This window comes from Aegilops tauschii, chromosome 1 (genome assembly GCF_002575655.3).
Source record: "Aegilops tauschii subsp. strangulata cultivar AL8/78 chromosome 1, Aet v6.0, whole genome shotgun sequence".
Lineage (NCBI taxonomy): Eukaryota > Viridiplantae > Streptophyta > Magnoliopsida > Poales > Poaceae > Aegilops > Aegilops tauschii.
The window spans coordinates 315,662,011-315,734,099 of record NC_053035.3 but is presented as its reverse complement, the minus strand read 5'-3'; the positions used below and the strand labels follow the sequence as shown (position 1 = coordinate 315,734,099).

The 72,089-nt window shown below is 46.3% G+C and overlaps 1 long non-coding RNA gene across 2 annotated transcripts; it reads right to left on the bottom strand.

Annotated features, from left to right (window-relative positions):
• Positions 1-33,568: 33,568 nt before the first annotated feature.
• On the bottom strand, positions 33,569-36,886 carry LOC120976862 (uncharacterized). Of its 2 annotated transcripts, XR_006672359.2 has the most exons (3): positions 35,345-36,853; positions 34,113-35,240; positions 33,569-33,868 (listed from the first exon to the last, which is right to left on the bottom strand). It is a non-coding gene; the product is annotated as an uncharacterized lncRNA (long non-coding RNA). The 2 variants fall into 2 exon arrangements; XR_005773446.2 differs by having other exon boundaries at positions 34,113-36,886.
• Between the last annotated feature and the right edge of the window lie 35,203 nt (positions 36,887-72,089).

Sequence of the window (72,089 nt, the reverse complement as noted above, 5' to 3'; positions counted from 1 at the left end):
GAAAGAAGACCCCGAGGGAGTCTTTTTGGGACTTTTTCCAACAGTTGCCCCTGCCACGCATCGCACCTTATCTCTATTAGTTCATTACTAGGGGTAACATGGTCTTTTAGCATGTCATTTAATAACCTCTAGTCCATGTTTAGTCCCTGGAACCAAGCAGGTAGGGACTAGGGAGTTTTTAACCAAACAGGGCCTTAGATTAACAACAGCTAAAGAGTTGCACGGGACAGTGGACGCACCAGCACCATGTGCATCTACCGATGTACTGGGGTGATGCACAGTCTGTTGCAACAAAGAACAAACAACCAAGGAGCATATTTGTGTTGGTCCCAGTTTTGTTATCTTTAGACACCTTTCCCTATGTGAGCGCAGCAAATCTAGTCCTGCTCAAACTCTACAGCCTTGTCCCCAAAAACAAAAGATCAGTTCGTTACAGATGTGCGTACTGCGTTTGTCATTGTTTTCCCTTTTCGACCAACGTAGGTGCTGGATAGCCAGTCTATACTAGTACTTTCCCCACTTCCTTTCCTTTGTGAACCACGTCCTAGATTTATGCTATACAACTTTCCCCACTACTTTCCCCCATTCCTGTCCTCTTTGAACCACGTCTTAGATTCATGCGATACAACTTTCCCCACTACTTTCCCCCTTCCTTTCCTTTTTGAACCACGTCCTAGATTCATGCTATACAACTTTTCCCACTACTTTCCCCCATTCCTTTCCTCTTTGAACCACGTCCTAGATTCATGGTATACAACTTTCCCCACTACTTTCCTGTTTGATCCAACACCATGATTCGAGTGCAGAAGCGGAAAAATCCCACATGCTGCTAGAGCAATGCATGTGGAATAAGTAAATTATACCTTAAGGTTCTTGGGGTGTCGTCCGGTGGGCGACCGGAGGCCGTTCGACCCACACTATGTACGGCGGCAAAGAAGAAGGGGTCAGAGGCCCTCCCGCGCCGCCGCTGGGTGAAAGTGAATAGCTGTGCCGGTAGTCGATTCCCTCCCTCGCCGACGGGGACAATGTTAAGCCTCCTTCCATTCCCGGCGGACGGATCCTGCCGGCTCTTTGACCAGCAGTGAGGGGAGAGAGAGAGGCCAACGAAGTCTTGTTTAGATCTGGAGAGGGTGAGAGAGTGTGAAGAGAGAAACTACAAGCAGACCAGCAATGAGAGGAGAGAGAGAGGCCAACGAAGTCTTGTTTAGATCTGGAGAGGGTGAGAGAGTGTGAAGAGAGCAACTACAAGCGCTGAGGCTCCAGCGTGTATATATATACTGGAGAGAGTGTGAAGAGTGCAAATCCTAGAAAACAAGCGCTGAGGCTGCAGCTTATACGTGATGAGGTGATTATACGGTCACTACAAGATCGTATAGCTCTGTATCCATCCATTTTGACCAGTCAAAGAATCCTCCTGGCACGAATTATGCTCAAGTGTAGTTATCGAACCCAAGACCTCAAGTTTGATGAGCGAACAGGCTAACCAGCTACACAACCCTCCCATTATGTTCAACGAGAGGAAAATAACCTTTTATACATTCCTGCATTCGTGTGACAAGCATGTCGTGTTTTTTTGTGTGTGGGAGTCATTGGGATTTAAATCATAATCGTGTCATGTGGCTTTGGTGGTAAGACTATCCACAATGGTGCAGAAATAATGCAGCCTTAGTCACCTTACCTCTCTCCACGTAGTACGTTGGGTCCCACCAGTCAGAGGGTGAAACAAACAAATTAGTAAGAAAAATTAAAAGCGCAGCGGTGTATCTTACCTCACACATCTCGCTAGTACTCGGGAACACTGTCCAATTGATCCCTCTGTTCGCTCACGTACTATTTTAAGTGAATCCTTATTATAACATGCACACAATTTTGGGCACTTGTATTCGACCTAAGTCAGTGTGCCACCGTATCTTGTACGACTCCCTCCGTCTAGGTGTAATAAGTCACGTTAGAAGGTGCAGCGGGACCAAGGTGCAAGCAGATTGGAGGAGAAGGAGAAACTTGACCAGTCATTCCTCCAATCAAAGCCCTAATTTCTGTCTCTAAACGCAACAATCAATCCAAACAACAAAGAGATGCCGTTTTAGCTACCATGCAGGGCCACGTATTAACTCGCATGCAAGCCGACTTTGATTTCTTGACTGATCAACGCGTAGTTGCGCTCCATGCATTGGGTTTCCGGGGGAGATAACAAGGCAGAGTAAGCAGCGTTTGGTTACATTGCTTAGGCTGGTCATAGTGGTGAGTAACTTGGACTAGTACAACATGCATATGTTACTAGTCTATGTTTCTACTACGCGAACTTTGCCGTCGGAAGTGAGCCGATCTGGCTCTCCTGAGCTAGCAAGGTTTTTCTAGCCCACCCAAGCTAGCTGGCCCACAAAAGCTAACATATTTTAACAGTTCCAAATGCCTAACCTTGCCCAGCTATGCTATAAGTTGTTCTTGCTAAGGATCCAAACGGCTCCCTAAGTAACAACGCTCGCTAGCAACGAGGCCAGGAGGGGATTGATATGCGAAGTTAATGGACAACGCCTAAACATTTTGGGAATATCTGATTTCCGTAGGATGACTTAACACCTAGACGGAGGGAGTACTACTCCTCAGTCCAGGTTTGATGGAATATTCGTCACCTCTTCTCTTCTCGTACGTACTCCATCTGTATCTCACTTCCTGTGGCTTCGCACTCGCATGATTTTCCTATTCTATGAACCTGTGTGTGCGTGTGCGTGTGTGTGTTTAACAGCATGTGTGTGTTAGAGAGAGCGACAGATCGACCTACTCCTACAGAGAGATGGTGTGTAGTGTATGATTTTAGCCGTGAGAGTCGGTGCATCCTCTCATTTCCGGGCATCCTGTAGGGACAGGCGGATAGCTGCCACACCCGCTCCTGACCAGCCTGGCCCACCCAAAGCCCCTCCATCGCCCGCGCGCGCTTCCCGCCTGAAACGGTCAGAGCCGCTCCAAAGAATCGGTGTCGCATTCATGCCCGGGCAAAGCGGACGCGACCTCTCACTGGCGCCTGCGTTGAAGGGAGAAGCGGATTCAAGAGTGATGGTTGCTTCGTCCGTCCAACTTACTACTGGGTCTATGTGATTTGATAGCTCATTGGTCATTATTACTGAGGTGGTAGGACTGCTGGATGTCCCACGCTTTCGGCGAAAGGAGGTACTACTAGATTACAATTTTCTCCATTCTTACGGCGGAGGAGTGCAAGAGCAGTGAAAACACGCAGGCTCAGTGATTACATGGCCTACCTCACACTATCACCATATTTTCTAGACACCGTGCGACACCTAACTCTTTACATAGTACTCCCTCCGTTCCTAAATATAAGTCTTTGTAGAGATTCCACTAGGTGGACTACCTACGGAACAAAATGAATGAATCTACACTTAAAATGCATCTATATACATCCGTATGTGGTTCATGGTGAAATCTCTACAAAGACTTATATTTAGGAATGGAGGAAGTACTTGTATAGTACGTACTGTAATTTATCAGCGAGATAGTACAATGCTATGAAGCTTCCAGCTTTTGTTACGTGTATCTTGCGTCCAAGGTTGCCCGTTGCAACATTCCATCAAATACAAAAGGAGACTAACATGCATGCTATTGCATCTCAATGATTGACAGATCATAGCAAATATGTACTCCCTCCGTTCCAAAATAAGTGTCTCAACTTTATGCTACATACGGAGCAAAATGAGTGAATCTACACTCTAAAATATGTCTATATGCATCAGTGTTTGGAGTATGTACTAGTAGTTCATATTGAAATCTAATAAAGGACATATATATTCCAAACAATATGATAATCTCTCTAACCAAGGTAGTAGGGACGAGGCATAAATGGAGGGAGTAGTAAAATTTTCTCCTCGTCCTACGAGCCACCGCTCGCGTGGGCGAGGGAGCGGGCGTAAGGCGTACAATACTACTACTACTAATGCAGTCCCTAGCCATTGAAACAGAGACAGCTAAAGAAAAAATGATCCATGCAGTCCCTAGCCCTTGAACCGTAAACCCTAACCAGGCTTTAATTTGCTGGCAACGTCGGCGCTTCCTAAGAAATGAAGTTTGCAACCCTTTGACCGTCGGATCATTTTGTGCAGTTTTACCAAAATCGAGATGAGCATCCCTATGGCAAAGAAATTGAAGAAGCGTGATTAGAATAAGATTACTGGGACTAGTTGATGAGACATAAACTCATCACAAATACAGTACGTAGAAGCCAGTAGAGGTATGTGCGGGGCAAAGAAGTAGAGAAATATCCACATGGAGTGATGTGGGCAGCTGGAGCAGTGGTGCAAGCCGGCTGTAAAGGGAGTTGTACCTGAGGGATGTCGGGACGTAGCTCAACCTAGAGGAGGGTGGCGGGAGGAGGCAACTACCCACGTCGTGGCAATGAGCAATGGACGAAGGCAACCTCACCGGCTTTGTGAGAGAGAATGGCGGGGACCCCTGATCGGGACGTGCCGATAGTGGGTTTTCGCTGTCGGCGACGGCGACTGCATATACACTAAGCATCCACCCCTTCCCCCGGCGGACGTGATTCGCCGGGATGTTAGAGATGTGGCCGCAGTGGTTTTGTGCGAGAGAGTGTGAAAACTGAAGAGAGCAACCCCAGCAAGCAACCGTGTAGGCTCGTCCTGCCTATGTACATAGTGGAGCGGTTTCCTTTTCTCTCCATATGAACCTATTTATATTGCGTACGTGCCACTGAAGAAAAAAACTTTATTTATAAATGACACGGCACCTACTACTCGTTCTCCTATAAACCTTGCGCTTGGCATCTCCAAACTATTAACCTTGCGATTGGCTCTTCGCCTCTTCGGGAAGTCGAGCAATAATGGTACTGCAGTATATATCGTTGTGGCTATATGAGACCGAATGAATTGCTACACGTCCACCACGTGGCGAGGGTCGAGGGGCGAGGGAGAGTGCGCCGTTTCAATATGGACTACATACGGAGCAAAATGAGTGAATCTACACTCTAAAATACGTCTATATACATCAGTGTTTGGAGTATGTACTGGTAGTTCATATTCAATCTACTAAAGGACATATATTCCAAACAATATGATAATCTCTCTAACCAAGGTAGGGACGAGGAGTAAACGGAGGGAGTACTAGTAAACTTCTCTCCTCGTCCTGCGAGCCACCGCGCGCGTGGGCGAGGGAGCGGACGTAAGGCGTAGTAAGCAAGCTTCACCTCATCCTGCGAGCCACCGCGCCCGTGGGCGGGGGAGACGGCATACTAAGCAAGCTTCTCCTTGTTCTGCGAGTTGACGGGACACATCAAAAGTACTCCAGTGTATAGAGCCTTGCCTCTAAGGTAGGCCCCACATGGTTTGCCTCTTTTTTAACATAACGCGTCAAGGCGCAATTTTTTTGTTCACCTGTGGTAGACGATCCTCCCTCCATCTAGTGGACAACCAGTACACGTGTCAAATTACCATGTGGGCTGCCTTTTCGTTCATAAATGAGCTCCACTCTGTACCCGAGCGGGTGTGGTTGGGAAAGAGACGGGAGTACTTGCACCGTGCGTGCACCTTTTCTCTTCGTGCACGCCCCCACCTATGTGGGTGTGTGGGAGAGATACAAACCTATACAAATGGCTTGTGCGTTCGTGAGTGTTTTTTGTTTGGGGGGGGTTGATTTCGTGAATGTATTTGTGGGAATATGTGTCGATGACATCTCAAACAAAATTTTGCATGCAATGTGTGTGAAATGGAGGCCTATCCATATCATATATAGAGGGTCGGGCGATCCACGAGAAGAGAGGGAGGGGTCATAGATATCGATAGAGTCGAAGAGAGGATCAAGTGGGTGGGTGCGAGATCGATGAAGAGAGCCATCGAAATTGTGTGTGTGCAAGTCAAAGATATTGGGCGACTGACCTAGCTACCGGAACGTCAGAGGGCACAGGTCAAGTTTGTGTGTGGCAGGGAGACATGACTAGAGCGCTTGATGTATCGGTGTTTGTGTGTGGGAGGGGGTGGGGGAGGGGTAGGCAGAGGCCTAACTATAGAGGTAGAACGACTCGTATATGTGTTGAGAAGGAGAGACCTAGCTATGTCTTGAGGGAGATCAGTCGACATCCATACATAATTGAAGGACGGGAAATAGGATGGGACAGAGAGAGAGGAGAGAGAGAGGGAGGGAGAGGGGTAGAGTGCTGGATGGGTGATGGAGTTGCTTCTCGAAGATGGTGGGAGAGGCCTACTAGACAAACTGAGGGTGGAACTGCAATATTATTAATAAGAGTGGGGATGTGTTTCTGTGTGTGCATGTGCGTGATAGATTGGTCGGGACACATCCATGGATGATGAAGGGGAACCATGTGTTTGGTAGGCAAACCTAACTAGATTGGTAGATCAGTTGTTGTTTGTCGAAGGAAGGGAGAGACATAACTAATGAGGTAGATCGGTCGACGCATGGGGGAAAACGAGTTATAAGGACCTAGCTAGCTATACGTATAGCGGGAGATCGGTCGGTGTACGTTTTTTTGACTATGAACGACAGTGGGAGAGGCTCCCACTGACTTTGTATTACTCACAAACCAGTTACATCAGGTGTTACAAAGTGGGTGTTTAGTGGCCCCCCGGCCAAAGCCTTAGACTAAACAAACGGCTCACAAGCCTTGTATATAAGTAGTTAACAAGGGGCGCAGCCCCTCTTTACAATTGTGCACTAGAAGACCCAACAGGTCTTTGAATCTAGCCAGCCAAGAACGGAAGGAGTGCGGGACCCCTCTGAAGTACTCATTGTTCCTCTCTATCCACAAACTCCATGCAGCCATCAAGAAAATGTCCATAAAAAGTGGACGGCTCCAATTCTCTTTGCCATCATGCAGCAATGCAAGTCTGTTCCTCGACATCGGCCATCTCATGCCAAAAGAGGTGTTCGGTGGTTTCCTCCGGAGGGTTTTGGCAAAGCAAGCAAGCGTAGTTATTGCCTGCAACGACATAGTGCCTACGTCTCAGCATGCCTCTCGTGTTTAAGCGGTCCACCAGCAGCAACCATCCAAACATTTTGAATTTGATTGGACTTCTAGCCTTCCAAAGCCAGGAGAAAGTAGCGTCAGCAGTCATCTCTCTGAAGCAGTGGTCATAGAATTTCTTGGAGGAGAAGCCACCCCCAAGATTGCATACCCAGGTGTCTTTGCAGTCCCTTTCCAAGGCCACATGCATCGATCCTTGCTGGATCGCTCTGACTTCACCTCTTGCCTGAGCAGATAGGGGCAGATGGAAGAGGGCGCCTGGGTCCGTAGCAGTGAGGACATTAGCCACAGATTCATCCTCATTCAGGCAGAAGGAGAAAGCCCTGGGGTAAAGCTCCGCGAGGGGGGTATTTTTCTCCTCAACAAACCATGTGTCTTTCCAGAAGAGCGAGGAGGATCCGTCCCCAAGGGTGACGCTGGTGATCCCACGAAAAACATCGTTGAGTTGCATGACATCCCGCCACCAGAAAGAGCCAATGGGGGCAACTGCGTGCGGGACTTTGCCAGAGTAATATGTATCCCAGATCAAGGTCACCCATGGTACATCCTCGTGGTTGTAGAACTTAAACAGGTGCTTAAGCAAGAGGGCCATGTTTTGTGTTTTTATGTCAATGACCCCCAGGACTCCTTTGCGTTTTGGCCTACAAACCAACTCCCAAGCTGCAAAAGAGTTGTTTTTGACCCCATGATCAGAATTCTTGGCCCAGAGACAGTATCTTCGCAGTTTATCAAGGTGCTCAATCACCTTAGGGTGTAACTTGATTGTGCACATGGTGTAGATGATCATCGATGTGACAGCAGAGTTGACCAGAGTAAGTTTGGCATCTGACGACATGAGGGACAGTGTTGTGGACATCTTCCTCTCCACCCCATGCACTAGCGGCATGAGTTCAAGCAAAGTCGGCCTCGTTGTACCCATCGGGAGACCTAGGTAGGTGAATGGGAGCGAGCCAACAGTGCAACTAAATACCCGTGCTAGATCCACCGCACGCTGGTTGTCTATGTTGATGGAAATCAATGTAGATTTATGGAAGTTGATTTTCAGCCCAACCGAGGCCGCATAATCCTCCAGGATGACCTTCATACTAGCAGCTTGTTCGGGGCAGGCAGGCATCACTAGAATTGTGTCGTCGGCGTATTGAACCACTGGAAAGTCACCATTGCGGTTGCAGGGAATTGGTAGGTCAATCAGGCGTCGACGAAAGGCATCATTAATGGCAGCTTGCAGGAGGTCAGCAGCGAGGACAGAAATTAGTGGCGAAAGAGGATCACCTTGACGCACCCCACACTTGCACTGAAATTTCCTGCCGGGAACTCCATTAAGGAGGACCGAAAAGACACTAGAACCAAATATAGTTTTCATCCATCCCAGCCATTTGTCATCAAAACCTATATGTCGCATGATCTCTAGCATGGGGGTGTGTTCAATTGTGCCAAAAGCTTTCACGAAATCAAGTTTAAGAAGAATGATCTCACGCGAGGAAGCCTGACATTGATGGATATATTCGAATGTCCAAGCCAGACAGTCTTGGATGGTCCTCCCCTTAATGAAGCCATACTGATTCCTGTGAATAATTTTCAGAATAACTTTCTACAGGCGATTAGCCAAAATTTTCGTGACTATTTTCAGGCAGCAGTTAAGCCAAGTTATAGGTCTATAGTCATTGGCAGTCTCAGGAGAAGAAATTTTCGGGATCAAGGTAATGTATCCTTCACTGATACCCTTCACTGATACTGGTGATATCAAGATTGCCATCATGAAAGTCTCGGCACATCTTGTAGAAATCTTCTTTGATGATTTACCAGCAACTCTTAAGAAAGCAACCGTTGAATCCATCCGGACCAGGAGCCCTGTCGGCCGGCATTTCTTTAACCACTGCATCAATTTCCTCATTCGAGAAGGGGGCTGATAATTCAGCTAAGCCATCAATCCTCTTAATGATTCGCGCGAGGTCAAATCGCATATTAGAGGGCTTAGAAGAACCCAAGCGTTCTTTATAGGCTTTGTACAAAAACCCCTTCTTTGCCAACATGATCACTGACCACAGTATCACCATTGCGTAGTCTTGCAATAGAATTGTGTTTGTACCTCTCGGTTGCAAGCGATTGAAATAGTTTAGTGTTTTCGTCAGCAAATCTGAAGTAATGGATGGTGCATCTCTTCCTCCAGTAATCATTCTGATATTTAAGCAGTGCATTCAGGTGCAGCTTCAAGATACGCCTGAAATTTGTTTCTTGGACGACAAGCGGTCGCTTGTCTTCAAGATCATCAAGATGGGTAAGAGCCTCATTACTATTATGGATCATGGTTTTCATGGCCGAGAGCCCTCGACTCCAGTGCTTGAGATCATAGCGCAGCAACTTGAGTTTTTTGCAGATAAGCGCAGCAGAGTTAGGAGCATGACATGGTTTGGACCAAGAACCAACAACTACATCATGAAAGCCCGTGTGATTAACCCAAAAGTTTTCAAAACGAAACAATTTAGACTTTGGGATTTTGGACTCTATGGTCACCACACACAGGATATGATCAGAGACAGGTTTGCCAAGCGGTAGGACCAGCGTGTTCGGGAAAGCAATCGTCCAATTGGAAGAGGAGAAAAACCAGTCAAGTTGCTCCAGCAAAGGATCATCCTGCATATTGCTCCAAGTGAACGACCTGCCCTTGACAGGGATTTCCATCCAAGATTGTGCTCTGATTAATTCATTAAAAAGGAGCATATCATCGACATCTCCACCTGGTTTGTTTCTATTCGACGTGGAACGAATGAAATTAAAATCTCCCAGAATCAACCAATTTTCGTCATCAGGAATATTAAGACCAAACAACCAGGAGGTAAAATCCACCCTTCTCTGACCAGAGCAGGGTCCATAAACATTGACCAGGTTCCAAGTTTCACCAGACTGCGTGGCAACAAAGGATACTCCCACAGCAAAAGATTCAACATGCCAAGGTGTGCCCACAAACACAGAACTATCCCAGATAGTAATAATCCCACCAGAAGCGCCTAAAGAGGGCGCAAACACAAATTTATCAAATCGTTTAGGGCAGAAGGTTTTAATAAAAGCTAAATCAAAAGCTTCACGCTTGGTCTCCTGGATACAAAGCACAGAGCACCTAGTAGAATCAATAGCGTTTCTAAGAGCCAAAAGCTTGCTATCAGAGTTTATGCCCCTGATATTCCATGATAACACATTCCACAATTTATTCATTGCCGAAGAAAAGATCAGTTTCCTCCGTCAGGAGCCGAGTGTTGGCCATCCAGCAGCTTCTCAGTAGACAACTCTTCAGGAAGGATCCCGCATCGGCCACCTAGCTGTTGGAGTTCCTCAATTGAAGTAGGGGGCGGACAAGATGCAGTAGCAGCTTGCGCAGGAGCAGCCGCCGTAGAGATGGCTCTGACAGAAGGCACCACACGGACACGCACCCTGGATCTGGCTTGCTTGGCGTCAGAAACTTGGTTGATCTTGAAACCATCATATTTGTTTGATCTAGTGCTCCTTCTAACCACGGTGGTATCCAGCGGTATCTTGGCATTGCGTGAGGCACCTGGCAGAAACTGAGACGAGGAAGCAATCAACTGAAGCACAGTCCCTTGGTCAGGCAAAGTATCTGAAACAGAAGTAGGCTGGGAACCGGCAGGGTCATTAGCAAGATGCATAGCAATGGCTTTAAGACCAGACGATTGGCTCTCAAGTTCCCAATCAACAGCAGCAACATCAGAGATGGCGAAATTGTCCCTAAACAGCAGGTTACGAGGGATTAACTAAGCTCCCAGCTGAAAGTTAGAGGAGAAGGTCACTGACATAAACTCAGGTTCAGGTACAGCACTCAGCAACCATGCAGCACAGATCAAATTCAGTTGACGCTGAATTTCCCTAAATGGATTAAGAGGGAACATGACCTGTTCAGATTGAACATTGGTAAGGGCCGGTGTGTATATGCGTTTGAGCATGCCTCCAATCCAGAGCAGAAATTCAGAGTCAAGTGCTACAGTGAGACTGATCGAATTGCCCCCAGCTCTGACAAACGCCAAAGGAGCAACTGGATCCCCAAGAACAAAGCTGTTAGCAAGGGCTTCAACGGCTTCAATTTCACCCTCCGAAGACCACACGTCAGACAAATTGTCCTGAACATTATGCTCCGGGTCCACACCATCCATCAGAGAAGGCCCATCATATTGGAAAAAGGATCTGAAGCTGAAACCAGAATAGGGTGGAGAAACCACTGGCCACATGCGCCAGCCATTCTCCTGAATCTGTTCGTCAGCAGGTGCAGGCGAATTCCATGCAGCCTCATTCAGAGCCTCATGTGCAGCCAACTCGTCAATCCTGGCCTGTTACATGATGGTGTAGTAGGGGAGCTCATACGGGTGTGGTGATGCATTAAGAAGTGGAGGAGCTTCCTCCGTGCCCATCAGACCTGGGGTCATATTTCTGCCATTAAGAACATAAACCGGAACTGACCAAGAGTGGCCAAGACCAGGTAGCATTCCGACTCTAGTGAACAAGAGGCTGTGTGGCACTTCAGCAACATCTTTGATATGACACTTTACCAAAACATGAGCCTTGTTCTGACCTGGGCATGGCCAGACTAGGAGTTTACCAAAGTTAGAAACAGCCTTGTTAACATAGTGGTCAGTCTGATAATCCATGGGGAACGCAAGGAGCATAATCCAAACTTCATACTCAAAAGCAGGCATGCGCATATTGATGCTCTCATCATGCGGGACTAACGAGAAGGTAGAATCATCAGAGAGGCAAATACGGCCCGGCAAGACGGATAGACAGAGAGAATGGAGCGAGGAGGTGGTGCGAGAGGCCCAGCTACTAGCTAGATAGGGGGAGGAGTGTGCGGTTGTGAGATCGATGAAAAGAGGGGCGAGAGTTTACACGTGTGTGGGACCGTATGAGAGACACGAGGCAAGGACACATAAAGGAGGAGATTGAAGGTGCGTGTGTATGTTGTAGGCAGACATCGCTGGAGAGGTTTATCGATCGATGTGTGTCGGAAAGGAGTTGTGGAGACTGTGGGAGAATGACCTAAAGAAAAAAATGAATGTGCGCGATGGATAGAATGCTGAGGGAGGGGGAGGGCGAGGAGGGTGTGTGCATGCATGACAGAAATTTAGTGGTAGCTACAAAGGTTAGAGGACTGTGTGGGTGTAAGAGACTAACAAAGATCATAATTTGATATGAAAGTGGATTCATATATTTGAATAGGAGATCATAGTGTTTTAAACATATGCATGCATGAATATAGCGGTGATATGCGTGTTGTGGTTTTGCACATGTTATACCATAATGTGATAATGCATGGCGTTTGCAACTCACAGCTAAATGTCGAACAATCTAAACCATACTATACATCGAACAATCTCACATTTTATTTGAATTTCTGATAATGTGTGGCGTTTGCAGCTTACAACTAAATATGAAACAATCTAAACAATACTATATATCGAACATTCTCACATTTTATTTGAATTTGTGGTAATGTGTGGTGTTTGTAACTCACATCTAAATACTTGTAGGCGTAGGGTGCGGGGCACCATACATAATGTGATAAACACATTATACATATGAGACATGGTTTAGTTTGTGAAGATCTAGCTAAAGCTTGAAATGTACTATGATTTGAAATCAACATAAAGTGGATTCAAAAAATCGAGTTCGAGTTCATATAGTACACGTAGTTCATATGTAACTCGAGACTAATCATGTGGTGTGCTGTGAAGATAATACACAAACGATGGTTTAACTTGAAAATAATGACGATTCTAGATCTTATTAAAACAGAGAAACGAATTCAAATGATTTGACTTCACAACAATCATTATTGTAGATCTTATTCAAATAGAGAAATGAATTCAAATTTAGTTCAGATTGCTGCGGCGGTATATACGTTTGGAATGCACTAAAACGTTCATTTGAGTACTAGGTTGCATGCATTATACACGTAGCGAAATATTTTAATTGAACATAACATGAATTCGAAGTTTTGAATGACATTTGTAGTGCGAATTGATTTGGTACAGTACACGTTAGGCTTGTCAGGAAATTTCAACCCGCGCCTTGTTAGCCCGAAATATTTAAGATATATCTTTGTCTCGTTGTGCTCCGACAACTCCCTCCATCTCAACCCGCGCCTTGCTATTCCAAAATAACAACGCGCGCGAAAACTCCCACCTCCTGTGAACACGCGAAATGCCCGTGATACCCCTGAACCAAAAGAACCGCCTCAAATCGGTGGGGGTATTTTCGTAACTTACCCCACATTTCGGACAAGCGCGTCCCTAAGCCATGGTTCCCCACTCCCATCCCATCCGCCCACCCATTCTTACACCGAGGCCGGAAAAACCTGCGAAGGCCCACACCCTCCTCCGTCCGCCACCCAGCCGGAGCCTCTTCCCCAACGACGTCGTACACAGCAACACCTCGACGTCCCTCATCCACCGTACCAGATGAGGATCCGTCGTCGATCTGGTCGTCCTGCCGGTTCAGCCACCCCGTCCTCCACCTCCAAGGAGCTGCCCCGAAGTTCCCCTCGTATTTCACGCCACCTCCATTCCCACACCGCCGTCTTCACCTGCACCACCGAAAGAGCATCATCATCACCGTTTCCTCAGATGAAGCTGCGGCCTAATCGGCGCCACCAAAGAGGTTGTACACTAATCGCCGCATTTTCTTCTTGATTCGATCTCACGGTGCTGTCGGCGCTCGGTCCCGAGCCGACACGGCGCGGCTCCATCCACGGCGGCGTCGCCGGCCACTTCCTCCACGGCATCGCTCCCTCGGCGGCGATGTCCACATCAGTAGGAGATGCTGCTGCTTTAGCTCTCGCTCGCGCTGCTGCTCTGCTCTTGCTGTCGGTCCCCTGCCTGGTCTACTCTTGCTCTTGCTCTTGCTCGCGCCGCTGCTCTCGCTCTTGCTCTTGCTTGTGATGCTGCTCCGATTTAGCTACACTTCAGTCAACTGAATCGACTTTTGGGTCAGTCAATTTTCAGGGGATGGGGGGGCTCGCCGGAGTTAAGGAAGAACCAGCCGCAGCGGGGAGGGGGGCTCGCCGGAGAGGTACCCCACTATCTATATTAGAGTTCAGGGTGGGGGCGGTGGTCACCGGCGGTGGTGGGGCGGTGGCGTAGGGATCGCCGGAGAAAAATCTCGGCACGGGGGGGCTACATGGATGGCCGGGGCGGCGGCGGACTGGCGGTGGGGAGTGTTTTAGGGGCGGGCAGGGCGGCGCACTACCGGCCGCGGGCGGCGGGGGGCGGTTGTTTGGCCGGTGGTGGCTGGCGGCTCAGGGGGGTGGAGGTTGAAGATGAACTGCAGGCCCTTGATTTCGTATCCAACGGCTGCAAAATCGACTGACCAGAGGTGAAAAAGTCAGTCGACTGACTTGTAGCCTCACCTCTAGTGCGTTCAGTTTCGACAGTAAAATTCAGTTTCGACAGCAAAAATCAGTTTCGACAGTTAAGTTCAGTTTCGACAGTTAAATTCAGTTTTGACAGTTAAGTTCAGAGATGAGCGGCTGATGTATACATCTAGCACTTTGTGGTTATGTATTTTACATCATCTATTGGAGATGCTATTAGAATTCCACTCAGGTTAACATTGTCTCTCTTGTCCTGCTTCAGCCTCGGCGTCGTACAACTCACCGGAGCTGCTCCAACGACGAAACCCTCCATCACAACGGAGCAGTACCTCGGGCTCCATCTCCAGACGCCTAAGATCTTCTTCCCCTCCTCCGACAGCCAAGTCAGCCGGAGCATCCTCACCGGCCAACCCAATCACGCTGAGATCGACATGGCTTCGCGAAAGAGGTTGTACACTTCTTGTGGTTTGACTTAATCTCACCATGCTTCTTTGCATCATGTGATCTTCCAATTCTTGTGAACCAAACACCCAGATTGGCAGAAATCCTGTGTTTTTAAATTCTCTATTTTGCACGTGCATTCCTATCCTATTCCTGTCTATTTCCTATCCCTGCATTGTTAGAATCCTCAAATTCAAACAAGCCCTTACACAATTACTTCTGTTACAGATATGTGTCAAAGAAAACCTTGTGTGGTTCGTCCTGCTCCTGTGGTGCTGTGTTCCACCCCAGCTCAGCTGCTCCAACAACGAAAGGGTTCACCACACCAGGGATCCGCTCTCCAGACTGTCTTTTGCCGCCTCAGATCTTCTTCCCCGCCGCCGGCAGCCATGACAACTGCATTACCATCATCAACTGAGCAGGTGACCTTGAGGACTACACGGGTCCGCAAGTGAGGTCACACTCTTCCGTGTCTGCTTACGTTATGCATCGCTTAATATGATGACATGCTACTTTATCGTCGTGTTCACCTATTAGACTCCGACTCAGGTCCAAACTTATGCTGAAACTTGAGTTTTTAAATGGTTGTGGGGTACATATTGGGGCAGCAATCAGTACTATTTGTCTATTATCTGGTTAATCTCGGGTGTCTACTATGAGTTTCATGTTGGGTGCAAACAAACATTAAAGAAGCCATTATCTCTATTTTTTAACTAAAGCTATTATCTGCCTGCTATCATTGGTTTTGGGTCTATCCACATTTTGCTACCTTCACTCTGGATTTGTGCATGCACTCCTTACATAATCTCACTGTGTTTTATTCCTATGCATGTCAGTTATTGTACACAATGGAACTAAACATGTAGAGCAAAAGAGACGAGCCTTGCGTGGCAATAAAATTTCATGCAGACGTCGCTCCATGGTGGGCGCAAAGGCAGCCCCCCTCCACCCATTTCGGATCGTAATCAAGAGGAAGATAACTATTCTAAGGGGGATTCAGAAGCAGAAGACCACTCCTATTTACCCCATGAGGTCTTCGCTCTAACTTGGCATGCTGATGATGGTAATATCATGCATATGTTCCTTGCATTGCTTACTGTATACATCAAAGATGTCATCTGCTTAGTTTAGACATGCTTTGTGTCAATGCCATCTGTTTAGTTTCTTTGTCGTATATGTGAATCATGCAATGCCATCTTGTTTAGCCAGGCATCATATATGTGAATTTTGCAATGCCACCCTGGTTAGCCAGTCATCTTATATGTGAATTATATCATGACATCATTTTTTTATTACGTGTTAAATTTGTCAACAATTTTAGTACATTCAATTACTCTTCCTGTGCATCAGCCATTCGGCACAGTCATGCAAAAATCTAGAGTGGAAACAAGGTCTTCAGAGCAGACAATGCTATCTGACGAAGCGCATGTCTTGCTGGTTACAGATAGCTCCTCGGAGGAGGATTCAGAGACAGATGACCAGTCCTATTCACTACAAAAAAGACACATTCGTGACATTTTGGGCCGAACGAAATCTTTTATGTCATACTTATGACACTTCTATGACGATAATTGTGACAAAACCAAATATCATCATAGATGTGGTGGGGTCCAACTTCTATGACAAAAAATCATGACAGAAAATGGGCTTTTCGTCCTGGGCGGGCCGGAGACGCACCTGCATGACATTCTTTGGGCCATCCATGATGGAAAAAACCGTGGTAGAAGCAAGGGCGCGGAAAATATCGGGGAGTCCCCGGTTATGGTGGGTGGTCGGGGGCCGAGCGATGCGTGTTTCTCTCATACGTACGCACGTGTGTGCGAGGCGTTGGGCTCTAACTGAACCCGAGCGATTGCACTGCAGGCTACGCGTTACTAAACCCGAGCAATCGATCGATGGTTGTTAACTGAACCCGATCAAGCGATTCCTTCGCTACTGCTGCTAACTGAAGTCGATCGACGCTGCCTCTGGATGAACAGTGAGCGTTGCGGGGGGGTTGGATGAAAAGTTCCCGGTGGGGGTGGATGAACAGGACCCCATGGCGTTGCCTCTGGATGAACAGTGAGTGTTGCTGGGGGGTTTGGATGAACAGTTCCCGGTGGGGGTGGATGAACAGGACCCCGATAATTCGAGCCGGTTGGGGCTGGATGAACAGGACCCCGTGGAGGGCAGGATGAACAGTAGACGGTGGAGGGCAGGATGAACAGTAGCCCGTGGAGGGGTGGTTGAACAGGAGCCCGTGGAGAGGGCTGGTTGAACAGTAGCCGGTGGAGTAGCGCGCGGTGGAGGCTGGATGAACAGGAGCCCGTGGATGAACAGTCACAGGTGGAGGCTGGAGGAGGTCGACGGTGGATGAACAGTAGCCCGTGGAGGCTGGAGGGGGTCGGCAGTGGAGATGAACAGTATCTCGTGGAGTCCCGTTTTGCGGTACACCACACCCCTCCCGATGAACAGGACCCCCGTTTCGACCGTAGCGCTCCAACACAAGTCCGTTTCCTCTGTTTTGCGGTACGCCACACCCCTCCCGATCAACAGGACCCCCGTTTCGACCGTAGGAGGTCTGTTTCCTCTGTTTTGCGGTACGCCAGACCCCTCTCGATGAACAGGATCCCGTTTCGAACGTGGCCGGTCGAACACAAGGCCGTTTCCTCCGTTCTGCGGTACGCCAGGCCTCGTTTCCATCGGTTGTTCCGTCCAAGCCCCCCCGATGAACACGACGACGCATTCCGTTCTGACCCAGCCGGTTGGCTCCCCATGAACACGACGACGACGCTGTTTCTCCGTTCCGACCCAGCCATGTACACGAGCCCTGGCCGTACGTATGCGCGAGTAGGCGTTCGAGGCCCTGCTCGTATGTACGTACGTGGCCGTATTTTCTTTCTTGCACACTGGCCGTTGTACGTACGTGTACATGCTACGTGCGCGCCTCTACTACGACACGTGCGCGCCTCTACATCGACCAGTATGTACGTACACGTTCGTGACCAGAATGACAACACTACGTACACTTCGACCAGGTGGGTCCCGACTGTCAGGCACTTCCTTGCCTGCGAAGATGTAGTTGGTGGGTCCCAGCAGTCAGGGGGCGAATCGTTTTTTTCAGACGCACTTCCTTATGTGCGAAGATGTAGCTAGTGGGTCCCAGCAGTCAGGGGGAAACGTTTTTTTCGAGAAATACGGTGGCCCGTCCGGTGGGTCCCAGCTGTCAGGTGGAGGAATAATTATTTTGCTTGTAATAAGGAGGCACTTCCTTGCTGCGGCCGTGGACCCAGCTGTCAGCCTCTCCACGTACAGTCCACGTCTGATGGAAGCCGTTCCTTGACCATGTTGACCACACCGCGCCGAGAGCACCAGGGCGGTGGACGACGGCGAGGCCTAGGAAGGGGACGACGTGGAGCCGGGGAAGACGCGGCAGTGGATGCCCAAGCGTAGAGGAGTACGAGGGTTCACTGGTTCGCTGCGGTGTGAGGCTGCCGTCGCCGCAGAATAACAGGGGTGTGGGTGAGTAGAGGGATGGCCTGGCCAGCGGTGGGAATAGTAGGGGGCGGTGAGGCCTCCGTGGCAGCACAGCCGGCCACGAGAGGTAGGAGCATGCGGCACGACCGACGCTGCTTTGGGCGGCTAGAGCAACAAGACCAGAGGTTGAAGAAGCACTACGGCCGTTGGATGGACATCGTACGGTCACTGGAGCTAGAATCATTCGTATTGACTAAGTTGACAAATCACTCCGTCCCCGGTCAACTTAGTAGTCCCACAAGTCAGCCTCCCACCAAGGTGGGTCCCAACTAGCAGGGGAAGTATTCATTTTTTTGTGCGTAATAAGGAGGCACCTCCGGTGGGTCCGAGCTGACAGCAGGGAGAACGTTTTTTTGCGAAATACATTGGCCCGTCCGATGGGTCCCATCTGTCAGGGGGAAACGTTTTTTCACCAAATACGGTGGCCCATCCGATGGGTCCCTGCTGTCAGGTGGAGGAATAATTATTTTTCGCGTAATAAGGAGGCACTTCCTTGCGGCTGCCGTGGACCCAGCTGTCAGCCTCTCCATGTACAGTACTCTTCCGATGGAAGTCGTTCCTTGACCATGTTGACCACGCCGCGCCGAGAGCACCAGGGCGGTGGACGATGGCGAGGCCTAGGAAGGGGACAACGCGGAGCCGGGGAAGACGCGGCAGTGGATGCCCACGCGGAGTGGAGTACGAGGGTTCACTGGTTCGGCTGCGGTGTGAGGCTGCCGTCGCCGCAGAATAACAGGGGTGTGGGTGAGTAGAGGGATGCCCTGGCCAGCGGTGGGAGTAGTAGGGGGCGGTGAGGCATGCACGGGAGGCGGGAGCAGGCGCTCCCGCCGGTGCTGGATTTGGCGGCTGTAGCAAGAAGGTCAGAGATTGAACAAACACGACGGCCGTTGGATTGACATCCAACGGTTACGTCTGCTAGAATCGTTTGTTGATGTATATAATAACTAAAAAAATCTTGCATGCGCGTCAACTTAATAGGCCCATAAGTCAGACCATTCCCTCTTTTTTTAATAATTTATATATGGCTCATTGCGACTTCTTATGCAATTTATTGCAGTCCGTTTTTTTGGTTGGCCAGGGCCAATTTCGCATATTTCTGTGGGTTCCAAACTATTTTTAATACCGAAATGTCGAGCCAGATTTAAAGTACTATGAAGATATATTTAAATTAGGTTAATGCCCAATGAAATAGGAATCTGAAAATGTGAAAAAATTCAGAAATTATAAATTAATTGCCAATTTGTCATCTGTTTTTATATTTACAACCCATTTCATATTACTTTCAAGATTTGCAAGCGTCTTGAAAGAGTTGCAGCCCATCAGGGCGTAGAAAAATAAGTAGGCCTGGATTGGGTATTCTTCAGAAAAAAGAAACTGGGCTCATTTTCACAAAGAAAAAATAGCTGGGCTGGTCACATGGTGGACATAAAATATAAACCTAGGCTAGACGGGTCATAGCCCAGTTCAAACCCTGCTCCGTCTCAACAATAACAAAAACAATACTGCTCGAGCTGCTACGTCCCAGGTGTCAGTCGATCCTGTGTTGTTCTCTTGTCTATTGACTATATACGCTCACAATGTCGTGGGTCCCAGATGTCAGGAAAACACTAGGAGGAAGCATTTTATTTTTCCATACGTTGACATGGTGGGCCCTAATGTCATCCTCTCCACGTACTTTTGCCGATTCCTGTTTTTTGTTGACCATGTTGACAACGCGAGAGGGCGGTGCCGTGGCGAGCGCACCAAAGCGCGAGGAGGACGACGGCGAGGCCTCAGACGTCGGCGTTAACGATTTAGGAGATGGTGGGGCGGCGATGTGTGCGCTGATGCGCAGCCAGCCGTGGGAGGCGGAAGCAGGCGGCCCCGCCGGCGCTGGTTTGGTTTTGGCGGCTGGAGGAAGACAGGAGTGAAGAAACACGACAGACTGTAAAAGCAGCAAGAGTACTTAACAACCTTAACTGAAACCAGCAGGGGCACTTAACAACCATAGCTGAAAGCAGTATGAGTACTTATACAGGTTCAACCGTACAAAGCACGCCTCGAACAGTGCTACTTTGCCTACAGTTAACCAAGGGTGAGGCCGCCAAGCCCTAGGACAAGGCCCAGGCGCCTCCCCGCGCATCCACAACCTTCTGAAAGCGGCTTCATCTCGCAATGTGATCAATAAATAGGATATTCGCTTTCGATCCATGGAAAAGCAGGAACATAATCTTCTGTCCTATTCTCGAAGATGGACGGGCCTTCATTATTTGAGACCACCCATGAATAAGTATCTTTTCACCTCCAAGGGGAATGGCGTAGGTCGACATAAACATCATGTTGTGACCAAGCGCAAGTCTGACCCGACCATGGTCAGGCATCTGTATAGGAACAATAGAACTGGGCAGTTTCTGTTTCAAGAAGATCACAGCTGTAAAACTGTGTATAAGCAATAGTTTATGAACAACATATATAACAGAAAATAGCTCGTACCATAAGTTTCTCGACACAGTTGGACCTGTTCAACGAATGCAGCAGTGGCACACATATCCCACGTGGCCTTCCACCATTGAAATGCCCCACAAGGACCTCAAGACGATCAATAAAGTGTAGGAACTTGTGGATGTCGTCCCAGTCAACTTCAGTGCCATCAGTAACAGCCGAGTTGTTACAGAAAAACAAATGAGCAGCCTGCTTAACTCTGAAAAAACCTACACGTGCCACCAATTATAAGAAAATATTAGTTACAAGTAGCATCTTCGTGAGAGATTCGTTGCTACTTCTAAAGTTAAATTGTGATCAGTTAAACAGAATAGGTGGATTAAGAAGTAATCGAGGCAACAAGCAAGAACCAGATACAAAACTAACATGGATGAACAATTGGAACGACATCGGGGTGGAAGATCGCAGTGAAGATGAGACCAGGTTCTGCTATTTCCATCAACATTCGTGCACCAACTTTCAGTCTGTAACACTTGAGAAAGTTTATCCAAGTTCGGCCATAAAAAAGCAGTGATCTTCTTGGTTCATGAACCCAACTCGAAACTTATATCCATGGATTGTCTTCACTATTACCATTAAACTGGTGTATTCAGTTATGGCAAGGCCGAGCATCTTGAGTACATGTGTTCTGGCAGAGCAAGGAATGCACTGCAGGAAAAATAATATGAGAACACAATGTATTCCCTATATCCAAGTCTAGAAATACTTTCCTCCTTCACGTCAGTGTTGACCATGGTACTAGTACCTTTTATCCAAATATAGCAATCCAAATTTCCAAATTAGTCGACATCATGTTCAAAAAACCCCACCCTCCCGGATGGAAAAGAGGATTCTAGGAACATACTATGTGCGTTTTAAAATCCTGTGTTAGGATGAGAAGGAACAAGTGTGGCATCTCGCCGAGGGTGCAGAAACCTGTAGGGTCCTCGCACTTTGGGCACTGCAAATGAAACACCCTAGATTCAGTAGGAAGAAAAATGCATCAACGGCAGCGGCTGCCATCCTAGGAGTACCCGCGACCAAGGGACTTGGATTTATCGGGGATGGATGAAGAATTCGTACCAGGTTCTCCATGAGAAAACCCTATGCAATTGCCGAGCGGGGGTTTTCTCTGAACAAGTAGACAGGGGAGAAGGGATTCAGGCCGACTGAAATATTGCCGCTTTGTCTGTCCAGCTTGCTGCTAAAGCTGGAAAGGTGGGGGGTTTTGTGATTTGACGGCTCATTGGGCATTAATGCGGCGCTACGACCGGGGTGTGTCTACCGTGCAGTTGTGCACTCTAATTTGGTGCATATGGCATGTGGACCCCGTTGCCGGATGCCCCACATATCAGCACAAGGAAGTAGAAAGACAGGAGTAGCTAGTTATTACACATAAATATATTTTTGACAGAGAGATATTCCCTCTGTAAAGAAATATAAAGATCTTTTATATCACAACTTTATACATAAGAAAAATCAAGGGGAATATATATAACATATATAATTATAAAAAACAGAGTTTTTTTAACACGGTATAGACGAGTTGGTGATGATGGTGTGCCTGTCATCCTGCAATATAGGCCGTTCGATTTATATCTAACGGTTAGGAAGGAAACTATGGCAATTTTGCAAAAAGGTACCCACACACCTCTCCGCATTTGCAAATAAGGCCTTCCCTCGTTCATCCTTTTCTCTCACAAGATGAAATACTCATACAAATGCATCTTGATGTTACGTGCAATGCACGGGCATTATGGGGGTTCAGCTGAGAAATACTCAGACAGGCTCACAGTTCTGGACTTTGGGCCATAGGCCGGTGGGCCTGCATGTTTGGGGGCCCATGAGTTCTACCTCAGCGCTTTTCATATTGCAAGCGGTCGGTACGGCGCTAGTTTTAGATGTTGTCGCAAGGACAATACACAAATTGAATAAAGCACAGCAGTTGTTGGAATGAAATCAAACGACAGTTCCTAACCAGCAATCAGAGTTGCAATTCTATCAATGATACTGTCGTACTACTTATACACACAGGACACTTGTTTCACCATGCCAGAGTATTACACCAAAATCTCTCAGCGGATAGATCAGTTCAGCAGTACTGAAGAATCTCAAAGTTGATTTGGACCAGCTCTCCTTGCCGAGAAAGTTCGATTTTGACATCATCCCCTACCGCAAGATATGATTTAGATTTGAACCTTGACCATCCTTTAGCATCAATCATCATGCGACCATCCTTTGTACTTACAGTATATTGAGCAGGTTCATTCACACCAAAGCTGCGCATGGTAAGAGAAACTTGGTCGCTGTCGCCCGGATTGTTGAACGACTCCCTCGTTGCTCTAGGAATTCTCTGTTTGAAAACAAGAAGACATATCCAAACAGTTAGATCAACACAGTGAATCATGCGAAACAACATGGAAATAAAAAAGAACGAAACACTTGGGCGCCCAATGCTTACCAAGAAGGTGGACATGTCGGTTTTTGTAAGGACTTTGGTATATGAAGTGCGAACTGCAGCCCAGTCTGTTGCCGGTGCAACTGCTCATTCGGTTGCCGCTACACGGGCCAGAGCAGATGCAAGTGCAAGTGTTGGTGCAGGTGCCAAAGCCGCTGCTGCTGCCGGAGATGGTGCTCCTTGTAGAGCCGGTGCCGGTGTCGGAGCAGGTGCCGGTGTCGATGCCCGATCCTCCGATAGATCAGCCTGATCCGCTGAGGCGGTTGGTGCCCAATCCTCAGTTGGATCAGACTGAGTTGTTTCCGCTGTCAGTGCTAGAGCAACTGCCGGTGCTCGATCCGTTGCTGAAGGTGGTACCGATGTGCGAGACAGCGGCGATCGTGTCTGGTCTGGTATGATCAGCTTTCTAACTTGACTAGGCTTCGTGACCGTGATCCAGTTTTTTTCTTCATTTCTTTTAAACGCGAGAAGGACTAATTGTGGCGTTTTTGTTAAACCAAACTGCAGTTCATCATAGGGATTCAGCTTGTACTCAGACAACAGACTGATCCAATTTTTCCCAGTAATATAAGTGATGGACAGTGCCTTCGTTACTGACATGACATAAGAAGTGAAACCTGCAAAAATAGCCATCGTAGAGCAAACCAAACGGTTTATTCTGTGATGAATGTCACATGGCAAAACCTGCATCGTAAAATTGCAGGAAAGGAAAGAAAACATGACATTAAATCAATAAGATTTAGACAGTAAATCAATAAGATTTACTTGATGTGACACGAGTGAATCCTTACCAGGAAATCACTATGTTGAAGTACTAAACAGAAGATTGATCGTCCAACTACGGGTGGCATGCAGGGGGCCCACCTACTCCCACAAGCAGGACAGTCCAAAGGTCGTGACAAATCGTATGGACCGAACATCCATGGGACTGGAAATCCTGGTGGGTGCGATAAACCCTACAATGCATACAGATATTGGAGTGTAACCATAATTGATAAACCGTCCTCACAAAAAAGATGATTTGGATACTTCAAAATATACAGACTGAATTGAGTAGACAGACATTAACATAGACCGTTCTCAGGACTGACCACACACCAAAAGCGGCAGTACTAATAATACAGGGTTCACAAACACAAATCAAGTACTGAACAATAGTACTTACTACAGACAAGCAAAGTTGCACTAATTAAACTCTGCAGACTATTCTTGCCACCGACCTACGGGATGAATCCCGCATAACTGACTAGGCCATGGACTTCGTGAGAGGTGTCTACATGCACCATCACCATCTTGTCAACCTTGGAGAACCTAACAGAGTGGTCTTTCCACTCATAAACATGATCATGAAGACAGGCCGCATCAGATGTTGGGAAGCTTTACAAGAACCACACCCTTCGTAATCGAAGGCACAGCCAGGAAATTGTTGTGGTCAAGTACAGACTCGAGAACACGCCTAACAACAATGCTACAGGAAAACACTAGTTCAGGACACGTGGCGACAAGGACACAGCAGCTGGATAGTTTAGCAGTAGAACTCATCCTCAGGTCTTCTAGTTCACACGGCATGACTTTGATAACTTCATCTCCACCGCGGACCTGGTTCTAATTCAAACAGAAACCATATTTTATTACTACCTCCGTTCAGAAATATAAGATGATATTTGATATTATACTCCATATATGACTACATATACGCACAGAAATGAGTGAACAAAGACACTAGAACATGTCTTCAAAGGCATGAGAGCAGATGGATTACTTGCAATATCCATAACACAAGTTACTGAGGCAAATATGCCCTCTTCAAAGGTAGCATTGATGTTCATAAAGTACTCCCTCCATCCCAAAATTCTTGTCTTAGATTTGTCTAGATACGGATGTATCAAGTCACATTTTAGTAAGATACATCTGTATCTAGACAAATCTAAGACAAGAAAATTTGGACAGAGGGAGTAGTTGAAAGTAATCTATAAGAAATCAGTGTCAACCTCTCGCATGTTTTGGTCAAAAGAGGAATTTAAAACCGTCATTTGGCACACAAAAATCACATGCAAGATCACCCAGAAAGTTGTACTACTAGTACTAGTACTGCGTGTTAGATGAAAAAACACGATCAAGATCGAGAAAAAAGATCGTCAAGAAGAGATATTACGTGGACTTGCTTAATGAGGGATCCCGGAGAGGGGGGCTTGGACAGGGCGATGGCTTTGAGCTTGTCTGCGGTAGTCTCGGAGGGGTGCTTGCGCTTCTTCGTACCATGAGCCTCGACGGTTTTGGCCAGAGCCATAGACATCACTTCGGCCGGTGCTCCAGCGTCCATCAAGAAACTGTCAAGTAGAAATAAAAGAAAAGAAACCATAATCACAAACCCAAAAGAAGAAAAGAGAGGGAGTTATAGGATCAGTCTCGGGGTTGCAAGACCGGGCCTTCGCCAGAATCAACACCATTGATGCGCTCACCTTTCCTTCTTTGGGAGAGAAGAACAATGGCAGAAGCAGGTCGGGGTTTTCTTGAAGAAATGAGGAACAAGATGAGGGTGAAGCGAGGGTTGGGTAGAGAGGAAGCTGAGAGAGAAGAGTGAAATGATGGTTGCTTCGTCCGTCTAACTTACTGCTGGAAAGGAGGGGATTTTGTGATTTGACGGCTCATTGGGCATTACTGCGGCGCTTCGATCGGGGTAGTCTACCGTCACTCTACTACGGAGTAATTTGGTGCATGGCTGGTGGACCCCGATGCTGGCTGTCCCACACGTCGGCGAAAGTGAGTAATTTAATGCATGGCTGGAGGAGGATCCGCATGGTAGAGCGTGTCCACTGTTTTTCTGAAGAAAAAAATGATTACAGCAAGTGTTTCCACTCTTACGACGGAGGACTGCGAAACACGGCAGCCACTTGAACATACACAGTGCTCCTACTACTAGGCATGTGTAGTGGTTCATACGTCGGTACTACATAATCTTGTTGCTAGTGTAGTAAGATATGATGACGACAAATGATGTTATGCGCATGTCAACTATATGAACAGTAATGTAGTAACATAGTACCGCTTTCTCGACTGTCCGGTCGAGAATGAACAGTGAGATCAATGTTAACAGAACTAGGTCTACAGTGCACGGAGAGTACGGTGCTACAGTACTCCACGAAACATGAACCATATGAAGCACGAATAGTGTTAGGCAGGGTGTATGAAGGGTGCACAGGATGGGAGCAAAAGCTCCCTTCTCGACCCACTTTTGGGTGTTCGGCAGAGTGCATGAAGGGTGCATGAGTCCACACTAGTAGGTTAACACAAATACACGAAGAGGAAACAACTACTCCGTCTAGGTGTGTAAGTCATCTTACGTTGTGCACTGCGACCAAGGAGGAGAGGAAAACGAGAAAACTTAATGTCTTTTTGCTAATTAATAGCATTGCATGCAATGAACTAACCACTGCATGTCATGTTTATTAGTCTCAAGTCATTGAAAGCATGCACGGCCCACGTCTCTTATTGGTTGATATGTCACAAAACAAGAAACGAGGAGGGAGTTAATGTACCGTACATAAGTGTTTTGGGATTATTTGGTTTTCGTAAGGTGACTATATTGAGATGAGAATGCAACCAAACATACCCACACGCTTTGTGCTACAATGACTGATCTGCACCGTCTGAGTTTGATCCAACGGTCATGATGCGCCGCGACATGGACATGCCCATGTAGAGGGTGCCTAAACACCACCGAAGTCCCTCTGCTTCTCGAGGCGCACGACGTTGGTGATGCAGAGGGCAAAACGGGTGAAAGGCAATGCAATCTACGGGAAGGCGAAGGGAGCCAGCCGAGGAGCGGGGAATCTTTTGGTTTTCACCATGGTAAAACACCAGTCGACGACTTCTCACATCAGGGAGCAGTGGGTTTTACAGGTGGAGTCATCGTGACTAATTGCTGCCGCGCCTGCTCCCGTCAATCAAAAAATTAAAAATCCTGCCACGCCTGCTCCCGTCAATCAAAAAAATAAAAATCCTACCGCACTCAAACACCATAGCAACGCCGCGGTGGACGTTTAAATTTACCTGCCGGCAAGTAGATAAAAAAAGGGGTGAAAAAACAAATGTGGCGGCGGCCTAGCTAATCGGTCGAACTAGCCCAACTAGCTAGCCACCATGCTTCACTGATGTACTCGGCGGGAAAAGTGGTCTTTCGTGATTTGACGACTCATTTATTTACTTGCTTCAGCGAAAACGCGCGGTAGGGCGTCCCACGTCAGGAAGAATATATGCGTGCACCACCCGAGTGGACCCCGAAACCGCGCGGTAGGGTGTGCCATGTCTCGGCACGGAGGAAAAATGTGCGTGTAAAAATTTACTGTATCAGATGTAGTACCTATGGTTCGACCTCGGGACCCAGCCAGTCGGTCGAAAACACCCCACTAGCCACACAGCTTCATCATGCTAACATGGCACGGAGGATAGGTGTGGTTAGCTCCGTCTCGACCAGCCACAACGTCTCTTGTTCTAGGCGATTCTTCTATTTTCCAAGCTTTTTTTTAGTTGTAATAACACCACGGCAAGCTAGCGCCCCTCTTCGTGTGTGCCCGTCCAAAGGTTAGACGATGGAGAGAAGAGAGAGATCGCAGACCTGGGACCCACCAGTAAGTGAGTCAACAGTCATGCACATGTAGACGAGGCACTCCCTCTACTCTACTCAATGTAATACTGTATAAAATCAAGTTATGGGACAAAGCCAACAACCGTTGTTGTTTCAGGCTATCGACTTACGCTTTGTAGTCCAGGTTGCCAGTTCGAATCTCGTCTTTCAGATTTGTTAGTTTTAGGTCCAAATTTGATTAATGACAAGTGGGACCCCCGTGTGTTGTTCCGATATTTCAGTGTAGGATGGTTTTTTTAACAAACACTTTGCGCGGTTAGACAAGTAACGGCACAAGTTACACGTATTTTGCAAGTTTACGAACAAAAATGACAGCGGCATAGAATATCACATCCACCCCGCAGCTTAGATGCTATGGTGATACGAGTTTTTACACCGTTGGATGTGGGATCCAATGGCTTGGGAGTAGTCTTTGTAATTATGCGCAATTTCCAAACTCTCTAAAGGTTTTTTTGCAAATAAAACATTCATGCCTCGTGTGTGCCGCTGCATCTTGGATCCAACGGCTCCCCGTTGCTCATATTAGGTGCTCCCTGTAGCTTAATTACCCGCTACGGTGATATGAGCATCTAGGTCGTATGATCAGTGATCAGATGGCACATGCATCGTACTTGTACTTTCTGCACAATTCCCAAACTCTCTCAGCCGTATATTGCAAAAACATTCAAACCTCCTACTGTGGGCCGTTAGATCTCCCTGAACTCGTATCACCATAGAATCTACGGTGCGGGAGCACCTCATATTCTCCCGTGCGAGAAAACATAAGGTGCTCTCGCAGCTTGGATGCTATGGTGATACGAGCTTCGAGGTCGTTTGATCTGAGATCCAATGGCATCTGAGCAGTCTTTGTGCTTGTAAGCAGTGGCCGAACTCTTTGGGGGCTTTTCTGCAAAAAAACCATTCAAACCACCGAGGAGGCGTTGGGTCACAAATCCAACGGCTCCGAAGAGCTTGTATCACCAAAGCATCTAAGGTGTGGTAGCACATGATATTCTTACATACAGGAGAATATGATGTCCTCCTTCATCTTAGATGCTACGGTGATACGAGCTTCGAGGTCATTTGATCTGAGATCCAATGGCATCTAAGTAGTCTTTGTGCTTGTAAGAAGTGGCCGAACTCTTTGGGGCTTTTTTGCAAAAAACCATTCGAACCACCGAGGAGGCGTTGGGTCACAAATCCAACGGCTCCGAAGAGCTTGTATCACCAAAGCATCTAAGGTGTGGTAGCGCATGATATTCTTACATACAGGAGAATATGATGTCCTCCTTCATTTTAGATGCTACGGTGATACTAGCTTCGAGGTCGTTGGATATGGGATCCAAGGGCATCTGAGTAGTTTTTGTACAAATTGTGTGCAATTCTCAAACTCATCAAGGTTTCCTGTAAAAATATTAAGACATCATGTGAGCTGCTATATCTCAGATCTAGAAGCTCCAAGCAACCCGTATCAGCATATAGCATCTAAGGTATGGGGGCACATGATATTCTCCCGGGGAGGAGGGGTGGGGGGTGCACAACCAATCGGTGGTTGGGAGGGTGGGGACAAATATAATCTAAACAACCCTAAACAGAGCTTCACAATTTTATCTAAGGTCGAGGGGGTGACCCCCGACAATCATAGCTCCGCCTAATTAAACACAACATTTGCATGTACTGTAGTACTAGACTTAATATTCATGTTTCAGTTTCATGTTCATTTTAAATATTGAATTGAGGACCATGCATGTCTTACATTTTACTCCCTTCGTTCCTAAATATTAGACTTTTTAGAGATTTCAAGTGGACTGGCACATACGGATGTATATAGACATATTTTAGAGTGTAGATTCACTCATTTTGCTCCGTATGTAGTCGCTTGTTGAAATATCTAAAAGACTAATATTTAGGAACAGAAGGAGTATTTTTGAATTCGTGTCATACATGCATGGTTTGAAAAAATAGATGCACTATACTTATTGGATTGTTGTTGTGTTCGTGTGTGGGTGTCATTTGCATTGAAAAACTTAGCAGGGATACCATGAAATGTGAAATCCACGTTGAGATCACTATATCACAAACTCACTCTAATTCAACAACTCGTCATAAATCAATTACCACGTTGAGATTAGTATTTGCAAGGAAAATACGGGCATTGAAATACACATAGATTCGTTCGCAACTTAAAAGGTTCCTTTCGTATTCTCGAATGGTAGGACCCAACGGCGTACCAGCCAGACCTTGGCTCGTGTTGATCCTAAAAAAATAAAAAATAAAAAAACCGAGCTCGTGTCCTTCTGGTGGCGTGCGTGGTACGCACATTAGGCAACCCCAACCAGTCGAGCCTCCGCGTTTCGAGTCGAAATATCTGGCGGCCAGAATTCCAGACCTAGGAAATTCCCCTCATGTCCCCGGTCCATAATGACTACCGATGAACAACGGAGGGATGCTTTAGTAACTAGACAAGGTTGTGTTCAAAAAAAGTAACTAGACAACGTTACCTACCGTGCCGAGCACGGTTCAATTCCCTCGGTCGCCGCTCGCCAAGGTCACCCGTCAACTGCATTGCCTAGTAGTAGTAGTACTACTACACCAGGATGAGCAAAGAATTGAGCCCGTTTGTTCATGCCTAGTACTTGAGTTAATATATCAGGCAATGCACTGGTACGGAGGTATTATCCTTTTGCTCTGCATATATAACTTGTCTGAAGTCTAACTAAGCAAAATGTTTGACCAAATCCTTTCTTAAGAAATACAACAGGACAGATGTATGGCTTGAAAATTTGCATGATGCAGGTTATGATATTGTTTCGAATCCTGGATCTTAAATTTCAGAAAATCCAAAAGTGACCATAAATCCTTGAAACTGAGCATGGTCACGTGATATGGCACAAATATTACTTCGTAATTTGTTTCTTCAATTTGAGACAAGCTGCTTATGACAAGTTGCACAAATGAAGAGCCAAGGTATTTTGGAACAAAGACCTGTCACGTTAAGGCGAACGCTTTCACTATTGAAACCGTGGGCGTTTACGTGTCGCCACGAGTCCCGCTTCTCATCGGCAGGTGCCATCCGAGCAAGCGTGTGAGTCGACGGGAGGCGTGCGAGCAGACCGTTGCGCCGGCTGACAGGGAGGCGTGCGAGCAGACCGCTGTGCAGGCTCACCGGGAGGCGAGCCCTTTGACCAGGCTCCGCCGCCCACCTTCGTCCCAACTGCTCCCACTTTTAATGTCGCCGGCGCCACAGTTTAAAATCAACCCTGCACTACCCGGTATCGCTACAATCTTCTCTCTTCCTCTCCGATTCTCTTGTCGTCTACCTTCAACCAGCCTGACCTAAATGTACGCCATGCCGCATGACGATGGTCTGCCCTTAGTCTTCCAGTTTCCTGAGGAAGACACCCAGACGGAGTCTCAAGAACATAAGGCGCTTTGGGATGAGCTTCAACTGGCCTTGCGGGAAGGCGTCGTGCCTGTCCCCGCTCCCGTTCCGGCTCCCGTCGCCCCGACTGCGCCAGCCCCATCCCCGTGGCATTGATGGGCTGGGAGCCGCACATTGTCGCCGAGCTTGATGCCACGGGGTTCCACGAGGTCCCCCGCCGACTTTCACGTGCCCGTGCACCTGCCCGCGCATGCGCCTGCGCGTGCACTGACGCGCACGCCCGTGCCAGTGCCCGTGCACCTGCCAGCGCATGCGCCTGCGCGTGCACTGACGTGCGTGCCAGTGCCGGTGCCCGTGCACACGAATGTCTCCGCCGCGCCGTTGATAGCGCCTGTCCCCGCGCGGGTGCCAGTGCCCCCCTCCGCGGCAGCGCCTGTCCCCGCGCGGGTGCCAGTGCCCCCCTCAGCGGCATGGATGGCCGTCGTCGACCGCTTCCTTGCACCAACGCCAGTCGCCTCCTCCCGCCAGTTGACTCGCTCCTGGAGACCGAAGTCCAAAACATTGTGGCCTTCCTTGAAGCTAGGGCCAACGTCCATGAGTACGCCAACAACGGCGCAAGACGCCGCCGTCGCCGTCGGTCAGTGGCCCGACGACACACAAAGCACGGCAGAGGAGCCGCTTCCCATCGCAAGACGCCCCCGCCGCCGCCGCGTAATCTATATTTGCCATAAAAAGCGTTCTGATTGCCATGCTTAAAATCCGAACGTTTATCATTTCCGTTTATTTTAGATCGATCGTCGTATAATTTAAAGTTGGAGTCAGACTGAACGAAATCTATGGTTTGACCGATTGAATGTTCTGCTACAGCCGTATCAAATTAAATATAAAACGTCATCAAGCCACATGTATTCCTTGTCATCCAACGACCTAGACTGCTTCAATGTCGAGCGCTCAACACGTTTAGCGTGCAGTTAATTTCATGCCAAAAATAGTGCTAATCACATAATAACACGCAAATAATATCCAACTTAATATCCGCATGCACTTAATATACTTCCAAATTAACGTGCATTGCACGTACACACTGACTAGTGCTGCTAGCACGTGAAACTGGTGCCGTAACTTATGAATGCGTCCAGATATGGTCAACGGCAACATTGCCCGTGAGTTCTTCGTGTATGCCCGTGCGTCTAAACGCAGAAGGAAAGGAGAAAGAGAGCACACATGGAACCCACCAGTAAGTGAGAGCGAATAGTACTAAAAATAATATTACATGTTATCAATTAAATAGGTTGTGATAATATAAAAACATTATGTGAACAAAGGGAGGTACAACAAACATTGTTGTTCTACGTATGTTGCCTATTGACGTGCGGCTTGAAGGCCCTGGTCGCATGTTCGATCCTCGTCCTTTATTTTTTAATTTGTACTAGTACAAATGCCCGTGCGTTGCACTGGGCAAAAAATAAAATATAACAATGTATTATTGTTTTAAATCCAATTATTGCAAACGTTTTCATCCAATTTGCAACATTTTTAAAATCTGAAGATACACTATGAAAGGATATAAAGGAGCATGCACAACATGCGAACAGCTGTGCGAGAAGATGCAGCAAGAAGAAAAGGATGGATCTGAATCTGATAAGTCGCACCGTGTAGCCAGTCTCAGAAAATCTAGATAGGTGCCTTCCTAACTAAATACGACTTAGAAAAAGAAGATTCGCTAATGGAGGAAAAAAACATCACTGTCTTGCGTGCTTGCATATTTGGTTCGTTGGATCGAGGTGCTGCTCTTAAAAGTGAGGATTTGCAAGCATTTAAGACCTTCTGCTCTCTGTGCCACATTTTAAAGATATACATAACCTTGTGAACCCTTCTAGATGTTAGATAGATACTACTCCCTCCGTTCCTAAATATATTTTTTTCTAGAGATTTCAACAAGTGACTACGTATGGATCAAAACGAGTGAATCTACACTCTAAAATATGTCTATATACATCCGTATGTGATAGTCTATTTGAAATCTCTAAAAAGACTAATATTTAGAAACAGAGGGAGTACAACCTAACAAATATTCATCGATCAATTGCAGTAGTTGATGTATCATTTGTTTGAGTTAATCAATGAATTATATGTATCAATATTTAAAATGCTGCTTTGAACGTATCAGCATACCATGGAGACAGAGAAAAAATGACTTTACATCATTCCACTTATATGCCCTTGTTCCGATGTTGATTTGACACCAACCTCTCTAGTAGACAGAGAATCCCTGTAAATAACAGCCTCTCGAGTCTCAAAGTACATACACATAAAATCTTTCTCGAGTAATTTTATTGTTTCCATAATCAATCATGAACCTACTGTATCAACATGAACAGTCAATAGATATTAGTAGTGTAGACAGAAATACATATCACATACTCTTGCCATCTCATCACATACTCTTGATATCTCTCGCACACATGATGATCACATATTGTTGCTTCTGATTGCTTCTCCCTCAAACAAATACATCTATACGAATTGGGCTGCATATAATTAGGAGAATGTTATGGACCTCAAGGTGGGTGCAGGAATTTATCAGCTCAACCTACCTTCCATCACTGAAAAGACAGAAGAAAAAATTGCTTAGTTGTGAATTTCTTCAAGCATCTAATAAATAATTCAGACTAAAACTTGAGAACACGACATCATGTAATCAACTCGTACAGGGGACCAAGTTGACAATCGTGGATCAGGAATATAGTAGTAAGGGGACCAAGATGACATTTGTGGATCAGGAATATAGTAGAAGGGTGATCTGTTGGATATTCCTTGCATGTTCATCATATCCCCCTACAGTCGTACCTTTTTTTGCGTGGACGGTCCATAAGAAAAGACCAATCCGTGGCCCAGTAGGGCAGCGAAGACCGGGCGAGGCACAAGGAATTTTTTGCCGTACGATCCCGCAGCCGTAGCTTCAAAAGAATGTATTGTCTGCAGGAGATTGTTACTCGCGCTCACTCCAATTCTGGTGGCAATTCCGTGAATCAAATCTATGCCTCCTTTCATAGCAATGAGCTCTAGAACCTTAACCATCTAAGGGAAGATAATTTTTCATCAAAGTTATGAACATACCCAATTTGAATGTACCTCATCAAATGAAAGGTGCATAGACGTTTAACAGACTCAAGGTATGAAGAATCATAGAATTCAGAAGATGGCTATGCATACTATGTAGTAATGTCGCATGTCTTCAGAAACCTCTATCTACTTTTCAGTAGGAAAATTAGCTACTTTCCAGACTTATGTGCTCGACTTGATAACTTATAAACACTCTCGGTCATTAATCTATTTCGCAGACTTCAGCACAATACCTGTATAAAATTTATAGAAATTCTGTTCAAAAAATGTTAAGCTAAGTCGGCAATGCATATGTTACCCATCTTATTCTTCGACCAAAAGGAAGTAACAAACTCCTATAAGTATAGATGAAAAATATGTTATGAGCACCATAAAGACAAAAATTATCAAATGACAAGGGAAGCGTAGTTTTGCACAAGTTACCATTCATGCACCTTAAAGATAAAAAATAGAGCTAATAAAGGATTGAGTCGGTAATATCACCATCATCTCAAGGTTCTTCCACTATCTTCGTCCTTCCCACCTCCTCGCGAGCAAACCCACTGCCCCACCCAAATCCATGTCATGTCTTCATCGACCTCACAACCAAAGTACAAATCATCAAAAATTGAATCACCACTCTGGCTGGATGCTATAAATCTCGTTTTCCCTTTCAACTGAGCTCTACAATGTTGAAATTTCTAAATCCACGTGCTTTCCTTTTTCTGCGTTTCCACTGTCTTCGTGAAAGTGAAACTAACTTACTGAAACCGGACATGTCCTCCACAAACCCAAGGAAGCTCTAAGTATGCTAGTGACCTGTTTATCATTCAGCTTCTTAGAGTAACTTTGCCCTTCAACAATGTTGCACGCCTGCGGTCAATTTGTAGAATATACTGAACATCCGATGTCTAATTAAAATATGAGCATCCAATGTCTAATTTGTAGTAAACAGCGAGCATGGATACAATGCCTACGTAGGCAAATATACAGGCCGTGAATCACTTCTAGACTGCAGGTGCCAAGTAGTACTGCAGATTGTAGTTGTATCTTTGCATGAAGTACTGAACAACCGACATTCTGTTCCTCTCTCATCAACACGAAATCTAACAACAAAGAAAATGATAGAATAAAAATGAAATTAGAAAGAGAATAATAATCATGAATTGATAATAAAAGGGACTATGTGGTATGACATTCGTAACAAAAATGTGAACATGAGCAGGGATAGATCTTTGCAATGTTACAGAAATCAAATGCATGGGACCCAAAAGAATGTTCTACACAAATTATTTATCTAATTGATTCCAATGTCACACCAACATCAATGAGACAATGAAGAAGAACAAGCCAAAAATCTATAGGCAAATCTTTCTAATGTTCCACAACACTGATTAGTCGCCCCAGAACATAGTGATAATTCTGAACAAACCAAACAACACCCAAATCAAAGCATGAGATGCAAGGAAGAGAGATAAATGTCACCCATCCTAGCAGGTCACCACATCGTGAAGCTTGATGCAAATCTAAAAGTAGAGACTCCAATTCCTCTTAATCCCCGAGGCTGACACTACCAGTCCACATCAAACGTCGCTGGTGTATTTGGTGCAGAGACTTATTCTGCTCTGCAGGACTGCCATCTACCGCTCAATCTAGCTCTATGCTGTGTGAGTTGGCGACCCCGGCCATCGCCTTGGCGGAGGCGGGCGCTCCTCTAGACCCCGCCCTGGCCGCTGCTTGGATGAGGTGGAGGAGTCTAAGCTAGTGCAGTGCAGGAACCAAGTCTCCACCTCCTTCTCGAGTCCCTTGACCATGCGACCGCGATGCCCGGCAGCCAGGGCAGCAATGTACCAGAGGTGTTGCGGGTGGAGACGCCGTGCTGGACGGTGTAGGCAGCGAGGCCGCTGGTTTACTCGTGGCCTCGCCTGATCCTACCTCACCATCTGTAGGTGCTCCGTTTGGAGATGGAAGGATCCATGGGAGGAGGGAGGGGCGTCGTGTAGGAACGATGCCACATCATCAGCGAGGCGGCCGCGGAACCCCAGCGACGGCCGAGAGCAGTTGGGCGGCGGGCACGGCGATGCGATGGGGTGCCGAGTGCGGGCTGGGGAAGATGCCAGCGGCCGCGGAACCCCGGCGACGGCCGAGAGCAGTTGGGCGGCGGGCACGACGATGCGATGGGGTGCCGAGTACGGGCTGGGGAAGATGCGGGTGTTTTTTTAGCGGGCAAGAGTCCCGGTGGATGCCGCGGCGGCCATGACGCACGTGCTCCACGTCCGAGCAGCGGCGAGCGGTGATGGCGGCAGCGGCGAGCGGTGATGGCGGCACCGGCGGCGTGCGGGCGGGGTGATGGCGGCGGCGGCGGCGGCGGCGTGACCTAGCCCTCTTCTCAACCAGGGATGTTTGATTTAGGATCGCGGCTTCAATACAGATGAATAGAGGGGTTCAACGACAGAACGACCGCGGAGCAATAGTGCCAATGTAGAAAATAATATAGGTGAAAAAACTGAAAGCGTAAATTCACGGGAAGAAAGCGTATTGTGATGGTGAACCCACGGAGTCAATTCGTGCTTTATTAAATTATATATATATATTATATAATTATTAGGGATTAGGGATTAGGGATAGGGATAGATATGGGTCCAAATTTGTTTCATGACATGTGGGCCCCTCGGTGTGTAGTTTGTAGCACTTTAATTTGTGGGTCCAAATTTGTTCCATTCCAAGTGGACTATCGGTGTGTAGTTTCTTCCTCCATTTCCCCATTCATACACGGTGGGCGGCAAAACAAACTCGACTCGGCCGAAATCGATGTAGACAAATATTTTCAATAGGGGCAGGTTTGTAACTTCACTCAGACGTGACACAACCGCCCTACCTGTCAGCCCCGTTCATACACCGTGGGCGTCAACCACCCTCTCCTCGCCCGAAATCGCTCTGGGCAAATATTGGCGAGATGCGAGATTACCGTCGTATCCCAACCGACGAGACGTCCAAATTTTAAACGGGGGCTAAGTTCGTAACTTTCCCATATTTCAGACAGGCGCGTCCCAAAAATATGGTTCCCCGTACCTCTCCCTCCATTTTCCCATTCATACACCGTCCGCGCTAGAACACCATCCCCACACCAGCCTCCGTCCGCCACCCCATCCATCGCCGTCGTCCTCCACCACATCCATCGCCACCGTCCTCCACCATGCCGGAGCGCCTACCAAGACCGCGTCGTCCACTGCTAGAGATGGACGTTTCTCATCCACAGCGACGGACCAAGAGCCTTGCATCACGTCCTCTCGCTTCATCGGCGCCGTCGTCCTCTTTGCCGGGGCCGCTCACACGACCTTCTCTTCCACCGCAACGGGACTTATCCCCCGATGCACCCATCTACCGTCGCAGATCTGCTTCAACGCCACCGACAGCCATCGCACCCCCGATGCCTACACGGCGCCGCAAGAGAGGTGGTACTTCATATCTCCTCAACTTTTTGATGTCAACCAGAAAATAGATCTTAACTTGGTTACTCTACTTTCTTTTCAGCTCTTAGAATTTAGTTCTTAGTTCGAAGCAAACAATGGCTGCTAAATATCATTTCTCCGGTTTCCCCCTTTTATGATCACTATACGATTAGAATACGTGCTTCGTGTCATAATAGCACTGCTCGACCCATCAAGCTAAACAAGCTTAGTTGTTCAAATACGAATCTGATATTATTAAAACAAATTCGTTTAATTGGTCAGCTAAATGTTCCTAAATTAGTTTCGAAAATGCATGTTCGCCGCTCGGGTGTGTATCTCTACAGGGTGCCCACGGTGGGCCGGCCCACCCTGAGATTTTGGGTCGTCCCAGGCCCCGATTCCCCTCTGTTCTGCTGCGCGCTTCCGATCTCTACTCGCCCCCAGTCGCCTGCCTCGCCGGCGACTTGTCGTCCCCGGACGGCATGACTCTAGGAGGAGACGCCGGACTAACAGGAGGTCAGGAGCCGCTCACCCAACAGCGTCACCGCTGCCCGAGCGCGCCGCCGTGCCTACCTTCCCAGCCTGTTCAGGGCTCAGGCGTGCAGCACCCACTAAGCCAACCCGATTTATCCTGAGATAAGTCCTCAACACTCAGCAGCCACTCCTCATCACCCATTTTCTAATTGATTCATTACTCATTAGGCAGGACTGTCATTACGGTTTGTTGTGTGCTCAGTGCTACCTACACTTAATGGTTCAGATGTATTTCGGTAATCTTTAGTACCTGTAAAGTTCACAGGGTTTTCAAAATTCCGGCCCTAGGAACAGACACTAGTCATTTTGGATTGTTGGTCGTAGTGACATTGACCCAGATTACTACTGCAAGCCAGGTTTGTTGAAAAAATTACTTGTCTTTCTTACTCATTCGATATAATATCCAATTATTCACGTCGATTAGTTGCAAACAATAAGTGCTAGACAAACTTCTTGATTCAGATTTTGGACGGTCTCTTACTGCAGTTACAATTCTGCATACTTGGCCTAGTGAGCTCACAAGTAAATGATTGATTCACTACATCTATGCTTGCCTTGTCATATTTGTTGTCAATATTCTTTTAGGGTGGACCACCCTGTTTCTAAATACTGCAACCGTAGACATGAGTGAATAGTATTTCTCTATGTGATCTCTTCCATCATGTGTGGGCAACGAACACTACATTGTATAGAAAGAAAGTGTCATTTCCAGCTTTTACATAGGCTTCGATCTTTTACAGGGAATACAATCTGCCTACTTGCTTTGTGTCGCACTACCAACACTCCACCCTTGAAGCTAAACATTATGCCACTCATAATTCCTTAGTTTATTTGTTCAAATACGAATTTCATATAATTCTAATGTTCCTACTTCAGTTTTGAAATGTGTGTCTGCCTGTTATAGAGACATAAGGAGTTTGTATTTCTATGTGTGGTCTGGTCAGCACGGTTGGGGGTGAACTTTGCAAATGCAGGGGTTTATAGGGAGACACTCTTCGAGTTGAATCCGCAATGCATTCCATAGATAATCTGACTACTTTTTATGTTTTCATGAATCTCAGATTCTGAATAGCAACATAATGATTATGAGCTTGCGCGCATGAAAAGAATAAAGCAGAACAATGCCATGGCTGTCAAACTTGGCATTAAGGGACTGAAATCAAGTCTGGATGCAATGCAATGCAAACACTCTCCACCTACAGATTCATGCTCAGAATATGATCCTAACAGTGATTCTGAGCTAGAGGGAGACCCAAGTCAATGTAGCTCCCTAGTGGAGGAGTCAGAGGAAGATGCCCTATCTTATTCACCCATCAAGGTGCTTGCTCTAACTTTCCAAGGTTATATTTGTCGCACATATCTTGCAACTGATGATTTGCATTGCTTCTACTTTGTTGAACTGCCATTAGCTTAGTTTACACATCGTGTATGTGAATACGGCCTGCCTATCCATTTTCAGTACATATTCCATCTGTCATCATACCATATTTATCCATTCAAATGATGTTCTTGTGTATCAGACGTTCAAAAGGAAGAGGGTGATTGCTGATCGTGGAGGAGCGCAAGCAAAGTATTTGGAAAAGGTAGTGGCACCTAATAAATCAAATACCCATTAGGTGTAGTTGCAATATCACCTGACCCACAAAACACCCCAACTCTATCAGACTCTAGCCCTACTACACTAGTCATTTCTGATGCCCCAACTCAGCAGACCCCAGCTGCAGCAAACATTATGATTATGCCAGTTGACATAGCACCAGCTCTACGACGCAAAACCCCCATTCCAGCAAAGAGTACACCAAATCCAGTTGCCAAATCCCTTTTCGCACCAGAGAGAGCCCCAATTGCAGCGAATAAGACCCCTGTTCCATTTCTTCCCAGCTTAGAAGACAAAGCTTATATTGTTGTCAGGAACTTTGTGCGCATCTTTCCTTCATGGAAAGATTATACCGCAGACACAGAACAATTTCCAGTCTTCCTCCGCAACTTATGCGTAAGTAATGTACTAATGTTATTCATGGTCATTACTGCATATGTTTCTGCTGACAGAAGACACAAGATTTCATTCTTTTAAATAGGTGAGGACCAAACTGGACTGTGAAGACGAGCAAGGGTTGGTTGCGCTTTTCAAGCACTCGTTGATGAAGTATCGTTCCTACCTGAGGCAAGCGCACTTCGATGGCAAGCCTCTAAACAAAATTTCTGTAAAGTCTTTGGTGCTACATTTATCCGACGGTGATTGGAATAATCTTGTTACACATTGGTCTCGGCTGCAGCTTAAGGTACTATCTATGATATCACATCACAATTTGAACTACATTTCTGCATTTGCATTAACGTCTCACTTGTACGAAAACTGTTAGCAGGAGAACACTCGTTCTCAAGGGACCACAAAATCTCGCAACTATACTGCACACTGCATTGCTCTTGTGAGTACCTCTTGCCCTGTATGACCATACTTACTTTCATAGCTGTTTGATTACGTAGCATCACTGCACATGTTAGCCTCTTTATCGTCCATTTGGTGGACATTATAAGATCCGTATGGACTCTTACATAAATTCAGAATCAACCCAATGCTTTTGAAGAGGTTTAGCTCTGCAGTCCTCTTGTAAGGACTGAACGTCGTCTATGACTGTACTTACATTAACAGCTACTCCCTCCGTCCCATAATATAAGAACGTTTTGTACTGTACACCAGTGTACAAAACACTCTTGTATTATGGGAAGAGGGATTGGTTCATTGTGTAGCATTCTGATCTTATCTCCCTCGCCCACCATTTACTAAAAAAGATCAGATCTATATTTAATCTTACCAAAAAGTAGAATACACAGACAATGCCAGTGCAGAAGTGTAGCCCATTGCTCTTGTCAGTACATTTTGTCCTGTAATGCTTGTACTTCCAGGATTGGTAGTTGATTATGTAGCATCAATCTGCATCTTATCTTCATTATCCTCTATCCCTTCCAGTATTATCGTATCTATAATTACTCTCTACAAAATGTAGAGTACAGGCAATGCTTATAAGAAGATTATGTGCTGAAATTCTTGAGTTATCCTTCCCTTGACATGGAGAAGGGCATTATAAAGCCGGTGTTAACTGTTAATGTAAGTCAGTCCTTCTAAAGCCTTTATCCTCAACTGCTATTTAATTTTCTCATACTCCCTATCGTTTACTACTGTTTAGTTTGTTGTTTCTACCAAAATGCATGTTCGCAAGAACCGTAAGTTCTAAGTTTTACTTGTAAAACCAAATTCCTTATTCATACCATGCATGTTACTCAATACTCCCTATAAGTATGCTTGTTTTTGTGGATATATAATCCAGTGTGTGGTGAAGCAGCCCACATTTGCACCTTGTCATCTCCTGTTTTATCTTACCGATGTGGCTGATGATATGAACAACATGCCATGCACATTAACCAAAATAGATACAATGATTTTCTTTGCCCTTCATCTATGTTTGTTATGTTGACATGGTAATCCAATAGTGTGGTGAAGCTCCCCGCATTATGAACAATGCCAAATTATGCTATTGATATTTTGAACTTACTCTTTATTTTCTAATTTGAAATTGGATGGAATTGACAGCACAGTTATCATCTTTGTTTATACACGTGCAAAACCTGTCATCCCTCTGCTTTGTTCAGGGTGATATGCTTGATGGCATGCACAAGTCTGCTGAAGGTTGTGCGACAAACCCAACATATATTGAAGCAAAGAAGGCAAAACATCTTGAAGATAGCGAGACAACCCCAAAGTCTTGTCTTGATGCAGTGTTCAAGTTACTTGAGACTAGCAGTCAGACAAGCTCACAGAATTTGTTGTATGAATCAGTTCGACTTCTTCAGTCCCAAGTTCTAGCAGAAAGGCATTCTGCAACTCAACTTCGACTTGAAGTCCTATCTCTAAGAAAGATTGCGGAGAACACCAATGAGAACCTCATCGCTAAACAGCTACACCTGGAAGCTATGACCGACATGCTAGGCCGGTCTCACAGCCTTGCTCAGCAGCTTGCGCAGCAGTTCCCGCGCAAGGCTAACCTTTCTTGAACTGTCTTGGAAGTGGTCTCGGTTCAGTATTATTTTGTTACGCTGCAATGGTGCCCAGTTTTTGTAATCTGCTTCTTCGTTGCGCTTTATGATCACCGGTGGCGAAATTCGATGCCCAGTGGATGTAATATACCATAAATCCTTTATTGTATAGTGTAGGTTTATTCTTAGTTACTATGCCGTAATTTCTTTATTGTATAGAGTAGGTTTGTTCTTAATTCCTACTAGTTACTGCCATCATTCCCTATCTGAAAAAAAATCAGATGTAGTCGATGTTGGGGAACGTAGTAATTCCTACGCACACGCAAGATCATGGTGATGCATGGCAACGAGAGGGGAGAGTGTTGTCCACGTACCCTCGTAGACCGAAAGCGGAAGCGTTAACACAACGCGGTTGATGTAGTCGTACGTCTTCACGATCCGACCGATCAAGTACCGAACGTACGGCACCTCCGAGTTCAGCACACGTTCAGCTCGATGACGTCCCTCGAACTCCGATCCAGCCGAGTGTTGAGGGAGAGTTTCGTCAGCACGACGGCGTGGTGACAATGATGATGTTCTACCGACGCAGGGCTTCATCTAAGCACCGCTACGATATTATCGAGGTGTAATATGGTGGAGGGGGGCACCGCACACGGCTAAGAGATCGTTGATCAATTGTGTGTCTAGAGGTGCCCCCTGCCCCCGTATATAAAGGAGCAAGGGGGGTTCTGCCGGCCAAGGGGAGAGGCGCGCCAGGAGGAGTCCTGCTCCTACAGGGAGTAGGACTCCCCCCTTTTCCATGTTGGACTAGGAGAGAGAGGGGGAAGAGGTGGAGGGGAGGAAGGAAAGGAGGGGCGCCGCCCCCCTCTCCTTGTCCTATTCGGACTGGGGGGAAGGGGCGTGCGGCCCTGCCCTGGCCTCCTCTCCTCTCTTCCACCTAGGCCCACTAAGGCCCATTAAGTTACCGGGGGGTTCCGGTAACCTCCCGGTACTCCGGAAAAATCCCGATTTCACCCGGAACACTTCCGATATCCAAACATAGGCTTCCAATATATCAATCTTTATGTCTCGACCATTTCGAGACTCCTCGTCATGTCTGTGATCACATCCGGGACTCTGAACAACCTTCAGTACATCAAAACATATAAACTCATAATATAACTGTCATCGTAACGTTAAGCGTGCGAACCCTACGGGTTCGAGAACTATGTAGACATGACCCAGACACCTCTCCGGTCAATAACCAATAGCGGAACCTGGATGCTCATATTGGTTCCCACATATTCTACGAAGATCTTTATCGGTCAGACCGCATAACAACATACGTTGTTCCCTTTGTCATCGGTATGTTACTTGCCCGAGATTCGATCGTTGGTATCTCGATACCTAGTTCAATCTCGTTACTGGCAAGTCTCTTTACTCGTTCCGTAATACATCATCCCGCAACTAACTCATTAGTTACAATGCTTGCAAGGCTTATAGTGATGTGTATTACTGAGTGGGCCCAGAGACACCTCTCCGACAATCGGAGTGACAAATCCTAATCTCGAAATACGCCAACCCAACAAGTACCTTTGGAGACACCTGTAGAGCACCTTTATAATCACCTAGTTACGTTGTGACGTTTGGTAGCACACAAAGTGTTCCTCCGGTAAACGGGAGTTACATAATCTCATAGTCATAGGAACATGTATAAGTCATGAAGAAAGCAATAGCAACATACTAAACGATCGAGTGCTAAGCTAACGGAATGGGTCAAGTCAATCACATCATTCTCCTAATGATGTGATCCCGTTAATCAAATGACAACTCATGTCTATGGCTAGGAAACATAACCATCTTTGATCAACGAGCTAGTCAAGTAGAGGCATACTAGTGACACTCTGTTTGTCTATGTATTCACACAAGTATTATGTTTCCGGTTAATACAATTCTAGCATGAATAATAAACATTTATCATGATATAAGGAAATAAATAATAACTTTATTATTGCCTCTAGGGCATATTTCCTTCAGTCTCCCACTTGCACTAGAGTCAATAATCTAGATTACACAGTAATGATTCTTACACCCATGGAGTCTTGGTGTTGATCATGTTTTGCTTGTGGAAGAGGCTTAGTCAACGGGTCTGCAACATTTAGATCCGTATGTATCTTGCAAATTTCTATGTCTCCCACCTGGACTAAATCCCGGATGGAATTGAAGCGTCTTTTGATGTGCTTGGTTCTTTTGTGAAATCTGGATTCCTTTGCTAAGGCAATTGCACCAGTATTGTCACAAAAGATTTTCATTGGACCCGATGCACTAGGTATGACACCTAGATCGGATATGAACTCCTTCATCCAGACTCCTTCATTTGCTGCTTCTGAAGCAGCTATGTACTCCGCTTCACACGTAGATCCCGCCACGACACTTTGCTTAGAACTGCACCAACTGACAACTCCACCGTTCAATGTAAACACCTATCCGGTCTGCGATTTAGAATCGTTCGGATCAGTGTCAAAGCTTGCATCAACGTAACCATTTACGATGAGCTCTTTGTCACCTCCATAAACGAGAAACATATCCTTAGTCCTTTTCAGGTATTTCAGGATGTTCTTGACCGCTGTCCAGAGATCCACTCCTGGATTACTTTGGTACCTCCCTGCTAAACTTATAGCAAGGCACACATCAGGTCTGGTACACAACATTGCATACATGATAGAGCCTATGGCTGAAGCATAGGGAACATCTTTCATCTTCTCTCTATCTTCTACAGTGGTCGGGCATTGAGTCTTACTCAATCTCACACCTTGTAATACAGGCAAGAACCCTTTCTTTGCTTGATCCATTTTGAACTTCTTCAAAACTTTGTCAAGGTATGTGCTTTGTGAAAGTCCAATTAAGCGTCTTGATCTATCTCTATAGATCTTGATGCCCAATATATATGCAGCTTCACCGAGGTCTTTCATTGAAAAACTCTTATTCAAGTATCCCTTTATGCTATCCAGAAATTCTATATCATTTCCAATTAGCAATATGTCATCCACATATAATATCAGAAATGCTACTGAGCTCCCACTCACTTTCTTGTAAATACAGGCTTCTCCAAAAGTCTGTATAAAACCAAATGCTTTGATCACACTATCAAAGTGTTTATTCCAACTCCGAGAGGCTTGCACCAGTCCATAAATGGATCGCTGGAGCTTGCACACTTTGTTAGCTCCCTTTGGATCGACAAAACCTTCCGGTTGCATCATATACAACTCTTCTTCCAGAAATCCATTCAGGAATGCAGTTTTGACATCCATTTGCCAAATTTCATAATCATAAAATGCGGCAATTGCTAACATGATTCGGACAGACTTAAGCATCGCTACGGGTGAGAAGGTCTCATCGTAGTCAATCCCTTGAACTTGTCGAAAACCTTTCGCAACAAGTCGAGCTTTATAGACAGTAACATTACCGTCAGCGTCAGTCTTCTTCTTGAAGATCCATTTATTTTCAATGGCTTGCCGATCATCGGGCAAGTCAACCAAAGTCCATACTTTGTTCTCATACATGGATCCCATCTCGGATTTCATGGCCTCAAGCCATTTTGCGGAATCTGGGCTCACCATCGCTTCTTCATAGTTTGTAGGTTCGTCATGGTCTAGTAACATAACCTCCAGAACAGGATTACCGTACCACTCTGGTGCGGATCTTAATCTGGTTGACCTACGAGGTTCAGTAATAACTTGATCTGAAGTTTCATGATCATTATCATTGACTTCCTCACTAATTGGTGTAGGTGTCGCAGAAACTGGTTTCTGTGATGATCTACTTTCCAATAAGGGAGCAGGTACAGTTACCTCATCAAGTTCTACTTTCCTTCCACTCACTTCTTTCGAGAGAAATCCTTCTCTAGAAAGGATCCATTCTTAGCAACGAATGTCTTGCCTTCGGATCTGTGATAGAAGGTGTACCCAACAGTCTCCTTTGGGTATCCTATGAAGACACATTTCTCCGATTTAGGTTCGAGCTTATCAGGTTGAAGTTTCTTCACATAAGCATCGCAACCCCAAACTTTAAGAAACGACAACTTTGGTTTCTTGCCAAACCATAGTTCATAAGGCGTCGTCTCAACGGATTTTGATGGTGCCCTATTTAGAGTGAATGCAGCCGTCTCTAAAGCATAACCCCAAAACGATAGCGGTAATCAGTAAGAGACATCATAGATCGCACCATATCTAGTAAAGTACGATTACGACGTTCGGACACACCATTACGTTGTGGTGTTCCGGGTGGCGTGAGTTGCGAAACCATTCCGCATTGTTTCAAATGTAGGCCAAACTCGTAACTCAAATATTCTCCTCCACGATCTGATCGTAGAAACTTTATTTTCTTGTTACGATGATTTTCAACTTCGCTCTGAAATTCTTTGAACTTTTCAAATGTTTCAGACTTATGTTTCGTTAAGTAGATATACCCATATCTGCTCAAATCATCTGTGAAGGTGAGAAAATAACGATATCCGCCACGAGCCTCAATATTCATCGGACCACATACATCTGTATGTATGACTTCCAACAAATTAGTTGCTCTCTCCATAGTTCCGGAGAACGGTGTTTTAGTCATCTTGCCCATGAGACACGGTTCGCAAGTACCAAGTGATTCATAATCAAGTGATTCCAAAAGTCCATCATTATGGAGTTTCTTCATGCGCTTTACACCGATATGACCTAAACGGCAGTGCCACAAATAAGTTGCACTATCATTATCAACTCTGCATCTTTTGGCTTCGACATTATGAATATGTGTGTCACTACTACCGAGTTTCATTAAAAATAGACCACTCTTCAAGGGTGCATGACCATAAAAGATATTACTCATATAAATAGAACAACCATTATTCTTTGATTTAAATGAATAACCCTCTCGCATTAAACAAGATCCAGATATAATGTTCATGCTCAACGCTGGCACCAAATAACAATTATTTAGGTCTAATACTAATTCCGAAGGTAGATGTAGAGGTAGCGTGCCGACGGCGATCACATCGACTTTGGATTCGTTTCCCACGCGCATCGTCACCTCGTCCTTGGCCAGTGTTCGCTTAATCCGTAGTCCCTGTTTCGAGTTGCAAATATTAGCAACAGAACCAGTATCAAATACCCAGGTGCTACTGCGAGCTCTGGTAAGGTACACATCAATAACATGTATATCACATATACCTTTGTTCACCTTTCCATCCTTCTTATCCGCCAAATACTTGGGGCAGTTCCGCTTCTAGTGACCAGTCTGCTTGCAGTAGAAGCACTCAGTCTCAGGCTTAGGTCCAGATTTGGGTTTCTTCTCCTGAACAGCAACTTGCTTGCTGTTCTTCTTGAAGTTCCCCTTCTTCTTGCCTTTGCCCTTTTTCTTGAAACTAGTGGTCTTATTGACCATCAACACTTGATGCTCCTTTTTGATTTCTACCTCCGCTGCCTTTAGCATTGCGAAGAGCTCGGGAATTGTCTTATTCATCCCTTGGATGTTATAGTTCATCACGAAGCTCTTGTAGCTTGGTGGCAGTGATTGAAGAATTCTGTCAATGACGCTATCATCCGGAAGATTAACTCCCAGTTGAATCAAGTGATTGTTATACCCAGACATTTTGAGTATATGCTCACTGACAGAACTATTCTCTTCCATCTTGCAGCTGTAGAACTTATTGGAGACTTCATATCTCTCAATCCGGGCATTTGCTTGAAATATTAACTTCAACTCCTGGAACATCTCATATGCTCCATGACATTCAAAACGTCGTTGAAGACCCGGTTCTAAGCCGTAAAGCATGGCACACTGAACTATTGAGTAGTCATCAGCTTTGCTCTGCCAGACGTTCATAACCTCTGGTGTTGCTCTTGCAGCAGGCCTGGCACCCAGCGGTGCTTCCAGGACGTAATTCTTCTGTGCAGCAATGAGGATAATCCTCAAGTTACGGACCCAGTCCGTGTAATTGCTACCATCATCTTTCAACTTTGCTTTCTCAAGGAATGCATTAAAATTCAACGGAACAACAGCACGGGCCATCTATCTACAATTAACATAGACAAGCAAGATACTATCAGGTACTAAGTTCATGATAAATTTAAGTTCTATTAATCATATTACTTAAGAACTCCCACTTAGATAGACATCCCTCTAATCATCTAAGTGATTACGTGATCCAAATCAACTAAACCATAACCGATCATCACGTGAAATGGAGTAGTTTTCAATGGTGAACATCACTATGTTGATCATATCTACTATATGATTCACGCTCGACCTTTTGGTCTCAGTGTTCCGAGGCCATATCTGCATATGCTAGGCTCGTCAAGTTTAACCTGAGTATTCTGCGTGTGCAAAACTGGCTTGCACCCGTTGTAGATGGACGTAGAGCTTATCACACCCGATCATCACGTGGTGTCTGGGCACGACGAACTTTGGCAACGGTGCATACTCAGGGAGAACACTTTTATCTTGAAATTTTAGTGAGAGATCATCTTATAATGCTACCGTCAATCAAAGCAAGATAAGATGCATAAAAGATAAACATCACATGCAATCAATATAAGTGATATGATATGGCCATCATCATCTTGTGCTTGTGATCTCCATCTCCGAAGCACCGTCATGATCACCATCGTCACCGACGCGACACCTTGATCTCCATCGTAGCATCGTTGTCGTCTCGCCAACTATTGCTTTTACGACTATCGCTACCGCTTAGTGATAAAGTAAAACAATTACATGGCGATTGCATTGCATACAATAAAGCGACAACCATATGGCTCCTGCCAGTTGCCGATAACTCGGTTACAAAACATGATCATCTCATACAATAAAATATAGCATCATGTCTTGACCATATCACATCACAACATGCCCTGCAAAAACAAGTTAGACGTCCTCTACTTTGTTGTTGCAAGTTTTACGTGGCTGCTACGGGCTTAGCAAGAACCGTTCTTACCTACGCATCAAAACCACAACGATAGTTTGTCAAGTTGGTGTTGTTTTAACCTTCGCAAGGACCGGGCGTAGCCACACTCGGTTCAACTAAAGTGAGAGAGACAGACACCCGCCAGTCACCTTTAAGCAACGAGTGCTCGCAACGGTGAAACCAGTCTCGCGTAAGCGTACGCGTAATGTCGGTCCGGGCCGCTTCATCTCACAATACCGCTGAACCAAAATATGACATGCTGGTAAGCAGTATGACTTATATCGCCCACAACTCACTTGTGTTCTACTCGTGCATATAACATCAACGCATAAAACCAGGCTCGGATGCCACTGTTTGGGAACGTAGTAATTTCAAAAAAAATTCCTACGCACACGCAAGATCATGGTGATGCATAGCAACGAGAGGGGAGAGTGTTGTCCACGTACCCTCGTAGACCGAAAGCGGAAGCGTTTACACAACGCGGTTGATGTAGTCGTCCGTCTTCACGATCCGACCGATCAAGTACCGAACGTACGGCGCCTCCGAGTTCAGCACACGTTCAGCTCGATGACGTCCCTCGAACTCCGATCCAGCCGAGTGTTGAGGGAGAGTTTCGTCAGCACGACGGCGTGGTGACAATGATGATGTTCTACCGACGCAGGGCTTCGCCTAAGCACCACTACGATATTATCGAGGTGTAATATGGTGGAGGGGGGCACCGCACACGGCTAAGAGATCGTTGATCAATTGTGTGTCTAGAGGTGCCCCCTGCCCCCGTATATAAAGGAGCAAGGGGGGTTCTGCCGGCCAAGGGGAGAGGCGCGCCAGGAGGAGTCCTGCTCCTACCGGGAGTAGGACTCCCCCCTTTTCCATGTTGGACTAGGAGAGAGAGGGGGAAGAGGTGGAGGGGAGGAAGGAAAGGAGGGGCGCCGCCCCCCTCTCCTTGTCCTATTCGGACTGGGGGGGAGGGGCGTGCAGCCCTGCCCTGGCCTCCTCTCCTCTCTTCCACCTAGGCCCACTAAGGCCCATTAAGTTACCGGGGGGTTCCGGTAACCTCCCGGTACTCCGAAAAAATCCTGATTTCACCCGGAACACTTCCGATATCCAAACATAGGCTTCCAATATATCAATCTTTATGTCTCAACCATTTCGAGACTCCTCGTCATGTCCGTGATCACATCCGGGACTCCGAACAACCTTCGGTACATCAAAACATATAAACTCGTAATATAACTGTCATCGTAACGTTAAGCGTGCGGACCCTATGGGTTCGAGAACTATGTAGACATGACCCAGACACCTCTCCGGTCAATAACCAATAGCGGAACCTGGATGCTCATATTGGTTCCCACATATTCTACGAAGATCTTTATCGGTCAGACCGCATAACAACATACGTTGTTCCCTTTGTCATCGGTATGTTACTTGCCCGAGATTCGATCGTTGGTATCTCGATACCTAGTTCAATCTTGTTACTGGCAAGTCTCTTTACTCGTTCCGTAATACATCATCCCGCAACTAACTCATTAGTTACAATGCTTGCAAGGCTTATAGTGTTGTGTATTACTGAGTGGGCCCAGAGACACCTCTCTGACAATCGGAGTGACAAATCCTAATCTTGAAATACGCCAACCCAACAAGTACCTTTGGAGACACCTGTAGAGCACCTTTATAATCACCCAGTTACGTTGTGACGTTTGGTAGCACACAAAGTGTTCCTCCGGTAAACGGGAGTTGCATAATCTCATAGTCATAGGAACATGTATAAGTCATGAAGAAAGCAATAGCAACATACTAAACGATCGAGTGCTAAGCTAACAGAATGGGTCAAGTCAATCACATCATTCTCCTAATGATGTGATCCCGTTAATCAAATGACAACTCATGTCTATGGCTAGGAAACATAACCATCTTTGATCAACGATCTAGTCAAGTAGAGGCATACTAGTGACACTCTGTTTGTCTATGTATTCACACAAGTATTATGTTTCCGGTTAATACAATTCTAGCATGAATAATAAACATTTATCATGATATAAGGAAATAAATAATAACTTTATTATTGCCTCTAGGGCATATTTCCTTCAGTCGACCGGGCCGAGACATTCGCCTCTAACGGGCCTGGTGTTTAGCGGGCCACAATTGGGCCGGCCTGCATCATTCTTGGGCCCGAATGATTGGGGCCTTCACACTTTGCGCGAGGCCCACAACTTACAACGACCTATATTTTTGTTGGGCCTTTTGTGGACCCAGCTCTTAGTTTGGCCCAGGTAGCGTTGGGCCATTAACAGGCTGAATATTGTACTGGCATGTTACGGCCCAGATGAAACCATGGGCCTTTAGCAGGCCGAAATGCATATTGGGCCTCAATTTTCACTAGTCGTCGACGGGCCTTCAGCAGGCTAAAATGTAAACCGGGCCTTTTTGGGCCCAGTTATATCACGGGCAGTTACCAGGCCGAAACATATCTCGGGCCTTAGTTGGCCCACTGATATCATGGGCCTTTAAGAGGCCGAAAGCTTAGTACAGACATCAACAGGCCGAATTATGGGACAGGCCTTTAACAGGCCCAAAGTCACATTGGGCTTAACTGTTGCCACCTTTATCACGGGCCGTTAGTGGGCCCGATGTCCCATCGGATCATATATGGCCCATGGGCAGCACGGGCCATTCCCAGGCCGAAAGTCAAACCGGGCTGAAATGGGCCCATGTCTACATCGGGCCTCTAACAGGCCGAAAGTCACTAGGCTGTAATTGGGCCCAAATATTCAGCGAACAGTTAACGGGCCAGATCTGGCTTCGGGCCGTAAATGGGCCCAAATATTCGGCGAACAATTAACGGGCCAGATCTGGCTTCGGGCCGTAAATGGGCCTTTATTAAGCAGGTCGTTATTGGGCTGGCCCACTAGTACCTGAGTAAGTACTACGGGCCTTTGACTGGGCCGGCCTTTTTAACCTATATGGGCCTCTGTTGGGCCGTGCCACGTGTCGACGTATCATAGGCGCTTTGGGTCCAATGAGTGGATGACATCTGTCCCAACGGTGAGCCGACACGTGTTTCCTCCAGCCAATGATGATTTTACACGTGGAAAATCCCCATTGGTCGGGGCTGTTAACGGGTTATCGGATCCAAAGCCGGACCCGGTAGCTTAACAGCGTTCCATTACGGTGGATGCCACGTGTCGGTCACCCTTGACGAAAGCACTTCTGTGATGCGCAATTTATCGTCATGGAAGTGGACACTTCCGTGATGATAATTTTGGTAATGTCATGGAACACTTCTACGACAGCACATGTATGACTATCTTGATTCTGTCATAAATTTGTCATGGATGTACATGCATGACAGAAAATGTGACCTACTGTGACAAACACGTATCATCACGGAAGTGTCTTTTTTTGTAGTGACCCCCCCCCCCCCCCCCGAGGTGCATGCTCTAACTTGGCAGGGTTATGTTGCTCATATCGTGCGTATGGTATCTTGCATTGCTGTGTCATTTGCTTAGTTTAGACATGATTTGTGTGAATGCCACCTGTTTAGTGTCTAATTACTATATATGTGAATTATGCAATGCCATCTTTTTGCAAGACATTATATATGTGAATTATGCAATGATCTTGTTGCAAGGCATTATATATGTGAATTATGCAATGCCATGCTGTTTAGCCAAGCGTCATATATGTGAATTATATCATGCCGTCCTTTTTTGTATTTCTCATTGCTTTTGTCGACAATGTTTGTATATTCAACTGCTCTTCCTGTGCATCAGCCATTTGAATTGGTGATGGAGAAATATGGAGTGAAAACAAGGTCTTCAGAGCAAACAATGCTACCTGGTTAAGCAAATATGTTGCTGGTTACAGATAGCTCTTCAGAGGAGGATTCATAGGCAGATGACCAGTCCTATTATCCCCCTGAGGTGTATGCTCAAACTTGGCAGGGTTATATTACTCATATCATGCATATGTTGTATTGCAATGCTTAGTTTTTACATCATATACACGATATTGAATGCCATCTCCTTAGTTGACACATCATATATGCGATTGCCCTCTGCTCACTTCCTTAGTATATAAATCATATATTTGAATTATATCATGCCATGATGTTTACATAGACAGCATGTATCTGAATTATGGCATGCCAACCCATTTTCTAAAGACATAATATAGTTATATCATCTCATCTTGTTCACATAGTCATCATATTTTGAATTATGTCATTCTATCCGTGAATTATATCATGCCATCATGTTTCCATCAACGGCATGTTTTTGATTTATGGCATGCCAACCACTTTAATAGACACATCGTATAGTTATATCATGTCATCCTGTTTACATAGTCATCATATTTTGAAGTATGTCATTCTATCCTGTTTAGTTAGCCATCATACATGTGAAATTGTATCATGCTATCCTGTTTAATTAGCCATCATATATTTGAAATTATGTCCTGCTATTCTGTTTGGTTAGACAACATAAATGTGAATTATTTCATGCCCTGTTTTCTTCCCTACTATCCATTGCACCTGTCTATCTTACAATGTTTGTACATTCAATTACTTTTCTTGTTTATCAGCCGTTTCAATTGGAGGGGGTGATGGCAGTATCTGTGGGAGTAAAAACACGGTCTTCAGAAAAGATCGTGCTACCTGTCGATGGATATAGAACCACAGTTGTACTTGCCCAAGAACCAGCCCCACCACACATAACCCAGACTCACGCAGATTGTACCCCTACCCAGTTGGACAGAGAACCAACTACACCCCTTCTAACCCCAACCCCAGCAGATAGTAACCCAGTTCCCGTTGACACATCACCATCTCCACCACAGAGCACCGAAACACGAGCAGTTAATAAGGCAACTGCAGTGCCCAAAGCAGGAGGACCACCACTCTGAACCCCAAGTCAACGCTTAAAGTAGAAGAGAATTGTTCTCAGGTCACGTTCCGTAGCTATGGTTCATACTACTTTGCTCTTGCATCACTGTATTTACTCATACCAACTAATTTCAAATTTGAAGGATGCAATTGAAACTCCAATGGGGCAACAGGTGTATTTTAAACCTGTTTCTTTAACGTGTTTGCTGTTGTAACTTGCTCTATGTTGATTTCAGTTTAAATTGAATAAACAGTTATGTTCTCATTCCATGCACATTACAAGTGTTGTTATTGCTGTGTAGTTTCCCACACTTATATCATGTCTATGCTGCTTTGTCTTAAATAGATATGATTCGAACTGTATCTATCTTGATTTGGCAACATAAACTAGAATGATATAGACCATACAGTGACCATACTACATAGATATATGTTTGTTTCATGTTGTTATCCTGTCCACCTTACTACTGAACTGGTTTACCAAAATGAGTTTCGTATACTACATTGTAAACCTGTGATGTGTTTGTTTGTTTCTCCTTTACAACGCGGATAAAATATTGGAGAAGAGTACCCCGTTATGCAATGGTTAAGGAAGTAATGCAGATCAGGTTCAAGATAGTGAGACATCCCTGTTGTTCTCCAAGAAAGCTGATAAAAACTATATTGAAGACACTGAGACAACCCCAAAGTCTTGTCTTGATGTAGTGTTCGAGTTACTGGCTACTACTGCTGGCACTAGCTCTTCGAACTCGCTGCCTGAATCAGTTCGGCTTCTTGAGTCTCAACTTCAAGTTGAAAGACATCGATCAGATGTTATGCGACAGGAAGCCGAAGGACTGAAGAAGTCCCTGCAGAATTCAGATGCATACTTTCTGGTGCAACAGCAGGTGCTGGAGGATTTAAGCGCCAAACAAGAGAAAGTTAATAAGCTTGCTAAGCATCTTGCAGCATTATGGGTACCCAGGATATTGTTTCTTGAGCTCTTCTGAAGTGGTTTCAGTTCTGGACTTGTTTTGCTGCGGCATTTATATGCTGCTTTGTTCCCTATATTTGCACTTGTGGCGAACTTTGATGCCCAGTGGATGTAATATGTGTAATAGCCGTGATAGCCTAGCGTAAGTTGCTTGCTTATTTATTTTCGTTGTCTTGTTTATTTGTTTTCTTGTAGTCAGTGCAGTTCTTTTTCCGCGGTTTGCTAGTGGCCGGAATAACCTATTTTTTAAAACTAGGCCACATTAACAATGGGCTACATAATTACTGTAGTTAACATGGGCCTCCTACGGGCCGTAGAAACAATGGGCCTTCTAAGGGCCGTAGAAACAATGGGCCTTCTACGGGGCGTAGACACAATGGGCCTTCTATGGGCCGTATCATCAATGGGCCTTCTACGGGCCGTATGATCGGTTGGCCAAACATGGGCCAATAACAGACCACATTATGGCCGTAAATGGGCTAGAGTTGAAATCGTCCGTTCATGGTCCGACCATAATGGGTCGTCGTTAATAGGCCGTACTTGATGACGCTATGAAAATGGCCCAACATATTAACGGGACACAAACGGGCCGACTGTAACCACGGGCTGTATTTGGCCCACAAGCAGAAAATGACAGTAACAGGCCGAAAGTAAACGAATGCTGAAAATGAGCCCAAGAATAAATGGGCCCTGAGAAGGCCGAAAGATAACATGGGCTGGAAACGGCCCAACGGAATAATGGGCCGTTAATGGGTATAATTTATACACTCTTCATTACGGGCCAGTTTTACCACGGGTCGTTAATGGGCCGAGGGTTACTAAGGGCCTCATATGGGCGAAAAGACTTCATGGGCCATACATGGGCCGGAAGTTAAAACGGGCTGGAATTATATTGGACGGCCCAGATGACGCTACTGGGCCTAATTCGGATAGGCCGTAAACGGGCCCTGGGTTAGCGGGCTGTAAATGGGCTATATGCGAACAGGCCATTAACAGGCTTGCCGTGGGTCGGCCCGCCACCTTTTGACCAAGTCAAACGGGCCGGCCTTTTCACAGGAATGGGCCTCTGTTGGGCCGTGCCACGTGTCGACGTATCATAGGCGCTTTGGGTCCAATGAGTGGATGACATCTGTCCCAACGGTGAGCCGACACGTGTTTCCTCCAGCCAATGATGATTTTACACGTGGAAAATCCCCATTGGTCGGGGCTGTTAACGGGTTATCAGATCCTAAACCGGACCCGATAGCTTAACGACGGATGCCACATGTCGGTCACCCTTGATGAAAGAACTTCTGTGACGCGTGATTTATCGTCATGGAAGTGGACACTTCCATGATAATAATTTTGGTAATGTCATGGAACACTTCTACGACAGCACAGGTATGACTATCTTGATTCTGTCATAAATTTGTCATGGATGTACATGCATGACAGAAAACGTGACCTAATGTGACAAACACGTATCATCACGGAAGTGTATATTTTTGTAGTGATGTTTCCTTCCGTTCCACCACAATAGCCACGCTGACAGCCCGGGCATTGGCAGCCACATATAACAGCAATGGCTCTTTATCAACAGGGGCAGCAAGAACAGGTGGCTCGGCTAATTGCTTCTTCAAGTCCTCAAACGCTATATTAGCGGCATCACTCCAGACAAAATAATCTGTCTTTTTCATCATCTGATAAAGAGGAATAGCCTTCTCACCTAGCCGGCTTATGAACCGGCTCAGAGCCGCAATACGACCCGCCAGACACTGAACATCGTTAACACATGCCGGTTTAGCCAATGAAGTAATGGCCTTGATTTTCTCCGGGTTAGCTTCAATACCCCTGTTAGACACTAGAAAGCCCAAGAGTTTGCCTATCGGTAAACCAAAAACACACTTGGCTGGGTTAAGCATCATCTTATAGACCCGGAGATTATCAAAGGTCTCCTTCAATTCGTCTGTCAACGTCTCCTTCTTTCTGGACTTCACCACAATATCATCCACATAGGCATGAACATTGCACCCAGTCTGATTATGAAGACAATTCTGCACACATCGCTGGTAAGTCGCCTGGGCACTCTTAAGCCCAAAAGGCATAGACACATAGCAGAAGGCTCCAAAGGGAGTTATGAAAGATGTCTTCTCCTGGTCCTTAACTGCCATCTTGATCTGATGATAACCAGAATAAGCATCCAAAAAACTCAACCGCTCACAACCCGACGTAGCATCAATAATCTGATCAATACGAGGGAGAGCAAAAGGATCAGCCGGACAAGCCTTGTTTAAATCTGTGTAGTCCACACACATACGCCAGGTGCCGTTCTTCTTAAGTACCAGCACCGGGTTAGCCAACCACTTAGGATGAAAAACCTCAACAATAAACCCAGCCGCCAAGAGCCGAGCTACCTCCTCACCAATGGCCTTACGACTTTCTTCGTTAAAGCGACGAAGAAACTGCTTGACCGGTTTAAACTTGGGATCAATATTGAGAGTGTGCTCAGCAAGTTCCCTCGGTACACCTGGCATGTCAGAAGGTTTCCATGCAAAGATGTCCCGGTTCTCACGGATGAACTCGATGAGCGCGCTTTCCTATTTCGGATCCAGATTAGCACTGATGCTGAACTGCATGGATGAATTGCCAGGAACGAAATCAACCATCTTGGTATCATCTGCCGACTTAAACTTCAGGACTGGATCATGCTCTGTAGTTGGCTTTTTCAAAGATGTCATATCCGCCGGATCAACATTGTCTTTATAAAATTTTAACTCCTCCGTTGCACAAACCGACTCGGCATAAGCCGCATCACCTTCTTCGCATTCCAAAGCTATCTTCCGGCTCCCATGCACTGTGATGGTCCCCTTATAACCCAGCATCTTGAGCTGCAGATAAACATAACAGGGCCTGGCCATAAACTTAGCATAAGCCGGCCGTCCAAACAGAGCGTGATACGGGCTGTGAATCTTGACTACTTCAAAGGTCAATGTCTCTGACCTAGAGTCATACTCATCTCCAAAAGCAACTTCCACATCTATCTTACCAACCAGATATGCCGACTTACCAGGCACCATGCCATGGAAAACATTGTTCGAAGTTTTAAGTTTTTATCTGTCAACCCCATGCGGCGGAAAGTTTCGTAATAAAGGATATTGATGCTGCTCCCTCCGTCCATGAGTACTTGGTGAACTTGTATCCTCCGAACTGAGGTGCGACCACCAAAGCCAGGTGACCCGGATTATCAACCCGGGGCGAGTGATCTTCCTGACTCCACACAATAGGCTGCTCAGATCAGCGCAAGCTTTTGATCCCGTTTGCATAAACTCATGGTGAAAATGTGGTACTACCCACTATTCAACTGCTTTGGGTTACTCTGATACCCAAACTGCTGCTGTTGATTCCCCTGACCTGACTGTTGATGGTAGCCACCCCGATTGCCTTGATTACCTTGATTCCCATGGAACCCGGAGCTAGAGCCGCCATCTCCATAACCCGGTCCATGAGGGCCAGATCCTGAGCCACCACGTGGCCCATAACAGTCTTGAAAAAGATTTGAATTTTTGAACTCTTTCATAATGAAACAGTCCTTCCAGAGGTGCCCAGACGGTCTTTCTCGCGTACCATGCCCCGGGCAGGGCTAATTCAGCAGCTGCTCAAGATTAACGCCTGACCCTCCAGTCCCTAGGGGCGGTTTACCCTTACGACGCTGACCATTATTCTGCGCATTGGTGTTAGCCACAATGTCAAAACTGTTATCAGCTTTACACTTACCGTTGCCACCCTGGTTCGTCGGGTTATGTTGCTGCCCTTTGGTGTTGCTGCTCTTCTTTCCCTTCCCCGGCTTTTCATCATCAGAGTCAGCATACTTAAGCAGAGCCGCCATGAGTGTCCCCATGTTATTGCAGTGGCGTTTGAGCCGCCCCAATTTCTGCTTCAGGGGCGTGAAACGACAATTGCTTTCCAACATTAAGACTACTGAATCGGCATTGATACGATCCGACGAGTGCAGGATTGTTGAAACCCGGCGCACCCAATGAGTCGTCGATTCACCTTCTTCTTGAACACAGGCGGCTAAATCCACAATTGACATGGGCTGCTTGCATGTGTCTTTGAAATTCTGGATAAACCGGGCCTTTATTTCGGCCCATGACCCGATGGAGTTGGCAGGGAGCCCCTTCAACCAAGTGCGGGCCGTCCCCTCCAACATCAAGGGGAAATATTTAGCACACGCAGCATCACTAACATCCAGCAACTCCATGGCCATCTCATAACTCTCAATCCATGCCTCATGAGGTAAGTCAGCTGTATAGTTAGGCACCTTACGAGGACCTTTGAAATCCTTGGGCAGATGCTCATTACGTAGAGCTGGCACTAAACATGGCACGCCCAAATTCCTAAAGGTTACACCGGGCTCCACCGAAGTTGACGGACGAACCGGGGTAGGTTGACGGGCCGCATATTGTGGCGCTAATTCGGCCTCTCGATGTGCTCTACCTTGATCCACTACATTCTGAGCATCAGCACCACCGCCTGCCGGGTTATGTCCATGGGGCGGGTTATGGTTCTGTCCATTGCTTGACACAGCCGGCTCATCGATATGCCTGCTGTAACTCCGACTCGGGCAAGGGGTGGAATGAATCCTGTCACGACTGTAAGAATAAGCCTGCTGCTGAACCAAAGCTGTCTGAAGGAGCTCTCTAGCCCTCCATGTTTCAACCGCCGTCGGAGACTCGCCTTCAACTGGGAGGGCTGCCAACCGTGACGCTGCAGCGATCATGTTATCCAAAGGGTTAGAGTAATGGCCCGGTGGCGTCGGCACGTGCTGCGGTGGGTTATTGTTTTGACGAGGCGGGTCTGTTGTGCGTGGCTGAACCGGTGTACCCGTCCCAGGTGTTTCGACCTGGTTTACCACTGCCAGGTTACTGGTTCCTGCCCCTGGCATGTTAAAGAGATTTCTTGCCTCATAAACCGGGGGCAGATGACTCCGATGCCTCCTTCTCATGACATCGTTCGAAGCGTTTTGATCTAACATGAGCCGGTAAGGCTTCGACTAAATCCGTTGTGCCTGAGCATCCAAAGCGGCCCGCTCCTCGGTCATCCTAGCGTTTTCTGCGTTCAGCTCCTCCTTGGCCTGTGCTATCTCATCACACAACTTTGCAACCGCCGCATTATGCTGATCCTGATCCGCCGGATTAACCACTGTTGTTAACAATGCTGTTAGCTTATCCAACAAGTCAGTTAAGACCTGAGCCGGCGGGCGCATAGGGCCTCCTGCCCCGGCAGCCGTCGCCGCTGCTGACCCGAAAATCAACTCTGCTGCAGTCGATGAGTGTTGCACGGGCTGCGTGCCAGCCATGAAGATCGCGACCCGGTTCGGCAGCTCGCAGGGGTCCGGAATACTGTCGCCATCGGAACAGCCCCCAAGCCGGCCGTCTTGCAGTTGATATAGTGACTCGGTCTCGCCGGTGGATGACTCATCATCAGAGTAAACGACCGTCTCACCACCAGACGCCGATTTATCCTCAGATTCTGCTCCATGGATGAATCCAACGAAGACACGTTTCATGGCGGGCTGAACTCGGGCGGGTCTCGCACGCTGAGCCGTCTCGATGATGTCGGTGCAGATGTCCGGCACAGGGCCCGGCTCGCCAATTTTGCCAATGAAGACGTGAATTCCGCCGAAGGGGACCCGGTACCCATACTCAATTGAGCCGTCCTCGGGGCCCTAGCCTGTGTCGTTGATGTAGAGCTTGCCGCAACGACTCTTGGTCATCCGGCCCACAGCGTATCCCTTGAGCCCTTCGAAGTTTCCCTCTAAGAACCTGAAACCATTGTGTGATAGCCCCACAGTGGGCGCCAATTGTCGTGGAATTGTCACGGCAGATGTCCTAGTGTGAGGACTTAGTCGTGGAGCCATCGCAACGAACTTAGCTTAAAGGGGTTAAATAGGACAAAGGACACGAGGAGTTTATATTGGTTCGGCCCCTTGCGGTGAAGGTAAAGGCCTAATCCAGTTTGAGGTGGTATTGCTAGGGTTTCGATGACCAGGGAGCGAATATGCTTTGTCTGGCTCTCGATCTGTTGTTTTCTTGTCCCTAAACCACCGCCGGGTCGTCCCTTTATACACAGGCTGACGCCCCGCGGTTCACAGAATCCCGGCCAGCTCATAAACGTGTCCGTCTCGGTATCTACTCTTTCCTATCTTACAATACAAGTCATACGCCTATGGCGGTTTACATCTATGGGCCCTAACCCGCCTCTGGGCTTTGGGCCTTCTTATTAAGTCTCCTTCATAAGTCGCCATCTTCTATGTCTTCATGGGCTTCAATACTGGTAACCATCATGAGTATAATCTGGCCCCTCCTGGGCGGTTTATACTCAATAGTTATATCCCCAACACATGTCATTATCTTCGTTATATGTTTTTTGCATGATGAATTGTCTTCATAATTGAATAGGATCTCCACAAAGTAAAACCTGCCATGTGCATTTGCATTCAAAAGCAAACTACTTATATGCACATCTTTCGGGGGAGCCCTTTGGCATTTATGAAGACAACGCCTCAATCCTTACACTTTCACATACTTTAATCCCCGTTGAAAACTTCAACCAGTTTGTCATCAATCACCAAAAGGGGGAGATTGTAAGTGCATCTAGTGCCACCCCTAGTTGGTTTTGGAGTATTGACGACAAACTTGGTTGAGGGACTAATGTGTTTGTGAGAATTGCAGGAAAACACAGGTAGTAGTCCCACGTTGATTCGGTTTACCTACCAGAGATGACCCCTAAAATGTATGAAGACATTGGTGGTATGTGAAAAGATTCACATTGAAGACTATGACATGAGAAGACATCGCATGAAGACCATGGAGTGCGAAGACATAGTTGTTTCATAGTTTCCTTTTCTTCTTTGTTGAGTCATAGGAACCACCGTACTGTTAAGTGGGGTCCAAGTGAACAAAGTCAGAGTGACTGAATTGATGCTCAAAAAATCCTATGTCTTCGAGCAAAGACAATGAGAGCAAATCTTATCCAGAGCTGGATGAGTCAGCTTTACTTGTAGCCCAAGTCAAGCTGTCACGTGTGTTTGAAATCTGACCATTGGACACGTGTCAGTTCCTTAGTGACCCAGGGTCATTTCGGACAAATCAGGTCGGGGTGCCTCCAGGCTATAAATAGCCCACCCCCTACACCATAAATTGGTGGCTGCTCAGAGTTAGTGCATGGCTTTTGTCGTTTGAGAGCAACCCACCTCCGAAGCATTTAAGAGAGAGAGAGAGATCCTTGCGAGGACAAATCCCAAATCACCCAGAGCCAAAGAGTGTTAGGCATCACTGAAGTCTTTCTGTCTGTGTGATCTGAAGACTTGTTACACTTGAGGAGTGTGAATCCTCTAGCCGGTTAGATGTCGCGTTGTGAGCATCCAAGAGTCATTGTGGATTGCCGGTGAACGAAGTCTGTGAAGGTTTGGAAGTCTACCTTGAAGACTTACCAGAGTGATTGGGCGAGGACTAAGTGTCCTTAGCTCAAGGGGAATAAGTTGAAGACGCGGTCTTCTGAGTTGAATCTCAGCCTCCCTAACCAGACGTACAGTTGTCACAGCAACTGGAACTGGTCCAACAAATCCTTGTCCTCACCAAGCAACTGGTTCTATCTCTTACCTCTCTTTTCTTACAGTTTGTCTTCGTGAAGTCATTGCCTGATTACATGATCTGATTGACTTCACTATGTGAAGACTGTTGTTGTTTGGCTTCATACTATCTTCCATCCCGATCCATACTACCTAGCTGCTAACAGTCTTCGTGCTTTCACTTTATTGCTTACTTGACTATGGCTTGTCTAGTGTAGTCTACCTTCCGCTGCATATCAATAGGTTCATTTCTACTGTTTGTCTTCAAAACCACCATGTTTTGAAGACGTTCATAAAAATCGCCTATTCACCCCCTCCCTCTAGTCGATAACTAGCACTTTCAATAGGTATCAGAGCAAGGTGCTCCCTTGTTCTGTGTGATTCCGTTTGACCACCTGGAGTTTTAGCTATGTCGACTGCAGGGATAATCAAAGTCTCCGCTGGAGTTTTGTACGGATAGCTTTCTTGAGCTTTGATATTTTGAAAGACATGATTGTTTGTTGGGATGCTTGAGTATTGATGCCTTTCTGTCAAATTACAGACTATTGCTTTGAATCACTTGTTTCTTAATATTCATGCCATAATTATATATATGATCAAGTTTATGCTAGGTAGCATTCCACATCAAAAATTATCTTTTTTATCATTTACCTACTCGAGGACGAGCAGGAATTAAGCTTGGGGATGCTGACACGTCTCCGTCGTATCTATAATTTTTGACTGTTTCATGCTAATATTATGCAACGTTCACATACTTTTGGCAATATTTTATATGATTTATTTGGACTAACCTATTGATCTAGTGCCCAGTGCCAGTTCCTGTTTGTTGCATGCTTTTGTTTCGCAGAAAGTCCATATTAAACGAAGTCCAAATGCAATAAAAATTTACAGAGAATTATTTGGAATATTTGTGAATTTTGGGAGGTGGAATCAACGTAAACGGAGGCCCACAGGCCCCAAGATGTACCAGGGCACGCCAGGGGGTGCCAGGCGCGCCCAGGTGTCTTATGCCCTCCTCGTAAGGCGGTTGGAGCCCTTCTTCTGGTGCAAGAAAGATAATTTATGGAAAAAATCCGTGTAAAAATTTTAGCGCAGTCGAAGTTACAGATCTCTGGGAATTTAAGAAACCGTGAAGGACTAGACCTGGGGAACGCGAAACAGAAGAGAACAGAGAGGGAGATCCAATCTCGGAGGAGCTCCCGCCCCTCCGCCACCATGGAGACCATGGACCAGAGGGGGGACTCTCCTCCCATCTAGGGGGAGGCCAAGGAAGAAGAAGAAGGAGGGGTGCTCTCTCCCCTTTCTCCCGATGGCGCCAGAACGCCGCTGCCGGGGCAAGGATCGTGATGGCGATGTACACCAACAATCTTGCTACCGTCAACACCAACTCTCTCCCCCTCTATGCACTGGTGTAACACCTCTTCTCCCCATTGTAATCTGTACTTAAACATGGTGCTCAACTCCATATATTATTTCCCAATGATATTTGACTATCCTATGATGTTTGAGTAGATCTGTTTTGTCCTGTGGGTTAATCGTGATCTTGGGTGGTATGATTGTATATTTTATTTATGGTGCTATCCTACGGTGCCCTCCGTCTCGCACAAACAGAGGGATCCTCGCTGTAGGGTGTTGCAATACGTTCATGATTCGCTTATGGTGGGTTGCGAGAGTGACACAAGCTTAAACTCGAGTAGGTGGGTTGTTGCGTATGGGATAAAGAGGACTTGATACTTAATTCTATGGTTCGGTTTCATGGCCTTAATGATCTTTAGTAGTTGCGGATGCTTACTAGGGGTGCAATCATAAGTGCATATGATCCACATAGAGAAAGTATGTTAGCTCATGCCTCTCCCTCATATAAAAATACAAGAATGATTACTGGTACTTGTTATCGATTGGCTAGGGACAAATGACTTTCTTGTTGACAAAAGCTATCCACTTTTATTACCTTGCAATTTATTCATAGCTTTATTCTCACAAAGTACTCGTAGTTTTATTGTTGCAAAATAGTTTAATACTTGTTCTAGGAAAAGCAAACTTTAAAGTGTGCGTAAAGTTGTACCGGTGGTCGATAGAACTTGAGGGAATATTTGTTCTGCCTTTAGCTCCTCTTTGGGTTCGACACTCTTATTTATCAAAGAAGGCTACAAACGACCCCCTATACTTGTGGGTTATCACCCGTCGTCCACCGCCTTGGTGCTCTCGGCACGGCGTGGTCAATGTGGTCAAGGAACGACTTCCATCGAAAGAGTACTATACATGGAGAGGCTGACAGCTGGGTCCACGGCCGCAGCAAGGAAGTGCCTCCTTATTACGCGCAAAATAATGATTCCTCCACCTGACAGCAGGGACCCACTGGACGGGCCACCATATTTTGCGGAAAAAAATCCCCCCTAACTGTTGGGACCCACCAGCTACATCTTCACACGCAAGGAAGTGCGTCCATATTACGGGCAAAAAATATGATTCTCCCCTAGAGAGCTAGGACCCACCAGCTATATCTTCGCACGCAAGGAAGTTCCTTCTTACCTCCCTGACAGCTGGGACCCACCCGGTCGAACCGTACGTAGGGTTGTCTGTCTGGTCGTGAATGTGTACGTACATACTAGTCGATCGGTCTGTCCGCAGGCTGCAGCGATGAACCTTGGCCGAGTAAGGAAGGGCACGTGTCGTAGTAGAGGCGCGGGCGTAGCATGTCATGCAGTCCCGCCTATATCGTGTACACGTACGTACGACCAGGGTGCAAGAAAATAAATACGGCCACATACGTACATACGGGCGGGATCTCGAACGCCTACTCACGCATACGTACGGCCAGGGCTCGTGTACATGGAGAGACAGCGGAGAGCAGCAACGGCATCCTGTTCATCGGCAGCCAACCGACTGGGTTGGAACGGAGAAATGGTGTCGCGTTCATCGGGAGGCTACTGAATGCATCCTGTTCATCAGGAGCCAACCGTCTTGGACTGAACAGCCAAAACGAGGCATGGCGTACCGCAGAACGGAGGAAACGGCCTTGTGTTCGACCGCCTACGGTCAAAACGGGATCCTGTTCGCCGAGAGGGGTCTAGCGTACCGCAAAACGGAGGAAACGGACTTCTCTTCGACCTCCTACAGTCAAAACGGGGTCTTGTTGATCGGGAGGGGTGTGGCGTACCGCAAAAAGGAGGAAACGGACTTCTCTTCGACCTCCTACGGTCGAAACGGGGTCTGTTCATCGGGAGGGGTGTGGCGTACCGCAAAATGGGAGTCCACAGGCTACTGTTCATCCATCGTCTACTGCCTCGCTTGTCGTGGGAACGATTCCAACAATAATAAGGGATAGGGTAAAGAAGCATGATCTATCGAGATGCAAATGGGTGACACGATGTTCTTAGTGAGTTCGGGCCTCTCGCGGTGGAGATAACAGCCCTACCTCTCGTGCTCCGGAGAGGCTTTCTTTTATCTGTCATGAACACGGAGTTACATGGTGTATTTGAGAGAGAGAGAGGGGACAACGGATCTTCATGCCCGAGCTAAGTCATGAGACTAGAGGTGAGGTAGATAGATGAGAGCTAGAGGAGAAGAATGAGGGCCTGCCCTCAAGTATAGTGGTGGGGAGCGGCTTATATAGAGTGCGCCACCCCCTCACCTCCTATGTTCCAAAGTGGGGCATGGATGCCATAATGTCAGTCTACTACTAAGATGATGCTTCGAGTGCCTTGTCGACTGTTGGTCTTCGCGTATCCGAGTGAGTCATACGACCGAGTGGTCGACTTTCATCCGAGTGGATGGTACGTTGCTTGTCCGAGTGGATAGCATGTCTATATGAAATTTATCTGGACCCACCTGATGTGTGGACCCCATGCTTTAATATATTTTGACCCTTCATGGGCCTACCTGTTATGTGTATCCCCAACATTAGCCCCCGAATCGGTTGAGATTTTGCAAAACGAGTTTGTGAAAGACACAATTTGGCCCAAGTGATTACGGAAATACACGGTGCCTCTCATCGTGCTTTTAGACAACCAAGGTTTGAACAAAATCTCAATGGATTCTGGCATTGTGCTTCCCGACTGACCTGGGGTAAGTGCCCGTGAGTAGCAACTTGGTGACATTCGTTCATCTCTCGGAAGAGGTTAACTCGTGATCTGAGTATGGGTGTGTCATTAAATCTGGGCAACAAGATTGACGCATGGACTGCTCTCTCGGAGAGATGCCATTCTTATCCCGGAGGAACGCCAATACGAATTGGTTGTAAATCCAAACTTGTGAGTTTCACGCTTTGAGTCCTAGAAGAAGGCTCAAAACAGGTCCCGGAGGAGCGTTAAACTCACCTTCTAGGAATTTTTTTGGTAGTCGGCGGGAGTCTCGGAAATTGTTTGTTTGTTGTTCGTCACTCGGACCGGTCAGGCCGTACCGAGTGGAGATTACTCCAGTGGGGGCACGCTAAGTGCACCCACTGGGTGTAGTCCCCGAGACCGCCGTCGACTGCGGGCAGTCGGCAGGGGTCTGAGAGAACTAAAAATCTTCTTAGTTGGTACTGATCGAACTTGTTCCTCTCCGACTCGGAGGTCGAGTAGTACTTGAGGATCTGGAGCTGGTCTTGCATCGAGTAACAGATTACTCAGAATTTTGTTCTATGGGTGCGCGATCAGCGCACCCATAGGGTGTAGTCCCCAAGACTCCGACTGATTGCTGATAGTCAGTTGGAGTCTTTAGGGTTTGTTGTACTTGAATGTTGATGTTGGACTTGACTGAGCAAAATGTTTCTTTCTGAGTTCTCTTCCAGTCGGGGCACGCTGAGTGCACCCACTGGGTGTAGTCCCCGAGCCTCTATCAGACTAGATGAGTATGGCACAGGGTTTAAGTCTCCTGGTAAACCTCCGTGCAGTCGACACGGTAAATATCTTTTAGTCTGAAATTGAGTCAATCAGATGGATCTTCAAGCACTTGGCATGGTAAATAAGCTAAGCCTGGAACTGAGTTAGTCAGACTGATCTTCATGCACTTGGCACGTTAAATAAATTCAACTGATGGTGACACGCGGGGTGGCCGAGGGGCGAGGACGTGTACAACCGAGTGACGACGCGCGGGGCGGCCGAGTGGTGAAGACGTGCACAACCGAGTGGCGACGCGCGGGGCAGCTGAGGGGTGAAGACGTGCACAACCGAGTGGCGACGCGCGGGGTGGCCGAGTGGTGAAGACGTGCACAATCGAGACGCGCGGGGCGGCCGCGGGGTGAAGACGTGCACAACCGAGCGGCGACGTGTGGGGCGAACAAGTGGTGAAGATGTGCACAAGCGTGTGGCGATGCGCGGGGTGGCCGAGTAGTGAAGACGCGCACAACTGACTGGCGACGCGCGGGGCGGCCGAGTGGTGAAGACGTGCACAACCGAGTGGCAACGCGCGTGTCGGCTGAGTGGTGAAGACGTGCACAACCGAGTGGAAACGCGCGGGGCGGCTGAGGGGTGAGGATGTGACTAACGGAGTGGCGGCGCGTGATACGTCTCCAACGTATCTACAATTTTTGATTGCTCCATACTATTATATATTCTATTTTGGATGTTTAATGGGCTTATTTATACACGTTTGTATTATTTTTGGGACTAACCTATTAACCGGAGGCCCAACCCAAATTGCTGTTTTTTTGCCTATTTCAGTGTTTCGCAGAAAAGGAATATCAAACGGAGTCCAAACGGAATGAAACCTTCGGGAGAGTTATTTTCGGAACAAACGTGATCCAGAGGACTTGGAGTGGACGCCAGGAAATCACCGAGGAGGCCACGAGGCAGGGGGGCGCACCTACCCCCCTGGGCGCGCCCTCCACCCTCGTGGGCCCCTCGTAGCTCCACCGACCTACTTCTTCCTCCTATATATACCTACATACCCCCAAACCATCAGAAACGGAGCCAAAACCCTATTTCCACCGCCGCAACCTTCTGTACCCGTGAGATCCCATCTTGGGGCCTTTTCCGATGCTCCGCCGGAGGGGGCATTGATCACGGAGGGCTTCTACATCAACACCATAGCCTCTCCGATGATGTGTGAGTAGTTTACCTCAGACCTTCGGGCCCATAGTTATTAGCTAGATGGCTTCTTCTCTCTCTTTGGATCTCAATACAAAGTTCTCCTCGATTCTCTTGGAGATCTATTTGATGTAACTCTTCTTTTTGCAGTGTGTTTGTCGAGATCCGATGAATTGTGGGTTTATGATCAAGATTATCTATGAACAATATTTGAATCTCCTCGGAATTCTTTTATGTATGATTGGTTATCTTTGCAAGTCTCTTCGAATTATCAGTTTGGTTTGGCCTACTAGATTGATCTTTCTTGCAATGGGAGAAGTGCTTAGCTTTGGGTTCAATCTTGCGGTGCTCGATCCCAGTGACAGCAGGAGAAACGACACGTATTGTATTGTTTCCATCGAGGATAAAAAGATGGGGTTTATATCATATTGCATGAGTTTATCCCTCTACATCATGTCATCTTGCTTAAAGTATTACTCTGTTCTTATGAACTTAATACTCTAGATGCATGCTGGATAGCGGTCGATGTGTGGAGTAATAGTAGTAGATGCAGGCAGGAGTCGGTCTACTTGTCACAGACGTGATGCCTATATACATGATCATACCTAGATATTCTCATAACTATGCTCAATTCTATCAATTGCTCGACAGTAATTTATTCACCCACCGTAATACTTATGCTATCTTGAGAGAAGCCACTAGCGAAACCTATGCCCCCCGGGTCTATTTTCCATCATATTAATCTCCCGTCAACAAGCTATTTCTGGCGCCGTTTATTTTGCTTTCTTTACTTTTTGTCTTTATCATAAAAATACCAAAAATATTATCTTATCATCTCTATCAGATCTCACTCTCGTAAGTGATCGTGAAGGGATTGACAACCCCTTTATCGCATTGGTTGCGGGGTTCTTATTTGTTTGTGTAGGTGCGTGGGACTCGCGCGTGGTCTCCTACTGGATTGATACCTTGGTTCTCAAAAACTGAGGGGAATACTTACGCTACTTTACTGCATCACCCTTTCCTCTTCAAGGGAAAACCAACCCAGTGCTCAAGAGGTAGCAAGAAGGATTTCTGGCGCCGTTGCCGGGGAGTCTACGCACAAGTCAAGACATACCAAGTACCCATCACAAGCTCTTACCCCTCGCATTACATTATTTGCCTTTTGCCTCTCGTTTTCCTCTCCCCCACTTCAGCCTTGGCGTTTTATTGGCCCTCTCTTTCCGTTTGCCTCTTTTCCGCTTGCCTTTCTTTCGCTATGTCTGAATCTGGGGAGGTTATCGCTAATGAAGGCAATAATAATAACATGGGAAACTTTGATACCTTCGATGATCCTCTTGAGGAACCTACTATCTTGCATACTAAAAGGTTTCGAGTCGGTAGTGGTAATATTATTGGGAAAGGAGTTATTCAAGATTTCTTTACTTGTGCCGGTGCTTTGCCCATCATGGGTGGCTCTATTCTTCACAGAACTAGTAGCCTTGCGTATGCGATATCTTTGCTCGTAGTTGAACTTGAAAGGCAATTTCTTCATATGCATCCTTGCATACAAAGAATTTTCCTAGAATTTTCTAATATTGAGTATTCTTCTGTTAAGCGTGCCGCTACTATCTTTTTGGCCCATGAGTTCAGATTTATAATGAAAGAGGCTAAAGAAATTTTTGCGCATTATAGGGTGGATGTTGGTCATCCTCCCATAGAAGCTATCCTTTTTAATCAAGAAGACATAATGCATTTACAATCTTTGGATCATGTTGCCTATAATGAAAACCTTGGAAAAAAGGTTCCTAATGATGTTTTAGTTGATAGAATTTCTGAACTTAATGATGACTTTGCTATTCAGAATAATGGGTTAGGTTTTTCTCTGGAGCAAAGTCTTGTGACTTTTTGCCAAAAGAATGCTTGTAATGATGATTTGGTTGTGCAATATAAGGGGCCAAGGGAGGAACCCATACCTCCCGAGCTTGATCTTGGGGACTTTTGTCCTATTAAATTTAACCCCTTTGATTACTTTTGCTTGCCACAAAGGAAACTTTCTGCTGAACGTAGATAATATGAAAGGAGTTTCCATGATTTACCTTACCATTATTATGGTAATACCTAGATATATCCTTGTTTTCATGCCTAGCTAGGGGCGTTAAACGATATCGCTTGTTGGGAGGCAACCCAATTTTATTTTAGTTTTTTCTTTTTGCTCTTGTTTAGGAATAAATCTTTGATCTAGCCTCTGGTTAGATTTGTTTTTGTGTTTTAATTAGTGTTTGTGCCAAGTGAAACCTATAGGATCTTCTTGGATGATAGTTATTTGATCTTGCTGAAAATTCCAGAAACTTTCTGTTCACGAAAACAATTGTTAAGAATCATCAGAACGTGATATAATACTGATTCCAATTGCAGAAGATCAATAAACAAATTATTTAGGTCGTCCTATTTTGGTAGAATTTTTAGAGTTCCAGAAGTTTGCGTTAGTTACAGATTACTACAGACTGTTCTGTTTTTCGTGTGTTGTTTGCTTATTTTGATGAGTCTATGGTTAGTAAAATAGTATATAAACCATAGAGAAGTTGGAATACAGTAGGTTTAACACCAATATAAATAAAGAATGAGTTCAATACAGTACCTTGAAGTGGTGTTTTGTTTTCTTTCGCTAATGGAGCTCACGAGATTTCCTGTTAAGTTTTGTGTTGTGAAGTTTTGAAGTTTTGGGTAAGGATTTGATGGATTATGGAACAAGGAGTGGTAAGAGCCTAAGCTTGGGGATGCCCAAGGCACCCCAAGGTAAATCCAAGGACACCAAAAAGGCAAAGCTTGGGGATGCCCCGGAAGGCATCCCCTCTTTCGTCTTCATCCATCGGTAACTTTACTTGGAGCTATATTTTTACTCACCACATGATAAGTGTTTTGCTTGGAGCGTCTTGTATAATTTGAGTCTTTGCTTTTAGTTTACCACAATTATCCTTGCTGAATACACTTTTGAGAGAGACACACATGATTCGGAATTTATTAGAATACTCTATGTGCTTCACTTATATCTTTTGAGCTATATAGTTTTTGCTCTAGTGCTTCACTTATATCTTTTAGAGCACGGCGGTGGTTTGTTTTATAGAAACTATTGTTCTCTCATGCTTCACTTATATTATTTTGAGAGTCATACAAAACAGCATGGTAATTTGCTTTAATTGTGAAGTTAGTCCTAATATGATAGGCATCCAAGACTAGTAAAAACTTTCTTATAAGTGCGTTGAATACTAAGAGAAGTTTGATGCTTGATAATTGTTTTGAGATATAAAGATGGTGATAT